General features: G+C 35.7%; 3 protein-coding genes and 1 long non-coding RNA gene across 23 annotated transcripts; 2 read left to right on the forward strand and 2 right to left on the reverse strand.

Moving 5' to 3' along the window:
- The first annotated feature begins 4187 nt into the window (after positions 1-4187).
- On the forward strand, positions 4188-8114 carry LOC126609778 (hexokinase-1-like). The gene is made up of 9 exons (XM_050277706.1): positions 4188-4555; positions 5051-5201; positions 5286-5468; positions 6080-6154; positions 6301-6456; positions 6643-6741; positions 6861-6991; positions 7133-7214; positions 7405-8114. Exons 1-9 carry the CDS (start codon positions 4287-4289, stop codon positions 7750-7752), a joined length of 1494 nt encoding a protein of 497 aa, XP_050133663.1. The 5' UTR covers positions 4188-4286; the 3' UTR covers positions 7753-8114.
- A 3406-nt stretch (positions 8115-11520) lies between these two features.
- Positions 11521-14658, reverse strand: LOC126609782 (uncharacterized). Of its 18 annotated transcripts, XR_007618277.1 has the most exons (6): positions 14310-14656; positions 14109-14183; positions 13539-13626; positions 12659-12924; positions 11814-11904; positions 11521-11597 (listed from the first exon to the last, which is right to left on the reverse strand). XR_007618277.1 is itself a non-coding variant. In XM_050277712.1 (4 exons), the coding sequence occupies exons 1-4, from the start codon at positions 14344-14346 to the stop codon at positions 12783-12785; spliced, it is 342 nt and encodes a 113-aa protein (XP_050133669.1). In that variant the 5' UTR covers positions 14347-14656; the 3' UTR covers positions 12400-12782. The 18 variants fall into 18 exon arrangements, 1 of the variants encoding a protein (XP_050133669.1); XR_007618278.1 differs by having other exon boundaries at positions 11522-11898; XR_007618276.1 differs by having other exon boundaries at positions 11522-11904.
- Positions 14659-18862: 4204 nt separating this feature from the next.
- Positions 18863-20414, forward strand: LOC126609783 (uncharacterized). Its single transcript, XR_007618293.1, has 2 exons — positions 18863-19540; positions 20116-20414. It is a non-coding gene; the product is annotated as an uncharacterized LOC126609783 (long non-coding RNA).
- Positions 20415-22700: 2286 nt separating this feature from the next.
- On the reverse strand, positions 22701-26139 carry LOC126609779 (auxin-responsive protein IAA26-like). Of its 3 annotated transcripts, none has more exons than XM_050277709.1 (6): positions 25468-26139; positions 24811-25290; positions 24035-24309; positions 23616-23763; positions 23191-23255; positions 22701-23074 (listed from the first exon to the last, which is right to left on the reverse strand). In XM_050277709.1, the coding sequence occupies exons 2-6, from the start codon at positions 25260-25262 to the stop codon at positions 23040-23042; spliced, it is 975 nt and encodes a 324-aa protein (XP_050133666.1). In that variant the 5' UTR covers positions 25263-25290; positions 25468-26139; the 3' UTR covers positions 22701-23039. The 3 variants fall into 3 exon arrangements, with proteins under 3 accessions (XP_050133666.1, XP_050133665.1, XP_050133664.1); XM_050277708.1 differs by having other exon boundaries at positions 24811-25358; positions 25468-26138; XM_050277707.1 differs by having other exon boundaries at positions 24811-25363; positions 25468-26137.
- Between the last annotated feature and the right edge of the window lie 45950 nt (positions 26140-72089).

Consider the following 72089-nt stretch of genomic DNA (forward strand, 5'->3'; position numbering starts at 1 on the left):
TAATCCTCAAATATTATGTATTACAACGTGTCAAATTTTGGTGACGATCCAACGGTCGGATCGTCAATTCATATTTTGGCCTAACCACGCATCGTAACGAATTTAGGTTCGAATGATCATCATACGTCATTCATTCACCAAAACTGAAATTAGAGCATGAATTATGGCCTAAAAATAGCTTTGGCGGCTCACTGGCCACGCGCCGCCCCGGCTTGCCGGAAAATCCAACGATTTCCAAAAATTACCAAAATTTACAAAAATGAAGATCTCAATAAGTAGAGTAAACTTTATACCTATGGCCAAGGCCAATTTGGCCTGGAAATGCTCCAATTTCATCAAACCTGTGAAGAACCCTAGAAATGGGTGTTTTCAATTCGACCTCCAAAACCACTCCGATGCTCCAACTAATGCTTGGGCTTTGTTCCAGATCCTAAGGAAATGCTAATGGTGTTAGTAACTGAAAGAAAACATTTCAAGATTTGAAGAATTTGTACACTAAGCCACTGCACACACCGTACGGTTTCATCCAATTTCAAGGCCAAATTCTTTGATTTTTGGGGTGTAATAGGAAGAGGGAAGATCATAGAGGGTTTTCCAAGTGATGGTTTGATGTAACTCACCGGAAAAATGAAGAAATTTTGACGGAAACGGTTGGAAAACCCACCGGGTCGCGCAAGTCGCAGGTTGAAAACCCATTTCTGTTCTTCTTCCTCCGTTTCTCGCCGTCTCTCCTTTCCTCCTTTCCCCTTCTCTGATTGGCCTGAAACTTCTCTTTCTTCTCCCCATTCGCCCAGCTTCTCTTCCGAAACTCTCCCGGAGCTGTCTTCTTCTTCCTTCTGGTTGGGCAGTTTTGCCCAATCCTCTTTCTTCTTTTCTCCACCAGTCACGCACACACACACACACACATATAAAACCTTCCTTCATCTTTTTCTTTTTATTTTTATTTTCCTTCCCTTGCATCCGAGCCATCCATTTCAGTTTTCCTTTAATCTGGGCCATCCAAATGGCACACCAAATTTTTATAATAAAATTCATAAAATGCCCAAACTTCAAACTTTAAAATCTTTTTCGTTATAACTCCAAATCATGAACTGTCTGTGCCCACACTTCCGTAGCGACGAGTACTATGAGGATATGTCAAGAAAACAAATCTTAAATGGCACGACACAACGATTAACCTTGAATAATGTGTGTGCCTCAAAAGGCATTTTTGTAAAATCCTTTATTAAAACTTTAAAAACTCTTAAAATCAAGGACGGGCTGTCACACAAGGTGAGCGTATGGTGCGATGTGCACATACACGTGAAAGACTGGCCTTGGACTGGGCGAGTACTAACACCAATGCAGCAAACGATAAGCAGATAACATAAATATAGTCGTGCCATAGTAATTCGATAATTCACATCGACATAATAATGATAAATAAAATATTAATCATGGCCGTAATTAAAACCCCATAAAAGTACGCATACATGTGCATCCTGTAGGATTTATGATAATTTCGTAAAATTTCCATTATTTTGCTAATTCTTATAAGCATTAGTCTAATCTAAGCATGCATAAGAAATTTTTTTGCAAATGTATAAATGGAAATATTTAAAAGCAAAGACCCACTCACAGATCATGTCGTCGGGTTGAACTCGCCTAGTGGGCATCGAAGATCCTTGCGATGCGTTTCACCTAGAAATGAAACCATTAACGTAAATATATAATGTACTAACATATAAACGCGTTTTTCGTACAAAGTACGGCAAATAAATGATCTATTTTAAAATGGTCGAATTTTGGAAGACGGACGGCGGATTCGGATTCGGCACGTCGAAAAACCTAATAAGGAATCTCGGGTTCCTCTACGCGCCGCCATAAGTGGTTGCACTGGCAGCCACGCGCCGACGACCAACGTGAGCCCACGAGAGCCCATGTGCCTACGAGTACCCTTGTACTCGCCTTCCTCGCAAAGGCCTGCATTTTGCAGTTTTTTGTCCGACTTCCAAAGCTCCTATCAAGCTTGATTCTCCACCAAAATCAATAATTCAAAAGCCATTTTGAAGTTTAAAATGTAGGGAACAAAAACATACCAAAGTGAGGTTGAGCAAAGGTCGGTGTTGGCCGAAAAAATGGCCTGAAAGTGGTCGGATGACCACGGTTCCTAGTTTTCCAGAAATCTGGAAAACTTCCTCCCTCGCCATTTCTATCATGAAACCAGTCCAAACTTCACTCATTAAGCCTAAAAATCAGTTTAAACCACGAAGGGAGATCACACAGAGTATAATCGACACTCACCTTCACAAAAAGTGGTGAGATCCATGACGAACAATCTCCACGGTGCTAGAGCTCCATGATCCGAGAGCCATTCCCGTTGAGATGTCTGGAACTAAACCTAGGGCTAGGTTTTCAGATGACATGATATCGTGGGGAACATTGGTTCAATGGTCATCTGCCATGGAAGACAGTGATGGTGATGACCTCAGCCTCACAACTGTCCCTTGTTTGTGGAGATGAGAGAGACGACAGGGAGGTTGAGGGAGAGATATGTAGAACAAGAATGAGACAGAGAGTGTTATGGCATGGTGGTTTGGTGTGGTTGAGCATTTCCTGTAAAACTCATTGGAGTGTGATTGTGATGTTAGATCAGTGTTGCTACACCTTTTGTGTAGTGTGTACAGAGCTAAGGGAGAAAGCGAGGTAAGGCTCGCTGGGTTTTCAGAAGAGAGAGTTAAAGAGTAGAGAGAGTGTGTGTGAAGAAAAGTAATAGAGTTAGAAAGAGTTCTAAGAGAGTTGAAGAGGGAAACACGGGAGTGAGGGAAAGGAGTGGGGCGTGGACCCCATGTGGTACATAGCCCAAGGCTAAAAATAGATAAACACAAAAATATCTTCTACAAATGTGAAATTACTAAAACACCCTTACGAACGTAGTTCCGTAAGATTTTAACCGTAACTCCAAAATCGCTTCCGCTTGCGCCTACGCGTTTGTACCGTCGAGTGCTTTTAGAATACGCTAAATGAATATTTTGTATGTTTCATTACACACTGGTCAATGAAAGTCAACACCCTCGCCTTTAGGGGCATTTTTGTCAAATCACACTTTTAAAAATTTATAAAATCGTAAAATTAGGGACCGGTTGTCACAATAATTTTGTACTCTAGGTCTGGGACTTGGGTTTTTGCACTTGCAAGCTCAGCAGCAAACAAAGTAAAAAAGAGAAGTTTAAGCGAGTTTGAGAGTGGGACTTGAAGACTTTTCTGAGTTCCAAATCAACCAACACAAATTCAAATCTCTATAAGTATCATACTCAAACAACTTTTATTATATGTTAATTACCAATTATTGTATAACTTGCACTCTATTTGGAACCATGAATAGATTACAACAATGTTCTATAAGTTTTCAGAGGGTTTTATTCACTAATTTTGTTGTTAGGTTTTATTGGATTTGGATGTTATTTTTATTTTGACTTTGCATTGGATGTCTAGGAGATATTATTTTGGATTGGATTTTGATTTTATTTTGGATTTGGGCTTTGGGTTTGGATAATAATATTAATATGCGCTGCTAGGCACAATATGTGCTTCAATACTCCTCTAATATGCGCTGCTATAGTGCTGTTGTGCATTCTCAAATTTTAAAGGCAGCTCCAGGAGTGTAAGCTGTTGTGCACTGCAGTGCATCGGCTTTAGCCTCATTTTTTTAAGAGCAAAAAAATAGAGTTATACCCGTGGACCCGCCAGAACTGCCCTATTTCAAATGGATCGGGTAAGGTTTGGTTTCAAAACTAAAAATGTCTGTACCCGCCAAGCCTCGCCCCGTTACAGTTTAAAACGGGTAGGGTTAGGTTCCTTCAAAATTGGGCTCGGCCCAGCCCGTGCCCATGCCTAGATCCTAATCCTCAAATTTATTTTGTAGTAGGACAATATTGTAATTTTCTTTTTTTTAACAAACGATATTATCTATACTAAGGGAAGGGAATGAGCTATCTACACTAAGGGGGAGGGGATGAACTAAGCCTCACAATGGGTTAGTAATAATGTGGTTTAAATTCGCTTTTGACGAGAATCGAACCTAAGACCTCTCACTTACAAGTGAATAGAAATATTACTAAACCGTAGTACTGACCGGCGATAATATTGTAATTATCAGTGAAATTCCATTTATCTGTCCTACTCACATATAAAAGTCGCCCCAAACCGTTAAAATTTGCATCACTCACTCCCCCAAACCACCAAAGAAACAGAGCATTTCATTTGCTTCTCCACATACAACTCCGAACCCGAAATCAACCGAAACAATGGGGAAGAAGGCGGTGATAATCGTTACTGCGACGGCAGTGTGCGCCGCGGCAGCGGTTCTGGTGGTGCGCCACCGCATGCGGAGCTCGGGACGGTGGGCCCGTGCATCGGCGATCATCAAGGAGCTCGAGGAGAAGTGTGGGACCCCCACTGGGAAGCTGAGGCAGGTGGCTGACGCCATGGCTGTCGAGATGCATGCCGGCCTCGCCTCCGAAGGTGGCAGCAAGCTCAAGATGATCATTAGCTACGTCGACAATCTCCCTACTGGGTACGTAGCTATTGAATAAATCAATCAATTGACTCTTTTGATTTCCTGACGTGCATATATGTGTATTGTAGATTCTGGATCGACTGGTACCGCTTGATCTGTTTTGGGACTGATTGATGTGGGGTGTTTTTGTTTTTGTTTATATTGATTTGGGTCTCCATCGTTGGATTCAAAGTCCATTTCTTGATATCTTTGGATGTGTATATTTTTTGGGGTAACCTCTAAAGTTTTAATCTTTATAAATGGATTGAAAATTTCGGTTGAATACTCACAGTTGCGAAAAGGGTCGATCAAAATTTATCCAAATTGTAGGAATTTTGTATTGTATTTTGCAGGTTGATCTCTTCCTGATCAATCTTGGTGTATAATTTGATGAGTGAATTGTACATTGTGTTTGTTTCATATTACTTGAACAGTTGTGTTACGATGAAATTTTCTGCTCTCAGATGTTGAAGTCTCCTTTTAATATGTATATATATGTATTTTCTATTTCAGGAATGAGAAAGGGTTGTTTTATGCATTGGATCTCGGAGGAACAAACTTCCGTGTACTGAGGGTGCAATTGGGAGGAAAGGGTCGTGGAATTATTAGCCAAGAATTTACTGAGGTCTCAATTCCTGAAAATCTTATGGTCGGGACTTCAGATGTAAGTAGATTGTCGCTAACAATGCCAATGTAAGTTTTTTATGTGAAAACACCTCTCAAATCTTGAGAATGATTGTGATTTCAGGCACTCTTTGACTACATTGCGGCAGAACTTGCTAAGTTTGTTGCTAAAGAAGGTCAAGATTATCAACTCCCTCCTGGCAGGCAGAGAGAACTAGGTTTTACCTTCTCATTCCCTGTGCTGCAATCATCAATTAATTCGGGGACCCTTATTAAGTGGACGAAAGGCTTTTCTATAGATGATGCAGTTCAGTCCTCGTTACTTTGACTTCTTTAATATTCTGTATTATTTTTGTTCTCCTTAGTTTAATTTTTTCTGTATTCTCCAATAAAATCTCTTGCGAAAAAAGTGAATATTCAGCACTTATAAAGTGTGGACATATTAGTGCCGGGGATTTATAATACATTTGTCCATCTACTACAGCTACTACTTTATTCCACCTTCCCCTGTTAAAAGAAAGTTGTTTCACTTGAGTCCTAGAATTCATAAGATAAAGAATTCCTTGAATCAGTAACTTGTGATTGTGGTTCAGTTTCTGTGATATAGTTGCCCTCATAATCCTGAAACATCAGAATTGTTAAAGTTAGCTTTTGTTTCTTAACGTTGTAGTCAGTGCCACTTCTCATTATCTTCAAGTGAGCTTCATCCTTTAAACAACACACAGCAGAAATACTCTAGTCCATTTCCCTGGCCAGCCATTTCATTCAACAGTGCAAAAATACTCTAGTAGATTATGTTCATTTGAAGCAATAAGCATATCTAGTATTTAAATTATCACGTGACATATTCTAAACTTGTGAAACCTGTTTTGCACTCATATTTCAACCTTCATGACTTTAACTCTTCATGCCGAATAGGTTGGGCAAGATGTAGTGGCTGAATTGAGTAAAGCCATTGAAAGAACAGGCCTCGATATGCGTGTATCTGCTCTGGTAAGTAAACTTGATGAGTTATTTTAAAAGGCCTTCATGTCGAGTCTATGAGTATATTTATTGGCTTTGCATTGGTACGACGTAAAAATGCTTGTTCAAATCAATTATAATTTAAAGTTCAGTGTTAATGGTCACCTTCTCACCAGGTTAATGACACGGTTGGGACATTAGCTGGAGGCAGGTATGTCAATCAGGATGTTGTTGTTGCTGTGATTTTAGGTACTGGGACAAATGCAGCATATGTGGAACGTGCACATGCAATACCAAAATGGCATGGTCTGCTCCCTAAATCAGGAGAGATGGTTAGCAACTCCTTCACTGCTTCACAGCTTCACGGCCATTGACTTGTGTCAATTACCTATTCAATACTTTTTTTTTTAAATTATTCTTTTCAAACTTTTGTTAGCATTAGGATTGTAAAATTATGAAAAACAGTAGCAACTGAAAATTATAAAGTAAATCTTGAAGCTGCTGTCTGTGGACTGTAGGTTGTCAACATGGAGTGGGGTAACTTTAAGTCAGCTCACCTTCCATTGACAGAATATGATCACTCATTGGATACTGAAAGTTTGAACCGTGGTGATCAGGTGATTGTACTTATTTACTTCCTCAATTTGTTTTTTTTTTTTTTTTTTTTTTTTTTTTTTTTTTTTGGTGACAAACTCTAATACGCTTATTTTAATGCCATTGAAATTGATTCTTTTAGATTTTTGAGAAGATAATTTCTGGAATGTACTTGGGAGAAATTGTTCGCAGAGTTCTTTGTAGGATTGCTGAAGAAGCTTCCCTTTTTGGTGACACTGTTCCACCAAAGTTAAAAGTTCCTTTCATTTTGAGGTTATCCCTTAGGCCCACTATGTTTTTGTAGCTGTATATGTTGTTGTTTGGTGCATTTAGTATTACCTTCCTTGGATTTATTATAGCCTTTGGGATTCTGTTTTCGCTAAGTGGTTAAAATGTGAGCTTTGAATTATGCAGGACACCTGACATGTCTGCGATGCATCACGATGCATCCTCTGATCTTAGGGTGGTACGAGAAAAATTGAAGAATGTATTGGAGGTGTGTTTAATTTCACTTCAACTACTCGCATTATTAATATCAGAAGTGGCCTTCAAAAGACGTATAACGAGGTTGAATCTAGGGATGATGCTCTTATCTTCACGTGAATGACTTTTAAATGTTGTTGGCCATACTAATCGGATAAGTTTGTGTAGATATAAATTTTTGAAATGTTCTAATTCTGTTTCAGATATCAAATACTTCTCTTAAAGTAAGAAAAGTTATTGTCGAGCTCTGCAATATAGTTGCTACACGTGGGGCCCGCCTTGCCGCTGCTGGAGTCTTGGGTGTACTGAAAAAGCTGGGAAGAGACGCGGTCAAGGATGGGGAAAACCAGAAGACAGTGGTAGCTTTGGATGGTGGATTATACGAGCATTACACTGAATATAGCAAGTGCATGGAAAATACTCTACGAGAATTGCTCGGAGAGGAAGTTGCAGAAACTATCGTTATTGAACACTCTAATGATGGCTCTGGGATTGGAGCTGCCCTTCTCGCCGCCTCTCACTCACAATACCTAGGAATCGATGAATCCTGAATTTACCAGGATAGTAGTAGAGCTTTTTGCTGAAGAAAGTTTCACACTTTTGGTGTTTTAATCTTTCTCCGGGTTCGAACTAGAACAGCTCCCATTTTTTCTTCGTATAACCGTGCCTCTTCTCCTCTGCTCATTCACCTCTGGAATTCTTTTTTGGGGGAATATTAGTTTGTGGCTTTGCAGAATGTGTGAGAGAGGTGGATTGATTGTATAAATGCAGGACCCGTAAGCGGCCATGCAATACTGCTTCGGCCTGCAAATTTCCATTTCTTTTTTACCTTGTGGTAATTCTTAAATTGTGTTGGTAATTCTTATTTCTTATGTTCAAAGTAATAAAAATATTGAAATGCTACTTTTAATCATGACGTTATTGAATGCTATCTTAGCATCTTTTTAGCTCTTAACAAAAATTCACATTTCACATTTAAAAAAAATAAATATGAAGAAAAAGAAACATATAAAGCAACATGTTGGATGAAAAAAAAAACCTGAAAATCCAAGAATTAATTGTTATTACATTTGACATTAACAGTTGATAATAATGAATAGGTAATGAATCCTAAAGTATTTCTCTCTAACATTAAGAGTTGTTGGAGTTTTAAACTTCAACCTCGTTCGAAAAAAAGTCGGGAAAATGGCTCAACAAGAGTAGGAAACGCTATGAAAAAGTGACAAATTCACAAGATGAATGAATATGAATATACATTATACATTGGGTGTACATATCTAAATCTCACATATATGTTTTCTCTCATTCGTAATCACAACGTAGAAATCTACTAAAAGGAGGGATACACTTGTTGATGAACATTTCTGCACCACAAGTCACATAACATGTAAATAGAAAGTAAACCCTGCATTATTAAATCAGATATTTTACATTATTAATCAACAAACAAATTAACAGAAAAACTGCATTACTTAGTTAATATACAGACCTGCAGAGGTAGTTTTGGTGGTGGATATGGACTTTTTGCAGTAACGTGTACACTTACGATATATTAATGCTACTGCTCCACCAGCAGGTTCTCCCGGATAAGAAGGCTTGTGGGCATTTAGATATACAATATTCTCTGCAGGCCTGTTCATATGGTCGTTGCAAATGCCCTTGCAATCTATCACACATTTATCTGGATCTTGGCGAGGGTAAGGAGTACTAGGGCTAGTGCTTGGGACAGGAAAGTTTTGATCAGGTGGGGTCGCGGGGTCGTCCAAATAAGGTGGAGGGGGTGGGTTTTGGAGGGCGGGGTCACATGCCGGAGGAGGGGGTGATTGTCGAAAAGGATCAACATTAGCGAGACGGAGGGGTTGGCTTCTGACAAGAAGGGTTCCCCCAGGAGGCTCAACATGTTTGGTCCTATCATGTTGCACGGGATTGTTTGCTATCTCTCGTGCTGCTTGATTATCACTGTATAATCTTTAGGCTTAAACACTATCTCAGTAAGTAGAATTTGAAGCCACAAAAGCTCATAAATACCATGTGCCATTCCTTTGTACTCAACCTCTGCCGAAGACCTTGCCACCACACTATGCTTCTTACTCCTCTAGGTTACAAGGTTACCTGCTACAAAAGTAAAGTAGATCGCAAATCAGTAATATATCCAACCTAGTCTGCATCCATGTATCCTTTCACTTCCATATGTCCATGCTTTATGTACAGTAGTCCTTTCCTCGAAGTTCCCTTCAAGTTCAATATTCGCATTACCGCAGCCACCTCACTAGGTGTATGCATAAATTAACTCACCACACTTATTGCACAAGCAATATCTGGCCTTGTGAGTGACATGTAAATCAACCATCCTACTAACCTTTGGTATCTCTTCCTATTTGTTGGGATTTGATCTAGATAAATTGCAAGGTGATGATTTTGAACAATAGGTGTATCCACTTACTTACACCCTAGCATACCAGTTTCATACAGAAGATCCAATATATATTTCTGTTGTGACAAGTATATTCTTTCCTAAGACCTAGCAACTTCAATCCCTAGGATGTATTTAAGTCCTCCAAGGTCTTTCAACTCAAACTTGGAAGACAAGTATCTCTGCAATCGTTCAATTTCCATTGTATCATCACATGTGACAATCATATCATCCACATATATAATGAGTAAGGTTATCTTGCCATCTTTGCGTTTGATAAACAAAGTATGATCTGAGTTACCCTGTCGATACCTGTACTTTTTCATTACTTGGGTGAACTGCCCAAACCACACTTTAGGTGACTATTTGTGACCACAAAATCCTTTCTGAAGTCTACACACTTTCCCGCAAGAGTTTGCAGCACTGTATCCTGGTGGAAAATTCATGTACACCTCTTCCTCTAAATCTCCATGCAGAAATGCATTTTTTCCATCAAACTGTTGCAAAGGCCAGTCAAGATTAGCAACAAGTGACAATAAAACTCTGATGGTATTCATTTCACAATGGGAGCAAATGTTTCTTGGTAGTCTACCCCAAAAGTCTGAGTAAAGCCTTTGGCCACTAACCTTGCCTTGTACCCATCAATTGTTCCGTCTGCCTTATGTTTAATAGTAAAGCACCCCACTAACTTCCTTCCTTTAGGGAGCATAACCACACTCCATTTATTATTTTTCTGTAATGCTTCCATCTCAACTTCCTTCTGTCCATTTCAGATCTTTCAAGGCTTCTTTCACTCTGGTAGGTATTTTGAATGGATATGTAGTTTGTAATGGATGGAGTTAGTAATGGGGTACCGCACTTTTTCTTCTAGAGAGTACCTGTCTGGTGGTTTTCCTCGATTATGTCGAGGAGGTAACACATAAGATGTTTTAACAATATCTGAGTGAGAACTTACCCCAAAGATACCCGTTTGACATAGACGCGTACTTGAGGAGTATGAGAAGGGTTGACGTGTTCTGTTTCAATAGTGCTATTCATCTGTCCACTTAATTCAGGATGCCCATCACTTGGGCCTACATCTGGAAATATCAAGTCAAGCCCACTTGGGCCTGTATTAATTATCCCAGACGCCTGGGGACTTGATATGGCTGCTGCTAACTGATCACGCCCATTTGGGCTGTCAATATTTGGACAGTTGTATGGTGTCTCTGTCTGGGCCATTTTTGGCATTGTCACAGTCTGGGAAATCACATGGATTACATGGCCCATTTGGGATGTCACTGTCTAGTCCATTTTGGGCTATATCTCTCGGTGCAGTAATGGCAGCAAGGCTGCTGTCATCAGTTTGGTTAGGCCTGTGACCAGTTTGGGTAGGCAGCCCGCCACTTGGGCTGGTATGACAGTCTGCAATGGAAATCTCCATTACACCAAACCCGTCATAATCATCAATTAAGGTTGTCTCCCCATGGCTGGGAGGAAAAAATAATTCGTCTTCAGAGAATGTAATATCCATGGTGACTTACATAAGTCGAGTAAATGGATGATAACACCGATAATCCTTTTGCTGCAAATTAAAGCCAACGAAAACACATTGTTGAAGGCGAATTTAAGCTGGTTATTGAGGCTATTCGTGGTGCCTATCATGCTCCCTGGAAACTGAGGACCATTCTTGCTGATATTTGATGACTGGCGGGCTTCTTTGAGGATATTTGTTGGAAGCATGTCTTCAGAGAAGCTAATTTTCTAGCGGATGCTATCGCAATAGTAGGTTTCTCAGTTAATGGCTTCCATTTTTAGGATAAAACTATTCCGTTGACTACTCGTCCAGCCTAACTATTTGATTGTACTCAAACAGGTTGCCCTAGGGGATTTTCTCTTCAATATAGTTCTTTCCTTTTCTAGCAAAAAAAAATAATCCTCATATGATTTGTAATTCAATGCAATAAATTTATTTCCATCACCAATGCCTCGAACTTGCAGGATCTAAATTTAAAAAAAAAAAAAGAAGCTATTAATGGACATTGATCACCAAAAATGAAATCATAGACCCTAAAACTTCCATTATGGCAAAAAATATAAACATTGCGAAACTGGAAAAGAATACAATTCTAAAGAGAAACTGAGAAGAGGGATTACATTGAATGGAAACCACAAACACAAACCGAAACAATTCTTATAGGATAAGTCAGTCGAACTTACAACGGAATGAGGAGTGTGCAATCTCACTGCGAATTTGCTAAATCAAGATTACCAACACCAAATTAGAACATTTTAATCCTTCAAACTGTTCCTAAGAAAGAAAAAAAAAACTTAAATTGAGTGAGGGGATCTATACCTTAAGACAATGGGAAAACGAAAAGGAAGACTGTTGATCAGTTAGTTTCAACACTTACTTTTCCTACAATGGTTACCACAATCTAGACTCTAATGCCAGAGAATATGCAAATGCTAAAACATCTCATTCATGAATGAGATGGTTCTAGTTTTAATTAAACAGTAATTACGTTTACACAACGGGGATGACACACGATTGTGTAATCGTCGATGTTGATTTATAGAGTTTTTGGACACGTTTCTCTACAGAGAAGTGTCATCCGGTTTTCAAGCAAATATGGTACTCTAAGTCATGAATGAGATAGTTCATTCTGAACGGTTCTAGTTTTAATTAAGCTAGAGCAAGGTTCTAGTTTCAACACTTACTTTTCCTACAATGGTTACCACAAGAATTCTATGAGCTTGATGGTCAGGATAAAGACTGTTGATCAAAAGTTGACAACTGGAGGCATTATAAGTAGTCGATCTTCTTTTGTTTCTTCACATTTCACACTCATAATGTGACGGTATTCCACCTAAACTTTATACATCTAAGTTGCGAATAAGTAGATTAAAGCTAGAAAGTATCAAACTTTACAACTTTCCCCAATAGCATATGTCACTACAAAAGTACCAATTTTTCTAGTATTTCTTTGATCATTCGGCTATATAATTAAAAATAATAAATTTGAAGGAAAGTAAAAACACATATGTTGTATGCCTATTATTACTTTCGCTGGCCCCAACGTAGATTGAAGATTCCTAGTATTTCTTTGCTCCCTTCTGGCCTTCTCAATCAAAAACATCCAGAGCTTCTCTTTATCAGCGGGATCATGCACCTGTGGCACTTTTTGTTCAGTGACCAAAGTACCATACAAAACTTGATCTAAAACTTACAGCAGAAAGATGCATAGAACCATCCACTATGAGAGTTGGTCTGCCGTTAACATCAAGAAGGTCGTGTACGTAAGCTTTTCCATTTCGGCTATACCCTGCACTGAATCTTGTGACAATTCAGACACTCTGAATTCTTGAAGCCATTTGTATCACATGATTAGGCAAGTACCAAAAACGAAACTTTATTCATAATTACTTTCTTTTTTTGCTTTCAAAGGGTAAAAAATCTAAAATGAAAGAAATTTTCCAATGTAAAATGCAAGTGACAGAACATGTTCAAGCAACAACTAATGCAAATTATGCAATTCATCAAGCTAGTGAAGGATAAGTGTTAACACACATAAATTATCTAATTTGAAGCTCATATCATGCGCAACAAACCAAAACAAACAATTCAACTAGAATTTTGAAATTCAGACCGACCAAAACAAACCAAAGTCACTTACCATGGAAGATTATCACAAAATCGCAGGACCCAGACAATGTAAATCGAGTGGGCTGTATGGGGTAAAACTGACTCCGCCTGACCATTTTGTTATCATGGGTCATCTCTATAAGAAACATTGTATTCATCTTTTTATTTCACCATAATTTTAACACATAGTTTTCATTTTTTTTTTTTAACTTCACGTTAGAATTATAGGGGTTAATCTATGACATCTAGCAACTGATAATATATGCATGCTCTAACCCAAGAATAAAATAAGAACATACAGTGTTTTGAGCTGCATAGCCACCATACTGCTGCGCAAGAGCATCTCCCATGCTGTGGTAGATATCCATTTGAGGCGCAATAATAGTGCTATCAGGATTACACAACAATAATTATTCGAATATTAGATAGAAATTAAACAAACAAAAGAGGAGAAATATTTGACCACCTGAATAATCCTCAATTTCTTCAGCCATTAAAATAAACCTTCTTCGACTGTTTTAGTCCACAATCAAAGGAGCAAACCCTTCATAGAGTTTTAGGCAAAAATAATCAAGAGGAAACCAAATAAAAAAATTGGAGATTTTTAAGAACCAAAAACTCTGCAATCAAACAAAATATAATCTGTGGAAAGAGTTTAAAGAGAGAAAATGAGGAGAGTGAAGAGGTTTACCATCCTTCAAGGAAACCAGAACTTTCAGATAAAAGGACACCAAAAAAACCCACAAATTTAACGAAAAATTGAGCACAACCCAGAAATTTAAAGGAAAAAATCTATGAAACTTAACTAAAACTCAATTATAATAAATCCAAAATCTGAGTTGTGCATTCAATTGCTCACCTCCACTCACCTTCTTCGTACGGAGAGTAATCAATGTCCTTTTTTACACAATTCAACATCAACGCCGCTAAAGACGCAAATATGCCTGCAAAACATCCCAATTCGCATACACAAATAAAAAACCCATGGATCTGATTTCTTCCCTGTAGAGCACAATTAATTGCATAATTATTAAACGAAACATGCAAATAATGAGATTGAACGTGCGAACCTGAAGACGACATCGGAATTGATGGCGGCACGAGCATGGTCAAGATGGCTGAGATCACATGCGGCAATTCCACAAACGTACATGCTAATCTTGCCGGGTTCTATCGGCCTGAAGATCTGGAGAAAGATAGCGACGCTGAACGGTGAGTAAAATGGCGATGCGGTAGAGAAAAAAAACCTAGGTTACAAAATACCCAAAAGGTGAGAATGGCGAGAGAGAAGCGAAATCGAGAAATCGTCGAACCGAAAGGACCAGCGATGGTGGACGCGTGGTCTAGAAGGACAAAGTCATCCTTTAGCTATGTAAAAAGCGGAAAAAATGGTCGAGAACAAAGGAATACAAGGGCATTTCCGCCCGCACACTATAGATCAACAGTGCCAACCCAAAACTGAGTTTTAGTATATACTTAGCAACGGTGCCCACACAATACTGCGGGTTTAAAAACTGTATAAAATATGTGGAACGTTCTAAAGACATATGATATGCAATAATATTTACATATATGTTGAAATCTATTTACAAACCATATATATTAGTAGTTCTATTGTCATTGTTCTAACATTCACATCTTTTACAAATTTAAGTCCTAATTGTCCTTTAACTAAAAGAAAAGATAAAAGCTTCTTACCGAAATCTACCAATTTGAATCAAATCTACCAAAGAAGCATAGATTGTACCATACCTTGTAATTTTTGCTAGCTGGACACCTACAATATCAATAGAGACATAATTTCTTCTCAAGAGATCGGAAAAACCAAATTTGAACAGAACTTCCTCCCCCCTCCTCTAACCAAATAAAAAGTCATGTTTCTCTTTTGGAACCTCTAATCACATGACATAAAACCACACATAACATAAATTAAAAAGAAAAGAAACTGATCACATTAACTTTTGACAAAAACTTATTACCCAAGAATAGAAAATCACTGAAAATACAAATCACCAATGAAGAAATGAGGTAACAAATCAGCAACCTAACTTATATAGCATTAGCATGAACCATGCTAATTTGTTCATATAACTTATTTGTCTCCCTACATTTTCCCTTTTTTGATTTTGTGATTTTGAAACGGTTGCGGTTTCGAAACCGAACCGCGGCTAAGAAAACGGTTTGGTTTTGGTTTTGGATTTTCAAAACCGCACTGAAACCGAAACCGCACCATATATTGAATGTTATGTTCTAATTGGTTCTTTATTGTTGTACTTTTATGTGCAAACGGAAGCGAACTATAACAAAGTACCAAATATCAATGTCGTATGTGAAAGCTAAAACAAACAATCTCAAACTGACACAAGAGATTTACGTGGATCGGCGTAAAGCCTACTCCACGGGCGAAGCACGGCGAGGAATTTCACTAAACAAACGGAGATTACAAAAGAGTGTTTAAACTCTCACAACCCAAATCCCACAAATTACAAACCCTAAACCAAACGAGTAGAGAACCCAAAACTAACGGAGAAGATTCTCCCAAATTGCTCTCTAACTCACAAACTCACAAATTGACTCTTACCAAATTGCCACACGAATGAGCCACACAAAATACACTAACCCTAAGGTCCTATTTATAGTGCATAGGACTTAGGTTACAATAGAAATCCTAATAGGAAATAAATCCAAATCCAAATCAAATAGGTAATTAACAAAATCTCTCCACCAAGGAAACTAACTAAGAAGTCAAAACCAAACCCAAATAGGACACCAAAACCAAATAGGTAACACAAACCTAATTTATTGCATCATCCTAATTTTGAGCCAAAAACCCAACATTTATTAGAGTCCATACATTTATAGTATCAACTCAACTCTACTAGAATAGAATGTCATCCAATTTTGCACCAATATTCAAGTCCATACATCTCTCTCTCTTTCAAAACTCATGTTCATCTATCTGGCCACACACAAGAAGCTGTGCAGTTAATAGTACCATATTGTAGTAGAATTACTAATTCCAACCCTTGATCACAACACTTCACTCGATCTAAATAAGGCACATAGTTCATAGATGTGCTAGAAGCTTGAACCTAATTAATGCAGCACACCTATAATTAGCAACATTATTTTGCTTGAGAAATGTGCTTCATAACAGTGCTTATCTTGATATATAACTTAAACAAATTATGCAGTATGAAAGATGTATACATATATACTTTCTTTAATGCTTGTGTGTTGCAGATTACAGCTACTATTGCATATGGTTAGACAAATCTCTCTATCCCTAACTTCCTTTGCTGCAGTTTTTTTTTTTTTGTGAACTCTTTTGCTGTAGTTTTGCTTTTGCTGCTGTTTTTCGCTATAGTTTTGTTGCAAGTTCATTGATTAATGTACGAGGAAAATGAGATCGTCTTATGCGTAAATAGGTGTAAATTTAAAATTGTAATTTTTTTTTCTCAAAAAACCAAATCGAAACCGTTTAAAACCGCACCGAACCGAATAAAACAGTTTGATTTCATTTCGATTTGGCTTCAAAAAAGCACCGCGAAAAGTTTAGGTTTCGATTTGAAACCGCATCGCGCAACCTCTACACCAAACTATCATATTTCAAACCTTTTTTTTTAAATTATAATCCAATGGCTATGATCAAATGAGATCAAATCTAACGGCAAAAAAAAAAGATTTGATTTAAATCTAACATCTAAAATAATTTAAAGAAAATTTTCAAATCAAATTTCACTTTATAAATACCTTTGTATTTGTATGATTTTTAATTATTTGTCAGAATTTAAATATTTTTAGATTAACACGTTCACCATATTAAATTAGGATAATCTACATAAATTTTATTTTCAAACAAGTTACCAAAATAAAAATTAGGCTAAAATCATTATTTAATAATCTCGAGCTAAAATTTTAATGCATAACTATTGAAGGAGAAAAGCAGTTTCTGGGTTGTAGCCTAAAATTTTCTGACTTAAATTTTTTAACTTTATTCTTAAAGATTGGAGATGGTCTTTGAGAAACTAAATATATTAAGCAACTCATTGGTTGGAAATTACTTGGGTGTTCTGAGAAACTGTTTGGAGTGCACCGTATCTAGGGGTGGAAAAAAATACTGAAAATACCAAACTGAACCGAAAAAATCCTAAAACCGAACCAAAAATCCCGAAAATTTTGGTACCCAATACCGAACCGATCTTGAACTTTCGGTACGAGAATCGGTCTTACATTTCCATTTTTTCAATAATCCCGAACCGAACCGAAATAAAAAAAATTATTTAATTTTAAATATATATTTGGAATTGTAACATCCGTCGGATTTGGTTGAGATTTAATCTCAACCTTTGAATACAAATCAAAGTCAACCCTCAGAGAACTCAGTCACTCTCTCTCCATCTCTCGAGCCTCGACTCGACCTCACCTCACCTTAGAGCTCAGAAGACTTATCCGTCACCACCAGGGCCGGTCCTGAGTTTTTGGGTGCCCAATGCAAAAGCTCAAAATGTGCCCTTTTTTAACACTGAAACATATGTTTAAAAAAATATATTTAACGAGGGCTGGAACTCAGTCGAAGCTGGAGGGTTAGGCCCTCACGCCCAAATTATATTACTAGAGAAAATATACAACGGGGGACATAATACCTAAGGATAAGTGAGATTATTTTCTTGAATTGGTCCATGTTCTACAAGTAAGTCTCTCATTTCTACCTTAAGACCATCCCAAACTCTTGGATCATAAATGTTTAAATGAAAAACAGGTTCAGGAGATTCAATATTTTCCTCTACACCAATATGATCATCATCAACATTCAAATCCACATCACCACCATTTTCATGATCTTAAGACTCATCACCAACATTTTCTTCTAAATCACTACCATTTTCATGATCATGAGACTCCCCAACAACATTTTGTGACTCTTCACCAACATCATTTTCTCTCAAATTTTTAACTGACTCGTTCTTTGTAGAGAAAAATTTATTAAGAGATCATCTTAAACTTTCGGCAATTTCGTTATCCGTTGCCTTTTTTTTCCTTTTCATATTACTAGAGAGTTGTTTCCTAAAAGACATGGCTTCGATAATTTATTTGCAAAAATTACCTACACATGATATAACAAAAATTTCCTATCAAAATTATCATTCCAACACATATTATATATTATAAAAACATTAACACATAGTCTAACATATTATAAAAATTGAACCTAAAAATTGGTTTTCAAATGAAATCAAATAATTCAATTAGTCAAGAATTCAATTCATCAACAACAACAATTCTATACATCATGTCATATAATTCTATGTCACTTGCAAAATTTTATATTAAATTATGAATTGATAATTCAAATTTTAAAAATTAATTTACCTCAAAACTCAAAAGGGTTGGTGGTGAGTGAATGATATTGCACTTGCAGCAGCCAATGCCCAATGGTGAATGGGCTTGGTGTTGAGCTGAGGAGGAGGGACAGGGACCTCCTACGTTGTCTGGCTGCGTTCAGCAGCTTGCAGTTGAAAAGGGAGTTTGGAAACAATAAATCACTTTCAATGGAATTGAGAGAAGGAAAAGGGAGTCAGGGTCAAGGATGGCAGGGAGGGAAGTGGGGGAAGTGGCGAACAAAGGGGGGGGGGGGTGGGGAATCAGGAAAGGAGTGTAAGCATATGGGAGTTAGGGTTATTGGAGACCGAGTGGTCCTTGTAATGTCGTTTTGTATTTTTTTTTGTAACGCCCACAACCTTGGCCCTTTTTTCATCTTTCTTGGGCTCTTGGCCTTCAGCCCTTATTTGGGCTATGGACTTTTTTTTTTTGTGCCCCCCATCTGTTTTGGGCCTTGGACAGCTGCCTCTGTGACATTGGGCTTGGTCACCACCCTTCTCGCCGATTTCTCCCTCCGTCTTCGAATCCGGCCACACCCACACCACACAAATGACTCACCTCTCTGATCTCTCTCAAATCAGATAAATTTTGGAATTAATTTAGGGTTCGAATTCTAGATTAGGGTTTGTGAAATTTAGCACATGGAGGTGGAACTGATATGAAATTTAGTCCCTTTTGGCTAAATTTCAACACTTTCTCAAATTTCAAGAACTGGGGTTTGGGATTTCAGCTAAATTTTGATTTTCCAAAGCAGATTCTGTGCGCTTACTTCGTGGTGCTTCCGCTGCGCGATGAGGGTGCAATTTCCTTAGGTCTGTCGAGCCTGCCGAGCCTGTTTGTGGGGTCATGGACCTTCACCTCCATTGCCTCACCAGTTGCAACTCTCATTTTCTCTCTGCCCAACGTTTCGAAAGGCAAGGTATGTGTGGGTATTTTCACCATTTCTTCGATATGGGGAGCTTTGAAAGTCTTGTTTTTTGTGGTAAAGATTGATTATTTTCATGTGGGGTGTCTCTGTAACTTGTTATTTTTGGTTGAAAACAAAAGGGTATAGCTGGTTCTTGCCAGATTTCGATATGCTGTGTTTCTGCCATTTTTTCGATATGGGGAGTTCAAAATGATTGTTTTTGTGGTTAAAATTGATTCTTTTGATATGGGGTGTTTCTGTATGGCGAGACTGGTTTTTCTCTCTACCCATACCTAACAAGAAACAAGTAGTTGTCTTATCGTTACTTCCCTTGCAACGTTTCTCTGGGGGGTTCTTGTTAAGTTTCTGCAGTCGAGGTGGTAATTTTTAGCTGGATGGTGTCATAGTTATTAGGTTATATATTTAGGGGCATATGATATATAACCCCATTTGCTTTAATACATGGATATCCGTTATGCAGTTTTTGGTGGAAGTATTAGCATCAATATTGGTAAAGAATTATGCAGTATGTTAGGATTGTGCCTAGATCTCGGACACAGGATTAGTTGTAAGATGTAACATTTCAGGTACTGCCGTGTGATCTCTTTTCATGAAGGCCACTGCTTGAAACGTGTGGGAAACATTCCCTTGGATGAATACAATGTTTCAGTAATATGATGCATGTGTCGTCCTAATATAAGCTTTCCGAGCTCTTGGGATTTCTATGAGTCATGTCAGTGAGATGTTCATGCTTATGAGTAAGTTGTATCCTAGTATAAGCTGTATCCTTGGGATTTCTATGTATGAAGTTAAAGGCTAAAAGCCCAATATGTATGAAGTTATGCACAGATTGATATTGATTGCACATATTGGGTTGGGTTATAAATCTAAATTTTAATATAAAAGGCTAAATTTTAGCCCAAAAGTCCAAACTATTTCAGGATTCTCGAAAATTTGGTTTGGGATCGGTCTTAACATTAGAATTCCCGAAAACATCGGTTTGGGAATCAGGACAAGGGTTTCGGTTCGGTATCCCATACCGAACCAGCCCTAACCGTATCACTCCTTCGGTTTTGATTGGGTTTATGTTTGGGCTACTAATTTGTAATGTCCATGAACTACAAAGCCCAGACAGAATAAGCCTGGGCATTAAACAGCCTACAGATATTATGTCCACCATACTCAAATAAAAAATCGTCGTGGTAATTCACAATCTCTCAAATGTTATTGTTTTTCATACTCCTTTCTCTTTTTAGGTCGTGAATCATTTAACCATTATTATACTACAGTTGTAAGTGAGAGTTCCCAGATTCGACTCTTATAATGACGAATTAAATACCTAATTATGTTGTCAATTATATACGGCTTTGCCCAAATCTCTCAAAAAGGAGAAAAAGCCAAAGAATAATCGCTTAGCTGCACAATATGTAAATTATAGGAAATTCTAAAGACACATTTATTTTCACTAGGAGTTTGCTTGAACTAAAAGATTTCAGATCAACAAAATTTCTACGTATAGTCATTGAAAACTGCACATACGCATGCATGAACGACACGAATTTGATACATGAAATAAGCATGCAAAATTTTGGATTTGTGTAAAGTGACTTCCAATTTATGGTACATAAAGTGGACTATAGGGACATTATCCTCTCCCTAAACTCAAAAGCAAAGACCACAAAATGAATTCCTTTGGAATAAAGGGCAGTCTCCTTTTTCGCCCAAAGTTAGGCAGCTCTCAACTACAGACAAAGACCCTTCAATCCTCCCCAAACCTCCATATTCCTTTTCACCCTCTAGACAGTTTTTCTTATGCACCCACACGTTGATTAGGACACAACCCTCAAATGTCCAAACGAATCTAACCCTACAATTAAGCTCTGCATTAATGGCCATCACTATCTTACTCATCAAATATGGTTCTCGATATTTCAAGAAGAATGCGATACGCTTACTCCTCCACGCTTCTATAGTTGATTTGTGACCGCTGATGCACTAGATTTAAACATGTGTTCGCTTCGGATGACAGCACAACTCCATGTGTAGAAGATGTATACACATTTAGGGACCCAATGGATAGTGTTGAGGTGGAGGGGCATCACGTCAAAGGTCTGGTGAGGACTCTGGGGATTTTTGGGTCTCTACTCTTTTGAACTCAAAAGGTGTCTGTTTCTACTTTATCCCAACCCAAAGGACCCAAAGCCTAAGCCGAAAAAAACCCCTTTGAATACAATGAATAGTGTACAAATTGGCAACCTCTCCAAATGGAATCAAAAAGGAGAAAGTGGAGCAAGCTTTACAGCCCATCGTTCTTTTAGTTTTGTAGGAGATTGATTAGTTATCGAGTAATGCTAGGGAGACTAAATATGTAAACGAAATTTTGTAAATTAAATGATATAAAAAGTTAATGATCGGATTATTACTTAAGTGTTGATTAATGTGTTTATTTTTTATTAGTGACACATCATTTATTTTTCAAATTTAGTCTACCTAGCACCACTCTTACTTAGCAGATCAATATGGCATTTTTTTATTGCCATGTACCACTAAATACACCTAGGGGCTTAAGGTCTACGCCCAACCTACTAAAAAAAACTTGTCTAGGTTGAGTGATAAGTAAAATTAAGAATAATTATTGTAGCAAGTGTAATATTTTGATAACAATTATGATAATTATTATTATAATTTGATGTCACATGAACTTAAGATTTGCTTAACTTTGAACGTAACACAAATCTAACAAGTTATTAAACGACTGGTCAATGCAAGTTATATATACCTCTATGTGGCAAGAAGTCCCAGCTCAAAACTCATCCCAAATTACATGATCATCTTCAACTCCTACGATTACTCCCTACATGGAATCTTAGTCTCCTTTACTTTTTACTTCTTTGTCTTTCTGTTTTGGCCAGATTTCAAGCCCTACTTCCCTTAATATGTTTACTTAATTGACAACATTTGTTTAAAATTAGATGTTTATGACTTTCTAATCAACCTTTGCTTGCAGTCAAACTTCATTAGTGACTTTTTAAGGAAAAGAAAGAAACAAACAAAATCACCCTTCTCTAAGTCATCTCTTTGCCATGAGATGGGACAGTTTTGTTTGTAGGAATTAGGTACGTCCGCAGGTGGTTTGGCATAGTGTTCTTGACCAAGTAATACGCATCGTGAATTCGACTTACAATCGGTTGAACCAACATAACATTATTGCAAGAATCCATAACAGAGTAAATAATGTGGCATTCAGTTAAATCGGCGTAACATAATTACCAGAATGCATAATATGGCAAGGTGATGTGCCACCCAAAGCACATTCTTTGCTTCTCTTTTTTCTACAAGAGCCAAGATACAGACCCATACATCTCCACACGCCACTTGGCTTCCTTTTCTCCACAGAAATTACTGAAGCAAAATTTCAGATAAGTCACACAAAACAAGTCTAGTGCAAAATACAAACTTCAATGGTGGATTCTTGAGATTAAAATTCCCCTTTCTTCAGTTGAATGCAGAGTCAAAGTGGCATCTTATCTTGCTTGCTGCTACGAACTGAAAACAAATCACCACTAGTTTAATCATAATCACTGCAAGGATGCAAAACCAAATGCTAATTTAATTAATAAGGACAAAGTTGGGTTTATATAATGAATCAACATAGAACATACGACGAAGTGCAGAAAGTTCAGAGCTCTTGAGCACACGCAGCCTCTTCACAGTCGACACAAACATCCTGGCAAATCAAAGATCAAGGAGCAAATTACACAACATTGTTTAACGTCCGTGCTTACGGCAGGAGAAAATTTTACAAATTTTTCAGGTGCAAAATGACACGATATGATGCCGTTGTATGGAGTTGCGGGAATCATTACATTAAGAAACAACAAACGAAAACAGTACGCTGATATCTATGCATAAAAATGAGAAGCATATATTGTTTAAAGATGAAGGAATCTAATTCTGCATGATTTAATAAAATGGTGAGATTAAAACTGAAATCATATCAGCAAGTGTTGGAATATAATATACATGAGGAAGTGAAAGAAAATAATCTAAATTTGCATCAGATTCAGAGAGATGATAAGATGCTTACTGCCATGGGACATCCCCAACGAGCATCCTGTCTCCTTCATTATCTTCATAAACTAGGGTATATTCTCCACTTCCATCCAATAAGCCTGCGATTTCTTTCTCTTCCCCTTGCTTGTTCTTGGTTCCACCAGCACAGGAATCTCTTTGAGCTACACATCAGAGCGCACAAACGACAAACACGATTGTGTATAAATAGATAGGATGTATTTTCATGAAAAACAATCCGAAAACCCCATCAAAACAAATTGTGGTAAAAACCAAAACATTATAAAATTTGCGTTGGTAAAATGAATTTTGACCATATGAAGTATACACTTTTACGCAAATCATACTCTCTCTAACTAATTAAAAATGCTAGGAATAAGTTTTAAACAGTAAATTAACAATGTGGCTACAATAATAATTACTTATGAGATTTACCTGCGAGAAGGCCACGGAAGAGTTCATCGACAGCGGAGGAGAGCTTTTGGTAGCTGTCATAGGCACCGAGGTCCACTTTTCTTCCGATGGGAACCCCATCCATGTTAATTTTCACAAACAGACCCTGTCTGCTGGTTTCAACTGGTTTACCATTAGGAACTTTGTTTTGGACAACATTTTCGGATTCAACCGCAGGTTTCGATGAGTTGTTGCTTGCAAGATTTTTCCTAAATGATCGAACTGGAGGCCAACCCACAACCGGAGCAGGAGCAGTTCTGTAATTTTTTTTAGGATATCAAAAGAGAAATAATTAGCACAAAATAAGTTTTCATATATTAATTCACACAAAATTATTATACATAAATTCTACAAAAGACATTAAGAACTAAATAATAATGTACTAATGAAAGAGATAATATGTAGGCGTTATTGAAGTAGATTTGGCAAGAAACAACGACAGAAAAGCCAAAAACTTGCATGAAAAGGGCAGAACAGGCGGTATGCTTGGACAGACCCAAAAAGAAAAACAAGCTTGATTATGAATAAACAGAAAAAAGCAAACTGTCTCACAGGAAAAACTACAGAAAAAGGAAAATAATTTGAAACTTCAACAAAAATGAAAAAAATAATTAAAAAAAAATAGAAATATTATGCATGGACCACAACTTTGCCTAGTCTAGCTCCAAGCAGTGAGAACCTGTGAGTGAATATCCTCTGTCTGAAAAAAAATAAAATAATAACAATATTACACAAGAAAGTAGAAAAAGCTGGATTACCTTTTCTGAGAGGTGTTGGGGAGCACAGCTGTGTTTGCAGGGGCTGGTGAAAACCCTTTCCTTTCTGCATTCTGCAAGTCTACCACTTTACTGCAACAGGGCTGTGACGCTTTGTTGGGGTTGACAGGCAGGTGAATAAAAGATCCAACTTTTGCCTGCTGCTGGTAAGAAGAAATAAGTTTCTGGGTTTGGTTGGAGAACATGGGGGAAGAAAAGTACCCAAGAGAGAGAAGGGACTGAGACTTCTCATCTCTTTCTCTTTCCATTGACCAGTTTTGGCATGGAGGGCCAAGCCTGAGCTCAAGCTTCTTCTCCTCTGAGGAGGAGCTTCCATGGCTGCTGCCCTCAATATCTCTGCTCACAAGCCAGTCTCTCTGTCTAGGAATTAAATCTAGCAGCTGTGGACATGCCTCCTCCTCCTTCCTTGTACATCCCTCCATCTCAGCGACCATATCTAAATACTCAGTTTTTGTGATGACCCTAGTGAAAAATTCAAATCTTTTTACTTTCCCTTGTACTTTTCACACCAGAAATACAAATTGAAGGAACTGCACTGAGAAATGGAACAAGAGGAACTTAATAAGCTTGGGATAAAAAAGAAACCACTTTGACAAGAACAAGAAAAAATGGAAGAGAAAGGGAGAAAGGGGTTTTTACCTTATAAAAGTCTTTGGACAAAGCTCTAAACTTCAAAGGCCAACATCCTCATGTGCTCAAATTGCTCACTTGGTCTCACACACCTTTGATATCAAAAGATCTTGAAGAAACAAGCACAAAGGAAAAACCAAAACCTCACAAGGGAAGAGAAAATAAGGAGAAGAACAAACAACCAAACTTAAAGCACAAAAGGGACAGGGAGGCTAAAATAGGGCGGGGATTGATGTCTACGGGGTTTTTTTCTCTTTAAAACTTGATGTAGGCTTTAGTGGGTTCTTTCTCTTCTTTTCTTTTCGTTTTTTCCTTCTCTCTCCTCTCTCTCTCTCTCTACTTTTGGGACTCGTGGGTTGTATGAGTAGTTGCTGTGAGAGATTTTTACAAATAGAGATGGAAACAAAAGTGAAAAATGATGAGATGGGCAGAGAGATTCCCTTCCCCCCAAAGAACCCCAAAACAGAAAACAGAAATTAGAGCAAATGCACGCAACCACAGCCCCTCTCTCTAAAAACACAACGTAATAACAGGAGGAGGAGGTTGTTCAACTCAGGAAGCAAAGCGTGCTGTGCTGTGCTGACCTCGCCTCTCACCAACACCAAATGTTGTCCAGCCTCGTTAGCACACAACCCCAAACATCCCCTCTATATTTGAATAGAAAATGACATTCTTGCTCCCAAAGTCACTGCCCTATTTGCCTACAGCCTAGTGCTTTACATTGCATTGGTGTTAATAAAGTTAGTCTAGTACACAAACTTTGTTTATAGCACAACACCCAAACAATTTTGTCTTTTTAGTGCCAATGACACAAATTTATTAATAATGTTAAAAAGACTAAATTTGTAAATCAAATAATGTAGTTATAAATAAGTTGATTATTAGTTCAAGATTGGGTTTGAATATGCAACGACACATTCTACTTTATTTGTTTAAATAAAGATAATATTCTTGGATCAATTCCCTCACACATATATCCGTCTTTTACAATCATTCATGATAGGAATATTAACAAACATAGATGGGCATGGAGTCATGACTCCAAATTTTTTTGTCACAAGAGAAAAACTTGTTTACAATGACATTCTTGCTTTCAAAGTCACTAGCCAAACAAATAGTAATGCTAGAGAGATTATTTTTTTAAACTAAATGATATCGTTGTAGATAATTGAATGATTAATAAAGTATCAGTTAACATATTTATTTTTTATTAATAACATATTATTTAATTTGTAATTTAATTTAAAAAATTCAATCTCTAACATTACTCATAAAAAAAGTCAGTGCTCTATATCGAATTGATGTTTATAGGAGTTGATTTTTCTTGTTTAGCACAAAGTCCAACACATTTTGCCTTTTCTTAGTGTCAAAGTCACTTAATTAAGTTGGTGTTAATTTAGGAGGAGGTTTAGGATAAGCGAAGACACGTGTTATATCGTTAGGCGTGATAAATTAATGGGGTTGCTTTTGAAAACTTTAATTAAAGATTTCCAATACTGTTTATTTTAACAAAAAATCACATTTTTATATAAAAAATCAATCTTGATACCGTTTATTTTATCTTTATTATTAAAATGTAAATTTTTCAAATCTTTTTCATTGCATTTAGCATGCCAAGAAATTGATGGATGGGACGTTGTCTATTGGTCTATTGGCCAGTTACATTCATTGTTCATTTATTTATAATACATTAGTTATACTAAAGTAGTGAAGAAGTGGACTAAGTGTTCTAATGGACGAATCATAATCATATGATTCAAATTCATTTTTTACAAGAATCAGACTTAAAATTTTGAGTTTACAAAATGAATATAAATATTACTAAACGGTAATAATAAGTGACATTTAATTTTTAATATTATGCGCTCGCTCCCAAGAGAAGAAAAGAGAGGAAAAAGTTGAGGAAGGATTTGCATGATCCATTTTTGCAGGGCTTGTGCAATAAAAACATGCAGATCCCATGATCTTGTCTGCTCATCCACACATAGACAGAGTGGTAATGTCGTGCGGGAGAGTCCAACGTAAGAACTGCGCAAACCATGCAGCATAGCCGTTGGATTGGTGATTTGTCTTGGCGATGTGATGCAACGCGTAACAGGAAACAGAGCTGCTTTTTTGGTCAATGTAAAAGAAGAGCTGCTCTTGAATAGTGTATGCGATGAGAAGTTTTATACTCTACGTTAAAGAGTAAATAACTCGGAAAATAATCGGCTTTCTGTCAGGTTTGTTTTCTCACCATAATTGGTGGTTCACCAACCCACAATACTGCACTTGATGACCTTTGCCTTTGCTTCTTGAATTAGAACACTGGTTTAATTTTAAGTTGAGAAATATTGAAGGAGATTCTCTCAAATTAGAATTTCTATCGATTCTTTGTGATCTTATGATTTTAGTACAATTTTTATAATGTTGTTACGGGAATTATGCCAAAAAATATAAAGTGACGGAGAGTCCATAGAGAGAATTCTACTTTTGACAGAGTCTCCTTACCATCAAGTAATTTATTTGAGTAACATTGTATTTTTTTTACCACATTATAACTCATTATTTTTCAAATGGTATTAAATCGGATCAATTGATGATGTTAAAATATATATTTATGTGAGCATTATATGTGATCTCTTTTTTTTTTTTTTTGTCAAACGATAGATTTTATTATATTAGATGTTAAACTAGTCACCGACGAAGTTCAAACCCACGTCATCATGTAAGGGCTCAACACATTTCTATCACTGTGATAAAGCGTGATTGTTATCTCTTTAACGTTATTCTTTTCATCACTCTCTTTTTTCACCTTCATCTTCTTTACTAAAACTTCCGCTTTGTTAGAAAAAAAAAAAAAACATCTTGAATAAAAGAAATCTCAACAAATAAAGGGCTTTGTGAAAACATCGACTTCCATATCATTCTTATGTTATTCTTACATAATGCACGGAATTGTTATTTTATATTATTCTTACAATGTTTAACGATAGCTGAATATGATAAGCAAAGATCTTTACAAACATATTATAAAAACGTGCAGGTTAATAAAAATGTTTTAAGTGAAGACCTACGTTATTATACACAAGGAATTACATATCATGTTTGTCAATTATAGTTTACAAATCAATGTTTTGTTTTTTGGTGGGAACATATGCATGTTTGGCATGCACATATTTCTTCTTCCACGTAGCCACGGATCATTTTGGTCAACTAGACAACTTCACGCAAGAAATACATCATTTCAAGTTATTTTGAAGTATGTACACATCAATACCTTGGAAAAAAAAAAAAAACTCTCATTCAAAACCGACTTTTTTTTTCTTTGAAAAACAAACTTAATTAGATAGGAAAATCACAATTATATTCAGTACTAATACAATCAGAGAAAAAATCATTTCTTTGTAGTAGATAAAATATGAGCCTATACATGAACATGTTGAATTGTAAGTCTACGCTAATAAGAACATTGACGGAAAAATTGGTTTGTCAATATATAATTTGAAACGAAGTTGCCAACCATGATATCTTCTTCAACCATAGCCTTTAATCTCAAACCTACTTTTTTTTTTTTTTTTTGTCAAACAATAAATTTTTTAGATTATATGTTATATTAAAGCCGACAAGATTTGAACTCACTTGGTGTAAAGGCAACATTTATCTCACTATTATGGTAAAGAACCACTTGCCAAACCTACTATTTTAAGATGTGCGGATTTTTATTTCCGTTTTCTTTTGTGCATCATTAGACTTTAATAATACAATTTTGAAATATTTAATACAACTCAATCCATATAGTGGGTTGGCTTCTCGATGTATAATATGAAAAGAAGTCGCCAACCATGATATATTCTACCATAGCCTTCATTCTCAAACCTTTTTTTTTAGATTTTTAGATGTTAAGAATTTTTATTTCTGTTTTTTTTTTTGTGCAGAGTTGTTTGGATGTGCTTTTATAATAACTGAAAACGTTTTTAAAGAAAGTATTTTCAGGTTCCAAAATCACTTGAAATGCTTTTTACAAAAAAAAAAAACATAATTTGTGTTTCTTCTAGAAAACACTTTAAGTGTTTTTTTCAAAATTAATTAGCATTTTTATTAAAAATTGGTTCTAAAGATTTTAACTAAAAATATTTTTAATATTTTAAAAGTACATCTAAACAATCTTTGCATAAGTAGATCTTGGATAATACAATTTTGAAATATTTAATACAATTCAATCCATGTAGTGGGTTGGGGAAAACATTTGCGAAAACAAAAATAAATTGAAATTCGAACAACTCGGCGATTTTGATTACGGTGCCGACCCAAAGTGTATGAGCGCCCTGGTCGGCTGGTCTGGTTGGATACTGGGAAACGCATACTTTGCATAGGCAAAACTACGAAGCCTATTTGTAGGTTTGGTGAGTCCAGGAATGAACGCCGTGTGTCGGAAGCTTAAAGCCCTTGTTTTTCTCTGTGGACCCTACGGCGTCGCTTTCTCGCGTGGGGGTGCACGTGACCTCTTGGCCTCCAACCAACCCAACATGTTCGACGTTTAACTCCCACGCTTGACTGTGAGTCCTCTGAGCACATAATTCTTACGTATTAGGTCTGTCATACCAAATGAATTAATCGACCGTTTCTTACAGTAGCATGTAATTTTGGTTACAAATTAGGGTTGGGTTATTGTAAAAGGAGGTAGAGCTAGAAGGTTGTCTTCATAAATTTTAGAAGTATTTGTTGATTTGTCTCCTGAAATTGTATGGAGCTCTTAATTTTCTCCTGAACTTTAATTTTAACTGATTACCCTCTTGTATTTTTCTATTAGCCAATTTTCTCCTTAAACTTTAATTTTAGCCTATTATCCCCTGAACTTTTATAAATAGTCAATTCCCCCCTTCACATTAGATTTTAAAAAATTTCATTCAATTCTTCATCCATCCAATTTTTCATCATTTTTGCCCTCATACAGTTGTCATATGTTGTTTCTGTGATTAAGATGGATGGAGAATTGGATGAAAATTTTAAAAATCTAACGCCAGGGGAAAAATTTGCTATTTATAAAAGTTCAGAGGAGTAATCGGCTAAAATTAAAGTTTAAGAGGGAAATTGACTAATTATAAAAGTTTAAGAGAATAATCGAGTAAAATTAAAATTCATGGAGAAATTGACAACTCCATACAAGTTCAAGTGACAAATTGACAAATATGTCTAAATTTTAAGTTTGAGTTTGATTGCATTGTAGAATACACACTTTATATCTAAATTTTAAGCTGGGTGTAGTGATTAAACAAATGAGTTTTAATAAAATTTTCCTAAAAAAATTAACGCAACCAATTTATTGTATTTAGATTAAAATAGGATAAATTAAGTTGTTATCTCTCATTTTACCTTCTTATTAATTAAAACTTTTATTTTTTATTTTTTATCAAGTTCCTTTGACTTTTCTCCACATCGTTATTTGAATAGTAAATGATTTACATGTCAACATATTTTAATTTTAAAATTAAAATCTTATTCAATTATTTCTAAATATATTCACTTAGTATTTTTCATATATTTCTATTTTTAATTTGTATCCATTTTTTAATTTTGTCTTTTTAGTTTAATTAGTACCCATATATTTTAGGTTCTTTTTGTGTCCTTACTTTAGAAAACAATGTTGATTTGTACGTTATAATTTTAATTTTTAATATGTACCCTATATTTTTATTTTCATTTGTACGCAGATTTACTTTTTACTTTTTGTGATGAAACTACTAATGCTAATTACATGTAATTATTTTATGTTTTAAAATATATCAATAGTTTTTTTTTTTTTTGAAATATTTAATAACTGTGTGGGTACATTATTTTTTCAAGAACTATTTCAAGTATAATATTACTCTATTGTTGAATTTCTAAGTAATTATTATATTTAAAAATACAATAATTCTCACTTTATTACTCTGAAGTATCATGAATACATCAAGCTTTTTTCTTCCTAATCTCATACTTAATGTTACGTTTTTCTCCGAGATTCATACTTCCATTAGGTTGACCATTAGACCATTTCCAAGGGAGATGTCAAAAATACCACATAGACATATTGTCACATCCTGGCCTGGGTCCTCACCACATCCCTGGCTCGACTCCGCCGTAACACAATATTGTCCGCTTTGGGCCCCGACCACGCCCTCATAGTTTTGTTTATGGGAACTCACACGAGAACTTCTCAGTGAATCACCCATCATAGGATTGCTCTCGTGTGAACTTGCTTAACTTCGAAGTTCTGACAGAATCCGAAGCCAGTGAACTCCCAAAAGGCCTCGTGTTAGGTAGAGATGCGAATATACATATAAGGCTTACATGATTCCCATCTCTGGACGATGTGGGATGTTACACATATAACGGTAACAAATGACGTACCATTTACACCAACTGAGATATCAAAGATGACATGGAAAATAAGGCTAAGCTGACACGAATAAAGAGATGTCAAATTTGAAGTTGCCTTCAAATTTGATTTTTGCTATTTCAAAAGGCATTCTACTTGCCTTACCTTAAATGTTAGCATATTTAAGTATTATTTTATAATTTTTAAACCAACAACAACCCAACTTTTATTTTTTTATTTTTTGTTTATTAAAAACATAAATGAAGCAATAAATTTTGGTATATATAGTGAAAGGAAAATATTGACAATATATCAAATTACCAAGTCAACCATCAAATTTAAATTTTATCTTACTAGTATTACCAAAAAGACAACACACAATTAAATAAAGGAATTAGAGTACAACCAAATCCAATACAATCACAAATAAAACCATGTCCAGCTTTCAACGGAATCGAACGATCCCAAATATGAGTATCCAGTATGTTATGACCTACACTAGCAACGGCGTCTGAGAAAAAATTATAAACCAGTTATTTTATTGTGGTTGTATATTTCCGTGATAATATAACAAAAATCCTGAGCCGTTGATTATGCAATGGATGGATGGTGAAGATGAGAAGATTCGGAAGAACAGCTCTTGATGTGGATGTCAAATCAAAGACTGTGTGCATGTTTATGTTTATATTAGAGAGAGAGATTTTATATTAGAGAGAGAGATAAGAGAGAGAGAACAGATCGTACATGTAATGATGCCTTTGTCCTCAAAACATAACAAGAATTTATTGGATCGGAATCAGATGAGGCGCACTAAAAACTACCAGTCAAATCATGGGAGTCTTTTTTTTTTTTTTTTTTTAAATGGTCTTTGGTCAAACTAATTTACTTTCATTGAAAAATGCAAGTATAAGAAAAAAGAGAGTTAAAAGCATGGTCCGAAATGCCGATAATATCGGCGATATATCGCCGATATTATCGGTTTTCAAGGGTACCGATTTTTTTTGCACTATCCAAATGGTTTTCGGGATAATATCGCGATATTATCCAAATTAACGTTAATATTGAAACAGGCTTCCCGAAGAAGAACGCCGGAGCTGTAGAAGCTCCGGCCGACTGTAAAACAGGACCCTAGACTCCGATCTAGGTATGAAAATGAAATAGAAGACGAGATGAACGTTTTTATAACTTCCGTTTGCCGTGAAACGGTCGGAGGTGTTCGGAAAGTGGCTCGACACTCACGGCCTCACCGGATCTGGGTGTCCTTGGGGTCATCGGCGTTCCTCTGATCGTTGCCGTGCTTCCCAGAGACGGAGGAGAGGGAGGGAAAGTTCAGGAGGGTGGTGGAGATGCTGCGCTGGCATCGGGGTGGACAAATTTGGGTGTGCCTGGGTGTGGGTGCGATCGGGGAAATGGAGTGAGAGAACGGGAGTGAGAGAACGAGATAGAGTTGAGAACTAAACTGAGAGAGAGTGAGGGGTCTAAGAGAGAGAGAGAGAGCCTTTCTCCTTTTTCTAAAAGGCTGTTTTGGTTTCTACAAAACAATAAAAAAAATGGAAAGGACATCAAGGGCTGTTTTGGGCTCGGGGTTGATGCAAAGAGCCGTTGGCTCGGCTCTGGTCTCGAGGCAGAGGGATGCAGAGCATCCCATGTGAATTCATATCTAATTTTTTTTTTCTTTTGTTTTTTTGTTAGTTCAGTTCTTTTTAGTTTTTTTTTGTGTTCTTTTCCTGTTTTTATTTAGTTTAGTATATTTATTTGAGTTTAGGTTCTTTTTATTTACAGTTTATTTTTTTTTCTTTATTTATTTTTCACACCTTGAGGACAATGTGTGATTTAAGTTTGAGGGTGGGAAATAAGAAATTTTAGGTTTTTAATTTTTGTGTCAAGTTAAAAATTTTCGTTTTTAAGTTAATATCCATAGTTTATTTTAAGCGTTAGAACAAATGGACAAGGTGAAGGTTAATTCCATATTAGAGTCTTTTCTATTTATCGTCAATTAGACATTAATTCACGAATTATACTTTGAAAATTTGCATTATATATAAATGATTATAGTGTGTTTAAACTTCTTTCATTAATTACTACATGTTTTCTACACTCACAATGTTTGCCAGCTCGCTATATAATCAACTTAAATCAGTTAAATCCATCATGCAATGCATTTTCTTCCAATTTTTTGTGATAAACTAATAGATAATTGACTAAATAAACATCCTACAAAGTTTCAATAAAAATTTCCAAGTTTTTCTTACAATTTCCGTGGTTTCCATGTAATTTTTATCGATATCGATATTTTACCGATATTTCCATCAATATTTCCGTGTTTTCGGAATACCGATATTTCCGATATTACCGATATTTAATACCTTGGTTAAAAGGCAACCCGATATTTAAATACAAGCCCAACAGCAATAAAAAAAAAAAACAGTAAACAGGTCCAAAAGTGACCAGCTGAACAACAACAAAAAAACCTAAGATTGGAATGGAACCAGCAGTCACCAAATGTGTCTCTATCACAAGACCACCACAACCACCACCACCAAGAGAACAAACCAACGAAACAAATGGATTAACGGAAAATATGGGTGAGCAAGCCACTCGTGCATGAAGTGCTCCCATAATATTGCCAAATAGTGATAAAAGCACTTTGACAGCCACCTAACACATGAGAAGAAGTATACAGGCCTAGTAGCAGAGGCCAGTGGTTGAGGATGCGCAACAAAAAGCTACACCAAAGCAGGAGAGGGCCATGATGGTCTAAATCTGAGACTAGCTCATGGGAATTGAGACAAAGTTCATAGAACAAAACTCAAGGGAAGCCAAAATAAAGACGAAAAAAAAGTTCAGAAAATAAAAAACTTTTGAGTGGAAGAAAGAAATGAAAGCAAGTCCACCGGAGCCAACATTGCCCAGCACCCAATCTGAATATCAAGCTGAGGGTCGGTCCATTTACTCTAGCCTACAAAGTTGCCTGGCACCCAGCCCAAGTCAAGCAACAAACCAGCCCATTTTTTATAGACCCAAGAGCCGGCCTATTTGGCCGGCGCGTGCACGGCACTCGCGCATGGCCGCGAGTAGGGGACAAGGGGGCAGGTGTTGTTAGCCCACTTGTGTTTCAGATGCAGTCAGCGACGTGGCATGCTCAGAGTTGTTGGATTTCCAACAGCTAGTTTTTCTAGACCATTGGATTTTCAACGGTAAAAAAAATTTAAATTTTACTTTTAAATTGGACCGTCTGATCACAGATCAACGATCCACGTTTTTTCCCTAAAAATAAAAAAGGGGCCCAACGATCAGATTTATGACCGTTGGCCACGTGGCAGATCCTTGGTTCTTGGATTTGAATATTTTTCAAATCCAACGGTCTAGATTAATTAACTACATTAAAATGAATTAAAAATTATCAAAAATACAGAATTTTTTTTTAAAATACAGTAAAATTTTAAAAAAGTTATTTTTTTTCTATAAATACCTAACCCTCATCTTCCACCTTACACCACATTTCAATATTTTCTACACTTTATATACTATCTACATTTCAATATTTTCTACACTTTAAGAGAAAAAAATGTCTTTGTGGAAGCTCATTGAAGATGTTACATTATGTGAATGTTAGGTTCACACTACTCATAACCCGATTACGGGTAATGAGATGGATAAGCGAGAAATGTGGAGTAAAATTACGAAAGTGTTTTGCGATGTACATGGACAAGACTCCAGAACTAGTCAAGGTCTTCAAGGTCGTTGGAAAAAACTCAACACATCCTTTACTTGTTGGAAAAACGCCATCTCTCATGCTTCTGGTAACCTGTGTAGTGGGACAAGTTTAGCGGATCAGGTGACAATATTTTTATTTATTTATATGCATTCCACCCACATCAATATTTTAATTTATTTAATTTCGTATGTTATTTTTATATGCATTCCACCTGCATCAAAATTTTAATTTATTTAATTTCTTATGTCATTTTTATGTAATTTATATGCATTGCACCCGCATTAATATTTTAATTTATTTATTTGTGTTACACCCACATTTTTTAACACTATCTTATCCCACATTTTTATAGACACTACAAGCTCAAGCATTCTACAATTCAAAGAACCAGAACAAATCATTCAACAAATGGGAATGTTGGGAAATTGTCAAAGTTAGGAGCATATTTATGCAACTTAGTTAGCTTGTTTTCTTGCACTTTTATAGTTAGTTTGTGGTTATTATAGTGTTTTAAGCTATTTTCGTGTGTTTGTAGGTCCAAATGACAAAGTTGGCGAGAAGGTGCAATTTGGAGCCTTTTGGAGCAGTTTTTAGCATAAAATGGATATCACATGCTTGGAGTCAAATGGATGGATGAAATTGAAGATCAAAGGAGGCAAGAAATGAAGAAATGAACATGAAGAACAAAGAGTTCAGAATTGGAAACCAAAGTTTCTAAAGTTGGAAGTTGTTATTCTTGGAGGTTTCCATTCTTGAAAGTTTCTATTCTTGAATTGGAAGTTTCCTAATCCTTTTTCAGCTTTGTTCTAAGCCCATGCCGCACCCTAGGGCCCTAATCCTTTATTTTCTGCTAAGTTTAAACCCTAATCCATCCACCCTAGGGTTGTGCCGCACCTAGTGTTCTAGAAGCCTAAAAATCTGCATAAAACCCTAATTCTTTTCTCCCTTGGATGGGCCAAGCCTTTTATCTCCAAAACCCTAACCTTTTCCCATCAGGTTTTGTGAAAACCCTAGCTTTGCCATGCCTATAAATAGATGTTTTAAAGCCTAAATTCGTCACCACCCTTCACACCATTCAGAAACACCTTGCCGCAACCCTAATCACCATTCTACATCACGAAACACCATCCTCCATCCATATACATCTCTGCCGCACCTTTTGGAGAAGAAGGAGAGCCTTGTTGTGCATTCCATTGATGAAGGAGGGCCTTGTGCGCAAGCCATCTGCATCCTTGGGAGTTTTAAGAGTTCTTTCTTCCCTCGTTTCAGTTTCGATGTTTATTTTAATTTGTTTTTCAATTGCTATGAACATGTGGAACTAAACTCTTATTAGTTAGTGGTGAATTTGAAGCCATGGACATATGTTAATATGAATTGATTCCTTTCAGTTATTGTTTCGTAAAACATGAATGCGATTTACTTATCTATTTGATTGATAACTTATTCTTGTGTGTTGATTAAGGAGACCTACTTAGTTTGCATGCTTGAATCTGATGCTAAATTATAAGGGACTTTCACCTAATTGTTAGAAACTTATAATTACAAGTAGTGGAGATTGTTAGTCACAATCGTGTTAAGTAGATTCTTGGCAAAAGTATCATGCAGTTCATAGTTATAATTGCCTTGTCAATGCTTATGATTTCCATGGAATTTAATGATCTTTGAATGTATCTCTATCATGCTGTTCATATAGGGAACTTGAGAAGAATAATTTGGGTTGTTGCATGCATTCATCCAATTCAATGAATTTAGGGAAATCTGAGAGTTAATTTGTGCATTCACGATTAATTTGGGGCATTGTCGTTCATGGTTTAAAGAAACAATACTGGAAATCGATTTATGTTCCATATGTTCATGTGTGGAGAAGGATCCTCTAACTAGCTTTTCACCCTTGAATTCATCTTAATTTTGTTTTAGTTTACTTTGATTTGCAATTTGTTTAGTTTTAATTCAATTTCGTCAGAAATCAAACCCCCTTTTATGTTTTATGTTTTTAGGTTAGAATCTGTCCTAATTAGGTTCTTTAGAGTGTTTTGAGTCAATATAGGTTAGAATCTGTCCATAAACATTGTTTGGGTCTTAGTTTAGTCTTAAATTTGTCCAATTTCATCTCTAGAATCTGTTTTGAGTCTAATTGTTAGTATTGTGCTGTTTTGACTCTTTTAAGTGTTTTCTGAGTTAGTTAAGTTACAATCTGTTTTCTTTTAATCTTTTGAGTCAAAGTAAGTTTTAATTTCGTCCAAATCACTTGTTAGGTTTAGAATTGAGTCAATTTCACTTAGTTTTGCATATTTGAGTGTCTTAGGTCAGTTTAGAGTCTATAGAGTCTATTCTTGTGTTTTTAAGTCTAGTTCAGTGTTTTAGAGTTTAATTTGAGTAGATTAGCAGCCCTAGTTAATCCCCGGTTTAGAACGATCCCTACTTACATCTTTGCTACAATTGTCATCAATAGGGTTTAATTTGTGTGTCAAGTAATTTTCACATCAAAATTGTCAAAGATTGCCCTAAATACAAAATTGTGGCAACCGGTCCAAAAGTTGTTATGCACGGCATGAGTCTACATAATTTGCCAAAACTAGACACGGCCAAACAAGAAGCCGACACATTTCAAGACACTGAAGGGACGCCTGAACAAGTGCCCGAGACCTAACCGACTCGTCAGTCCCTCAAGCCTCAAGGTAAAAAGGCATTAAGGAAAAAAAGTAGTTCTTCCAAAAATGACTACACTAAATATATGGAGGAACTTGCTCGTCAAGGTAAACTGACCATAGCGCAAGAAAAGGCTAGAGATAAGGAAAAAACTGCTACAATAGGAGCACTAATAGCAGCTACTGAGGCCCGTGATGCAACGGCTGAGAGCCAAAGAGAAATACTTAATCAAGAGAATGAGCTGGTTAGACAAGCACTTCATCGAGAAAATGAAATGCTTAGAGAAGAAAGGATGGCTCAAGCAGATCGTGACACTATGAGCAAGTCTCTAGTAGGGCTGTCTTCGAATTCAAAATATTTTTGGACATCGGAAAAAAGAGATGTTGTGCGAAGGAGACGTGTAAGAGATGCGAAAACAAGTCAAGGGGGTTCTAGCTACACAAATCATAGCAACCAAGATCCTAGCACCACATATCCTAGCTCCAAAGACTTTGAATAATTTTTATGTAATTTCTTGTTTTTTTTAGAATTTTATTTAATGTCTTATGTAATTTTTATGTTTTTTTTTTCTTTTGAACTTTATTTAATTTCTTATGTAATTTCTTATGTTATTTCTTATTTATTTATAGAAGTTTATTTATTTTTATTTAATTTATTATGCAATTTTAATGTAATTATTTATTTATTTTTGTACTTTATTTAAACACATGAAATAAGATAACATAAACTCACCAAATAAACTTAAAAACAAAACACACTACATAGAATTACATAAATTTAAAAAAAAATACACTTTATTCTTCAACCACACGCTAAATTATTGTAAAACGGAAGTGACACGCGGCGTATCGGGATTGGTTGAAAATCTTGGTGGAAATCTATTTACAAAATAGTACGTTCGGATAATGACACGTGGCGTGACGAGATTGGTTAAAAATCCTATCCGAAATTAAAACTATTTTATTTTTTTTATTCTTTTAGAAAAAATTTAAAAATATTTTAAATGGGCTGGGTGCCAGCGCATTTTGTAAGGGTGGAGATCGTTTGTGCTAGTGCATTTTTTTTAGGGGTGGAGATGCATTGGCCTATTACTGTTCATTAGAGTCTATTACTGTTCACTGGAGTGGATAAATAGGATGGGTGCTGGCACAAAGTCCTTAGGGGTGAACTTGCTTTGAAGGAAGAGGGAAGGAAGAAGGAAAGCATGAGAAAAAAGAAGATGCAGATAGTGGAGGTGGAAGGGAAAGAGGGAAAAAGAGCTAGAAAAGGCTGGGAATGATGGGGAAAGAAGGGGAAGAGGAAGATGCAGTATGCCCTAATGCCGACTGTCTGAGTTAATACTAGTATGTTACTAAATTAAAATGTTAAAGAGTTCATCTTTTGTCACTTGTACTATGGTTTAGAATTATTTTATAAGTGAAATGTCTTAGGTTTGATTCTCGCTAAAAATGAATTTGAACCACTTTATTGCTAGTCCAAACCACCTCTCCCTCCCTTAATATTAGATAATATCATTTATTAAAAAAACATCTTTATAAATAAATAAGTCTCTTTAGCATTATCCATGACTAATTCTCAACATTTTTTTTTGATAATACGAATTTGGGACATCAAGCAAATAAATCTTGCTCAACCAACAACTTGGCTATAAAAAATAATAAGGATGTTATGAATTGGAATTAGATATTATTTCGGTGTAATAATACAATGCAACTTACATGGAACATAATTACTGTTATTGTGATATTTCTGTATAATAATACAATGTTATATGTAAATTTCTCTTTAAATAGGAATGCATGATTGAATCGAAACATTGCGTTACAATGAATTTGTTTCATGTAAGTTGCATTGTGAAACTTGATATAAGTCTAATTTTTTGAGCCAATAGTAGGAATAGTCCAGTTTATTAAAATAAGTCCAATTTGTTATATTTAATTATTTAATTATCAATAGTTAATGTTCAATGATAATATTTATTATAAAAATCAAATTTCTTCCCAATTATCTCTTTGCTTATTTCTTTTTATTTATCTTTTTGTTATTTCTCGTTCTTCCTCTTGCTTTAAACCCCATTTATAGATGTTATTTTTAATTTTTATAATCAACCTATATCACAAGTTAATTATATTTATCTACCTATATGACAGATTCTTTTTTTATAATCAACATGTCACATATTAGTGTGTCTTGCTTGTAAGTATGTTATGTTTTTTCTACCTTTTAATTAGGTTTCATATCTCACGTATATAGGTATTATATACATTCATATATTTGTTACTTGAGTTAGGGTAGAATGTTTTGCAAATAAATTTATGTTAGTATATTAGTTTTTTTGTTATAAGAAATTAAATATATTTTTTGGAGTTGGAAAATGCATAATATTATAAGATTTTAATTGATTTTTAATATTTTTAGAAAATATAAAATGAGTATAAAAGAAATAGAAACATATAATTAGATAACTGGACTCACTCCTAAAAACACTCTATGTTTTTTGACCTGGATCTAAAAGCCCCATAAATAAACTTGTTTGAAAGAACATATACAGTCAGAAAACAGTGCCAAATTCTTTCAACAGTTTGTATGAGATTAAATAAGTTGACTTGATTTTTGTAATCTGTAACAAGCTTGGCTGAGTGATCGGTTAGTCCTGTTTTTCATTAAACTCATTTACAAGTCATGAAAGACTACCAGACTATTCAAAATTTCCACACATTGTCAATCATTACTACAAAATTGACTTAATGTGTCGGAGAATGGTGGCGCTTTTATATTATTACTATCGGATAAAATATTTCCGACAACATGTTTAAATTGACACACCCCGACCCGGAATGTCCACTTGGACTCCGAATCGAGTTGTGATGGCCGACACCTGGAAGGTGACGAAGCCATAAAGTGTAGTGTGGTGGAATATGTGAATAAATTTAAACCTACAAGTGCCTAAATATAAGAGTGTGCTGTGAGCGGGAATGAACCCATTTCACATGTGATGTCAGAGCATAAGTACAGTACAGTAAGATATGGTGAGAATTATACCATCGAAGGTAATCGTCTACACCAAGATTTGCCAAGAATCCTCGTCGATAAGAAAACTCAGCTACTAAAACCTGAAGGGGCGAAAAACAAGGGTGAGTGGGTCTGAAAATAAAGTTTTAATAAAAACCTTTGAAAACATTATAACCCTTTGCCGTAAAACATGTATAGTTCCCAAGATATACATACTACATATAGTATGAAAATACTCACTGTAGCCTACAAAATATCAAGATATCAATACGGCATACTAGTTCATATATAAGTGCATGACGTCAGTAATCGTATATTTTCGCATAAGCAAACATATCAAACCAAGTACCCATCGACACATGCTGACACACGAGTTCATGCAGAGTTATTTTGACATGAACGTGATTGAGTGTAATAATGATATACGCTCTAGTGTTACAATCACGTGAAGACTGGTGCTATTCGGGGTCACATATGAGTTAAAGTTGCATATTGCAACTTGTACGACAAGACTGGCACCTACTTAGGATCCAAGGCGAGCGTGCGGTGCAAATATGAACATACACGTGAAAGGCTGGCATCGGCCCTGGGCGAGCACTAACACCGGTGCAGCAAACGATGAGCATAAAACATAAATATTGTCATACCATAGTGGTTCAATAGTTCTAATCAACATAATATCATTCATAGCCGCAGTTATAATCATGGCAATAATAAACATACGCATACCTATGCATCCCGTGGGATTTATGATCACTTCGTAATTTTCCATTATTTCGCTAATTCTTATCAGCATTAGTCTAAGCTAGGCATACGTAGTAAATTCTCTTTCAATGTATAAATGGAAACTAACAAATATGTATATATTATATAAAAGAAAATACTCACTCACCTGAAGTCTGCACTATAACTCCCTAGCACGAATATCGAGGCATCACAAACGATCGTCGCCTAGAAAAAATATTAAATCACGTCTCAAAATTCTTATTGATAAAAAACATAAATTACATAAAACACATTCCCAAGGATATTCTAGAATGATTTGTAACCCATTGACCAAAAGTCAACCGTGAGTCAAAGGTCAACGGTAGGGTCCACAACCCTACGTAACTTGATTCGAAAGATCCGCACCTCAGATTTCCAATTTTTATATTCCCAAGAGTTTCAAAAATCTTCTAGAACAACATCGTAAAGTTTCGGAACGATCCAACAGTCGGATCTTCGCCAATCACTAAAATTAAGTGGCGGCCGACGTTTAGATTTACAAACTTAGAAAACCCATCTAGGAAGATTTGTATATCAGATTCCTGATCCATCAATTCCTAATATCCTGAAATATTATGTACTATTACGTATTAAAGTTGGTGACAATCCAATGGTCGGATCGTCGAATCATATAATAACCATGTGGCGACCCTTAACGGAAATATAACCAAACAACGGAATTTCGTCAATTGGATGTCTAATATGGAATCAGGGCACCCATTTTAGCCTAGGGAGGTCAAGTGGTGTCTTTGCCCATCCGCCGCCCCAACTCACCGGAAAATTCAACTATTTCCAAAAATTCTCAAATTTTACAGGAATGAAGATCTCAATTAGGGGAACGACTTTCATATATGGGCCGAAATCTAATTAGTCCGGGAAGTGGGCTGAAATTACCACGAACCACTGGAAACCCTATAAATGGTGTGTTTCAATTCGTCACCTCCGGTGCTCCGCAATACCAACCAAGGCTTTGGACTTGTTCCTGGGTTCAAGAGGAGTCGACCCATGGCGGTAGTTGATGAAGTTTTCTTTAGGAATGGCAAATTTCCGCCATGAGACCCTCGACGCCACCTACTTTGTTCCTTACGAAACTAGGGCTATACGCTGCCGAGTTTGGGTGGGAATTGAAGAGGGAAGATCGATGAGTCTAGTGGTGGTGTTGGATGGCTTCAACACGTCGGAAATCTGATGGAAAAAGCGATGGAAAAGTTGCCAGAAACTGGGTCAAAATTGGGTCAGGTGAGGCTTCGGGTTAGGTGGAATAAGCATAATTTTGATAATCTTTCGTTTTTTTTAATTTGTTTTTACTATAGTTATATTTTTTTTCAAGGGCATGTTTAAATGGTCGAAGGTAATTGTTTATTCCCGAGGGCAACAAATGGTCGCCGATAGTAATTTCTCTATTTTTTAGGGTGGTTCGCTATTGTCAAATGTGATTTGTATTTGTGAGCAGCTAGAATCCGTAAAATAAAACTACTTAATTTTAATTGATTAAGTAGCCACCAGTGCAAATATTTTTATTTGAAGATTGACTTTGTTCATTGTATTCTTATAGGGTCGAGGAGTGTAGCCGTAAAAAATCACCAACATCGAAGCTAAATTTACCATTAAATCATGATTTTGTTTGTTTGTTTATAACCGTTGAAATTTTGGGTCTCATTACCTAATATCTGAATTTTTTCTTTTTTGCGATTTTTTACACATGTTATATCAGAGTATATACAAACATGTTTGACGGTTGGATCGTTGAAACTAGTTTTGTAGAATGCATATCCCATCAAATTGATAGATTTAACAAACACTTAAGAGTTTATTTTATACTTCCAATAAGTACAACATAAGATTTTGTGGTATCCACTAGTGCAATACTTTAAATTGAAGATCGAATTCATTCATTATATTAATAGGGTTGATGACACACCCCGATTCAGAATGTCCACCTGGACTGCTAATTGGGTTGTGTTGGCCAACATCAGAAGGGTGACAAAGCCATAAAGTGTAGTGAAGTAGAAAATGTGAATAAATTTAAACCTAAAAGTGCCTAAATATAAGAGTGCGTTTGTGAGCGGGTATGAACCCATTTCACAAGTGATGTCAGAGCATAAGTAAAATATAGTAAGGTAGGATAAGAATTATACCATCAAAGGTAGCCACCTATACCGAGATTTGCCAAGAATCCTCGTCGACACGAAAACTTAGCACTAAAACCTGGAGGGGCGAAAAACAAGGGTGAGTGGGCCTAAAAATAAAGTTTTGTAAAAACCTTTTCGAAAACATAATAAACCCTCGCTGTAAAACAAGTATAGTTTCCAAAATATACATACTACGTATAGTAATATAGTAAGAAAATACTTACCGTAACCTGCAAAATCTTAAGAATTCAATACCGCGAAATATTTTGTAAGTAAGCACATGACGTTCATAATCACATAATTTCGCATAAGCAAACATATCATATCGAATGCTCATCGACACATGTTGCCACACGAGTTCATGCATATATATTCTGACATGAACATGATAACAATAATATATGTTCTAGTACTACAATCATGTGAAGACTGGTGCTATATGCAACACATACGAGTCCTATTTGCCTATTGCAATTAGGCCTGGCAAACGGGTCGTGTCAGTCGTGTTCGTGTCGTTTTCGTGTAACACCTGTTATCTTAACGGGTCGTGTCGTGTCACACCCGTTATCTTAACGGGTCCTTAACAGGTCGTGTCACTTTACCCAACGGGTAAAGTGACCCGACCCGTTATGACCCGTTATGACCCGTTAAGAAAAATATATTTTTTTTCTTAAATTTGCACATACCACACATTGCCACATAAATATTACTTCAAAACATTAAAACACATTTGTCGTTTAAGTACTACATCTACACTCGAAAATAAGAGCCTAATAAAAAAATAATACATACACTACTAATCTATTACAAATTTTAAATGTGCAAGGATTTGCAAAATGAAACAGTTTTTGTTTTCAAGGTTGTGAAATCTTTCTCAAAAGTTTAAACCTCAATTTACAAAATCCTCGATTTACATCGATCATCATGAAATTGCATTGGAACTTTGGCTTGATCTATTGCCTTCAAGAGTTATGTTGATGATGTTTTCAGTAAGGTTTTCCACGTCATAACTATCTTCTGCATAAACTAAGCATAGAAAAACCAAACATTAAAAATCATTCAAATTATGAGAAGTTTACCAAAATAATTATGAAAAAAAATAAAACAATAGTACTATACCATACTTTTATTAAGTATAAACATAAGATTTTGTGGTATCCACTAGTGTAAATATTTTAAATTGAAGATCGAATTCAATCATTGTATTCATATAAGGTCAAGGAGTGTAGTTGTAAAAAATCATCAAAATCGGAGTTAAATTAACCGTTAAATCGTGATTTTTCGTTTATAACCGTCGAAAAGTTTTGTCCCGTTACGTGCTCTCTGAATGTTTGTTTTTTTCAATTTTTGGCGTATGCGATCTCGAAATATATACAAACATGTTTGACGGTTGGATCATTGAAACTAGTTTCGTAGAATAAGTATCCCATCAAACAATAGATTCACTAATACTTAAGAGTTTATTCATACTTTTATTAAGTATAACATAATATTTTGTGGTTTCCACTAGTGTAAATATTTTAAATTGAAGATCGAATTCAATCATTGTATTCATCTAGGGTCAAGGAGTCTAGTTGTAAAAAATCATCAAAATCGGAGTTAAAATGACCGTTAAATCGTGATTTTTCGTTTATAACCGTCGAAACGTTTTGTCCCGTTACTTGATCTCTGAATATTTTTTTTTTTTCAATTTTTGGCGTATGCAATCTCGAAGTATATATAAACATGTTTGACGGTTGGATCATTGAAACTAGTTTCGTAGAATGAGTATCTCATCAAAACAATAGATTCACTAATACTTAATAGTTTATTCATACTTTTATTAAGTATAATATAAGATTTTGTGGTATCACTAGTGTAAATATTTTAAATTGAAGATCGAATTCAATCATTGTATTCATATAGGGTCAAGGAGTGTGGTTGTAAAAAAACATCAAAATCGGAGTTACAATGACCGTTAAATTGTGATTTTTCGTTTATAACCGTCGAAAAGTTTTGTCCCGTTACTTGATCTCTGAATGTTTGTTTTTTGTAATTTTTGACGTATGCGATCTTGAAGTATATACAAACATGTTTGACGGTTCGATCTTTGAAACTAGTTTCGTAGAATGAGTATCTCATCAAAACAATAGATTCACTAATACGTAATAGTTTATTCATACTTTTATTAAGTATAATATAAGATTTTGTGGTTTCCACTAGTGTAAATATTTTAAATTGAAGATCGAATTCAATCATTGTATTCATATAAGGTCAAGGAGTGTAGCTGCAAAAAATCATCAAAATCAGAGTTAAAATGACTGTTAAATCGTGATTTTTCTTTTTATAACCGTCGAAAAGTTTTGTCCCTTTAATTGATCTCTGAATGTTTGTTTTTTGTAATTTTTGACGTATGCGATCTCGAAGTATATACAAACATGTTTGACGGTTGGATCTTTGAAACTAGTTTCGTAGAATGAGTATCCCATCAAAACAATAGATTCACTAATACTTAATAGTTTATTCATACTTTTATTAAGTATAACATAAGATTGTGTGGTATCCACTAGTGTAAATATTTTAAATTGAAGATCGAATTCAATCATTGTATTCATATAGGGTCAAGGAGTGTAGTTGTAAAAAATCATCAAAATCGGAGTTAAAATGACCGTTAAATCGTGCTTTTTCGTTTATAACCGTCGAAATGTTTTGTCCCGTTACTTGATCTCTGAATGTTTGTTTTTTGCAATTTTTGGCGTATACGATCTCGAAGTATATATAAACATGTTTGACGGTTGGATCATTGAAACTAGTTTCGTAGAATGAGTATCCCATCAAAACAATAGATTCACTTATACTTAATAGTTTATTCATACTTTTATTAAGTATAATATAAGATTTTGTGGTATCCACTAGTGTAAATATTTTAAATTGAAGATCGAATTCAATCATTGTATTCATATAAGGTCAAGGAGTGTAGCTGCAAAAAATCCTCAAAATCAGAGTTAAAATGACCGTTAAATCGTGATTTTTCTTTTTATAACCGTCGAAAAGTTTTGTCCCGTTAATTGATCTCTGAATGTTTGTTTTTTGTAATTTTTGACGTATGCGATCTCGAAGTATATACAAACATGTTTGACGGTTGGATCTTTGAAACTAGTTTCGTAGAATGAGTATCCCATCAAAACAATAGATTCACTAATACTTAATAGTTTATTCATACTTTTATTAAGTATAACATAAGATTTTGTGGTATCCACTAGTGTAAGTATTTTAAATTGAAGATCGAATTCATTACTTGTATTCATATAGGGTCAAGGAGTGTAGTTGTAAAAAATCATCAAAGTCGGAGTTAAAATAACCGTTAAATCGAGATTTTTCGTTTATAACCGTCGAAAACTTTTGTCCCATTACTTGATCTCTGAATGTTTGTTTTTTGCAATTTTTGGCGTATGCGATCTCGAAGTATATGCAAACATGTTTGACGGTTGGATCATTGAAACTAGTTTTGTAGAATGAGTATCCCATCAAAACAATAGATTCACTAATACTTAAGAGTTTATTCATACTTTTATTAAGTATAACATAAGATTTTGTGGTATCCACTAGTGTAAATATTTTAAATTGAAGATCGAATTCAATCATTGTATTCATATAGGGTCAAGGAGCGTGGTTGTAAAAAATCATCAAAATCGGAGTTAAAATGACCGTTAAATCATGATTTTTCGTTTATAACCGTCAAAAAGTTTTGTCCCGTCACTTGCTCTCTGAATGTTTGTTTTTTGCAATTTTTGGCGTATGCGATCTCGAAATATATACAAACATGTTTGACAGTTGGATCGTTGAAATTAGTTTCGTACAATTCGTATCTCATGAAGTTCAATGGTGTGTGTGTATATATATATTTATTTATTAAGTAGATTTAAATCTATTTATTTTGTATGTATAATTATTATAGTTTTTAGGGGTATAAAATTTAATATATATATATATATATATAATTATTATAGTTAATATTTTGGGTATAATTATTATAGTATATATAATTATTATAATTATTATAGTTTTTAGGGGTATAAAATTGTTAAATTAATATATATATATAATTATTATAGTATTTTTTTAGGGTTATAAATTATTAAATTAATATTCTGCTTATCGTGTATCGTGTTACCCACGTGTATACCCGAACAAACCCGTTATCCTAACAGGTGCTTATCGGGTTACCCGATAACGACCCGTTTCGTTATCGTGTCGACCCGAACACCTGTTAATTTCGTGTCGTGTCGTGTCGGGTTATCGGGTCGTGTCAGGAATTGCCAGGCCTAATTGCAATCTAGGACAGGACTGACACCTACAATGGATCCAAAGTGAGCATACGGTGCGATGTGCATATACATGTGAAAGCCTGACCCTAGTTTAGGTGAGTACTAACATCAGTGCAGCAACGATGAGCAGATAACGTAAATATAGTCATGCCACAGTGATTCGATAATTCTAGTCAACATAATATCATTCATAGCTGTAAATATAATTATGGCATTAGTAATAATATGATGTGAACTATTCTAATACTCAAATTAAAACCCTATGATTGTAGTATATGAAAGTATGGATCATTTTAGGCCGGGGATTAGAAGGGCTGCTAATCTACACAAATTAAACTCTAAAACACTAAACTAGACTAAAAAAACACAAAACTAGACTTAGAAACACTCAACTAAACACTAAAAACTCAAAACACACTAAACAGTAAAAACTCAAAACACACTAAACAGACTCTAAACAGCACAATATTAGCAAACAGACTCAAAACAGACTCTAGGGAGTTATTTGGACGAAATTAGGACTAGTAAGACTCAAAACACTAAATTGGACATATTTGAACATGTTTCTAACTAATCTAACACACTTAATTAAAGGGGGGATTGATTTGGACGAAATTAATTAAACTAAACAGATTGCATAAACTAAACTGGTTAGACACGAAATTGGGTGTTTTTAAGGGTGAAAGGCTAGCTAAAGGGTCATTCTCCACACATGAACCATATGCAACACAAATCAATTTCCAGTTATTATTTCTTTAAACCATGAATGACAACACCCCAAGTTAACCGTGATCGCACAAATTAACCATAAGATTTTCCTTAACTTATTGAATTGGATGGAATACGGCCAAATTATCCTTATCATGTTCCCTAACTATGAAAAGCATGATAGAAAGACATATCAAAGGTCATTAAGTTCTTTGAAAACCATAAGCATTGACGAAGCATTCGTAACTATGAAAAGCATGATACTCCTGCCAAGGATTTACTTAACACAATCATGACTAGTGACTTCCACTACTTGTGAATATAAGTTCAAAACGATTAGGTGAAACTCCTTTATACTCTAGCATCAAATTCATGCATGCAAATTAAGTGTCGACCCTCAGTCTACATACATAAATAAGTTTTGATAACTTAGATAAGCAAATCACATTCAAGACTCAAGAAACAATAACTAGACGTAATCAGTTCATATTAAACATATAATCATGGTTTCGAATTCACCTCCAACTATAAATAAATTAGTTCCTCATGTCTTTGAAAACATAAAACTAAATTAAACAAACATTGAACTAAAACTAAGGATAGAATACACCTAGGAACGTCCAACAATCCAAGCTTGAATGGCAGGGCACGACTCCAAGGGTCTCATCTCATTCCTTCCTTGCAAAACTGCGGCACAATTGTATTTTTTTGATGTTTTGGCTCTCTTGTATGTGGTGTATGGTGGTGTAGAAATATATGGGAGTGGTGTGTAAATTTTGTCGCAGAAAATATGTATATATAGGCCTAGGAAACTCGACACAAACCCCTGAGATGATAAGGATAAATTTTGACACAATTCTTGAGGGAAAAGGACTAAGGTTTGGTGCAAAGTAGTGGAGGATAAGGATTACACAATCCTAGAGAAAAAGGACTAGGAAATTCGGCCAAAGCTTCTAGAAGGGAATATCTGGCAGATTTCTAGAAGAAAAGCAATAAAAGGTGCAGCACCAATCTAGGGTAGGTGATAAGGCTTCTAGAAATGGGTATTTAGGTGATTTAATGTGTAATTGATCCCCCATTGTAGCTGGATTTAAGGCATGATAAGATTAGGATAGGATAATATAAGATAAGATTAGTTTGGATAGGATAAGGTTTTTGATAAGATAAGGCAGTTTGGATAATGTCTCATTCTTTTGAGCTGATTCCTTATCTTCAATGTCTTGAATTAATTTCTTCAACTCTTTAGCACATTCCTAGCCTCTCTTGAACTTCAAATTCGTCCATTCTTTGTGCTTCATATATAAGTTATCCATTCCAGCCCAAAACTACTCTAAAATACTCCAAAATGCACGTTCTTGCCAACTTTGTCATTTGAACCTGAAAACACACGAAAATAACTTAAAACACTATAATAAGTAGAAACTAGCTATGAAAATGCAAGAAAACAAGCTAACTAAATCGCATAAATATGCTCCTATCATAATACACATACCCTTGCATCCTGTAGGATGTAGCATGACGTCATAATTTCTATCAATGTGCTAAATCTTATAAATGTCATGCTAATCTATGCGTATTGTAGAAAACTCTATGAAATGTATATATGGAAACTAACAATTATATATATATATATATATATATATATATATATATACACACACACACACTTATATACACACATAGTATATAAAAGAAAAGACCCACTCACAGATCATGTCGTTGGGTCGAACCCGCCTCGTAGCATCGAGAGTCTTTGCAATATGTTTCGCCTAGAAATGAAACCATTTATGTAAATACGTAACATACTCATGTATAAACGTGTTTTCATACAAAGTATGACTCATAAAGGAACTATTTTAAAACGGTCAAATTTCGAAAAACAGAGGGCGAATTCGGGTGTGGCAGCTCAGGTTCCTCCACGCACTGCCACAAGGTGGCTGCACTGGTAGCCATACGCTGCATGCACCAGCATCACACACGCCGCCATCATGCGCACCTCACGCATCGCGAGTACAACAGTACTCGCATTCCTAGCGAGTTCTTGCAATTTTGCAGGTTGCGGAACCATCTTTTCGAGCTCCATTTGAGCTTATTTCTTAGTTATTTTTCAGAGTTCTATATATGGATTTGAAACTAGGAATGATAGGGAAAGAAATATACCAGTTTGAGGTCTAAATGGGACTTGAGATGGCTAGAAAAATGGCATGAAAGTGGCCCAATGACCATGGTTCGATTTCCAGAAATCTGGGGCAAAACTCCCTTTAGGTATTTCTACATCAATCTTTCTTCAAATCATTTACAAGATTATAAAAGACATCAGATCGTGACTAAAAAGAGAACCTAAGGAGTCCTAAGGCTTACCTTGATTGAAGTATTGAGAAATCTTGCCAGAGTTGGCTTAGTTAGGTGGCTATGCACTGTTGCTTTCCCCATACCAGTGAAGGTAGAAGGGACGAGAAAGAGATTGAGAGTTTAGGAGAAAGGTTTAAGAGGAATAAGGATGTGGTGGTGGTTGGGTGAAACATAATCATTGAGGCTCAGTTTTGGGCAGACATTCTCGACCTCTCTATATGTGTAGAGAAATAGGGAGTCTAAGAGGGATGAAGAGGAGAGCTAAGAGGGTTTGTTGGCAAAAGATAAGTTGGCAGCCAATGAGTGGAAGAAGTGAGGTAAGGGATCTTTTTTATAAAAAAGAAGTGAGATTGTCCTAAGAGATAAGGGGACATGGGAGTGAGGAGGAAGAATATGGCGTGGGCCCCACGTGGTACACAACCTAAGGCCAAAAGACAAACAAATTTTCTCCCATAAATATGAAATTACTAAAATGCCCTTTACGATCGTAGTTCAGTAAAATTTTAACCGTAGCTCCATTTCTGATTTTGCTTGTGCCTATATGTTCATAGTGACGAGCACTACGAGGATACACTAAAAGAATGTTTCATACATCTCACAATACACTGGTCAACGAAAGTCAACATCCTCGCCTTGAAAGGCATTTTCGTCAATTCATTCTTTATTAATAAAATTGTAAAAGTAAGGATGGGTTATCACAATTTACCCACCTTAAAAAAAATTCATCCCCGAAATTTGAAATAAGTTACTATACAAACATAGTGAAAAGATAGTAGAAAATATATATGTAAAGAAGATATCAAGTTAGAGCAGTTGCATAAAAGAGAATGTCATTCCGTCGTGATCGGATTGCAATGATTCTTCTTTCATGCCTCCAAACTCATACTTTCCTTTTCTTTCAGTACAATACTATAATATAACACTTTTTATAAAAACATAAAGTCGAAAATATTTATATATGTATAATAACATCACGTCAAAATACATATATATAATAACGTAAAGTTAAAATAATTGCACTGAAATTAAAAATGAACATGGAAAAATTTCACCTACGTACATGTAGCGTCATGTACTCTGAGAATAAGTGTAGCATCCTTGGGTCAAGCCTAAACAATAAATAAATAAGTAAAATTGCTAACGTAACATGACCTACTTGTTTACTTGCTTAACGAACTGAACAAATAAGTTATTGATACTATCGTTTGCAGCCCGCAATACCGACAACTCACTAATGTTTCGATAAGCAAGTAATAATTCCTCGAGGGTGCAATATTACAATCATGTCCCTCATTGGGAAATACACATACATCGTCTTATCATAGCCTCGATCGTGCTCATGCACTACCCTCTTGGGTAACATCGTCAATAGTATATAATTTCCTACATCGTAATCTCGATCATTCAAATACATGTTCGCAATACTCTTCTGTCAATCTTGTACTGTGCGTAAAATCTCTATACGGCTCAAACAGTACCATAGCCAAACTAGAATAATAACTATCGTTGTATGCAATATAAGCAGAGATAAATGTCTAACATAACCGACTAAAACTGTAAAACATACAAAAGCAATATGATCTTTAAGGTCCAGATAAGTCATTCAGATTGGCAGTTAGTCTGAGGGTGAAATGTGGTATGTGACAAAACTTAATACACATGGCCTTTAAGAAGGCTGCCAAAGACTTGGAAGTAAAGCGCACATCACAGTGAGATACATTAGTAGCACACACACCATATAGTTGAACAATGTAGTTCACAACGCCTTAGCGAGCCGATTTCAAGTGAATTTCCATTGGACTTTGAGTAAAACTATGTCGAGAAGGCTAAAATAACACTCAAGAATTTGAGGGTCAAAACAAGTATACCAAATCTAGAGTACAAGATAACTGGATTGTATGCATAACATCTCACTACAACCGTAGTTTTCGAAATATTCAATCACCCACGGTAAAGATTCGTTTAGCAGAGTAACTGTTGGGTGATTGAAGAATTAATGGTCACAACTAAAAATTAGATGTTCAAGTAATTTTCCTAAACGATTTGTCTGCTTCAAAAGCCATAGGAAGTCCAGTAAGGTAGCCATGTACCCAAGGTTTGATTGGAATGCATTCCGACAAAAAGAGATGACTATGGGATCGTGGTCAAAGTAGATGTTGATCAAAACGCCAAAAAATCTGATAAATTTAAGAATAAGTAATTTTACCAAGTGGTTTAAAATGTAGTCCATCTGGTCTAACGGAAGGTTAACTGACTTGTCGAGTCGGTTGATAATCACTGAAACATCATCATGATCTCCGCATGTATAAGATACCTTGATATCAATACGCATGAATTCTAGCTGAATTAGGATAGAACATGCTGAAAGTGTTCAAAGGTAGAAATATCTTTTACTACGATGAGTAGTAGTTACGTTTGCACAACTGGGGTAATACATGATAGTGCAACCGTAGACGTTGATTTAGTTCTTCCATTACTGTTGTCAGAAATTTAGCTCATTAGAAATGAAGATGTATTTGAGAAATCTAAGGTTGGTAAAGATTCTAGACACGTTTCTCCACAGAAAAGTATCATCCGGTTTTCCAAGTAAAGATGGTAATTGTTGACTCTAGGTCAAGTGTAACATCCTACATCACCCAGGGGAGTGATCCTTAAATGTATATTCCCATCCCTACCTAGCACGAGGCCTTTTGGGAGCTCACTGGCTTCGGGTTCCGTATGAACTTCAAAGTTAAGCGAGAAGGAGGCTAGAGCACTCCTATGATGGGTGATCCACTGGGAAGTTGCTCTTAAGTTCCCAAAAACAAAATCGTGAGGGCATGGTCGGGGCCCAAAGCGGACAATATCGTGCTACGGTGGTGAAGCGGGCCCGGGAAGTGGTCCGTCCCAAGCCGGGATGTGACAATTGGTATCAGAGTCTAACCTTGGCCGTGGTGTGCCGACGAGGACGTCGGGCCCCTAAGGGTGGTGGATTGTAACATCCCACACCGCCCATAGGAGTGATCCTTAAATGTATATTCCCATCCTTACCTAGCACGAGGCCTTTTGGGAGCTCACTGACTTCGGGTTCCGTAGGAACTTCGAAGTTAAGCGAGAAGGAGGCTAGAGCACTCCCAGGATGGGTGATCCACTGGGAAGTTGCTCGTGAGTTCCCAGAAACAAAACCGTGAGGGCGTGGTCGGGGCCAAAGCGAACAATATCGTGCTACGGTGGTGGAGCGGGCCCATGAAGTGGTCCACCCCGGGCCAGGATGTAACATCAAGAGGAAGTTGGTTCACTTTATAAGGTTTCAACCATTGGGAAACATAAGCGATACCCCGTCATGCTGCATCTACCCAGCCAAAACATCAAGATAAAATGTCATCGTGGATTTTGCAATTATCGACGTCGTTGAAAAATGTAAGAATAATGCTCGGGAAGAGACAACACCTAAGTTGTCAGAAATTTTATTCATATCCAACATCCTAAACTAAACTAACTTTCCTTGGTCGATAAGTAGGGAAAAACACCATAGCCGAAGAATCGTTCATAAATTGTCGATAAAATCGACAAGACCAAAGATATCTCGAATTTCAAAAATACTTTGTGAGAATTTTGACTTTCTTCCGCTACAACCTTCGGGGAAAAATAAAAGAATATCATCTACTGAGATCATGTCTCCCAAGAAAAGTACCAATTTAGAAAAGCTAACATTTGATGAATTTGGTATAAAGTTGACTGCCAGTGTTAAAAGAATTTGCATTCGTTGCAAGGGTAAGTGAGAAAGTCATTGGTAAGACCACTATGAATTCGACTAGTTAAGGAAGAAAACTCGAGTTACAAAGGTTGGTCGGGTAGACCATCAATTCAAAGTATAGGTTAACAGTTTTAATCGTCACTCGATTAAGTTGCTAAAATCCAGGTACGATCCTAAAGTTTAGTGTTTCACCATTGTGAATAGGTTTGAGGTTCCCTAGATAAAGTGTTTGGTTCCTGGTTGGGAAAATTCCTAATCGATAAACTTTTGTAACTAAGTTTTCTCAATGACATTGGAGTTGTTCAGAAAGATGCAAGGAAGATTGATGTAATATTAGAAAGTGGATCGATGGTGTATTCTACTTCCTGTTTTAGTGGTAACCAAGGTAAAATTTTGAGACATGATGCCATCAAATATACATCCTCGAAACGTACCATACTACTTCCTTTCATTTTTCCATGTACTAATAGGTTTTCATAGCTTTCTCAATACTCAATTCGCTCTTATAGCAAGAAATGAACTCGTACTTCGATTCTACTGTCTACCTATGGAAGTGCTCGAAAAGGTGGCTAGTCGAAGAGGTTTTGTTTACCTAGATGGGTGATAAGGTTAAAAAAAAACTATGAGTTTACTATACTAATACAAAACTTGCTCCTAAGTTTTCACGAGTTTAGTTTCTTCGGCTCAAATAACATTGTTAACCAATATATTAGTTGCGCCGCTAATTAACGCATTTATATGATTTAATGTTGTTCGTTACCTTGAAACTGTGAACCGACATGCTGGCATAAAGGTATCACGTCCAGATACTAGCTTGTGTCTGTATCAGAAATCATACCGCCTGAATACTGATTGACAGTTCGTAGATATCAGACAATATCGTCAATTAGTAGCGCCACCATAGGCTGATTACAAGTTAGAGCCCACTCAAGTGGATGGTTTTGGATGATTGGTAAGGAACTAGTCCCGTGAGGCGGTTTAGTTAATTCTAGGGAAATACTTGCTACATAAGGATTTCCACTAACTGTAGGTATAACAACTCGTACTCTCATGCCTATACTCATTGTAATGACGAGTACAACATCAAATGAATTATGGGAACTAGTATTGGTTAAGACACTCAAAGGCCGATAAAGAAATTGCTAATAACTTACTTCAGAACATGTCTAAAAGTTTCAATCTTCCTCCTGAAAATCTGGAATGATTACTAGCGCAATTGAAAATATTAGTGTTATTAGGGACCAAAAGTAGTTGTCCCTTAGATGTTCTTCAGTTGAGTGTTACCAGTTTAGTACCAGGTTGTCACTCAAAACATTTCTGGAATATTGACGAAAGTAAACTTCATAGGAATTCTACTAGATGGTATACTAAGGAATACCGCCAAGGAATCAAAATTATTTCTTGTTTCCTATCTCGAAAGGGTTGGTAAAGATGATTGGCTAGAAGTGGAATTGATGAGAAATTTTCCGACGGTGCATAATTGTTGATATATTAGCCCAGCTTCAAAGCTTTCAACTTATACCAATCTGGATTTTCCTTGGCGGCGGGGTTTTTCGTTCAAGTCTAGAGGTGGTCGCCAATACGTTCTTCTAGAAAGTCGATAAGTCGTCTAAGTCACTCAAAACTTAGAAAAAGTTAACACATTTTTCATGCTTGACGAGGTAGCAAGATTTGAAAATTAGGCTCAAGAACCGAGAATGCTTACATCATGCGTGTGATAAACGTAATACTGCCCAAACATCATGCGTGTGATAAACGTAATACTGCCCAAACTTATGCTCTAATACCAAGCTGACACACACCAATCCGAAATGTCCACCTGAACTCCGAATCGGGCTGTGCTGGCCGACACCAGGAGGTTGACGAAGCCATAAAGTGTAGTGATGTGGAAAATGTGAATAAATTTAAACCTAAAAGTGCCTAAATATAAGAATGTGCTTGTGAGCGGATATGAACCCATTTCACACGTGATGTTAAAGCATAAGTAAAATACAATGAGGTAGGATAAGAATTATACCATCAAAGGTAGCCAGCTATACCAAGATTTGCCAATAATCCTCGTCAACATGAAAACTCAGCACTAAAACCTGGAGGTGCGAAAAACAAGGGTGAGTGGGTCTAAAAACAAAGCTTTGTAAAAACCTTCTAAAAAACATAGTAAACCCTCGCCGTAAAACAAGTATAGTTTCCAAAATATACATACTATGTATAGTAAGAAAATACTTACCATAACCTGCAAAATCTCAAGAATTTAATATGGCATAATATTTTGTAAGTAAGCACATGACGTTCGTAATCACATAATCTCGCATAAGAAAACATATCATATCGAATGCTCATCAACACATGTTGCCACACGAGTTCATGCAGAGATATTCTGACATGAATAGGATAACAATAATATACGCTCTAGTACTACAATCACGTGAAGACTGGCGCTATGCGTAACACATATGAGTCCCAATTGCCTATAAAAATCTAGGACATGACTGGCACCTACAATGGATCCAAAGTGAGCTTACGGTGTGATGGGCACACACATGTGAAAGCTTGGCCCTGACCTGGGCGAGTACAAACACTGGTGCAACAACGATGAGCAGATAACGTAAAGATAGTCATGCCACAGTGATTCGATAATTCTAGTCAACATAATATCATTCATAGCCGTAAATATAATTATGGCATCAGTAATAATACGCATACCTTTGCAACCCGTAGGACGTAGCATAACGTCATAATTTCTATCAATGTGCTAAATCTTATAAACGTCACGCTAATCTAGGCGTATTGTAGAAAACTCTTTATGAAATGTATATATAGAAACTAACAATTATACATATATATACACTATATAAAAGAAAAGACCCACTTACAGATCATGTCGTCGGGTCGAACCCGCCTCATAGCATCGAGAGTCCCTGCAATGCATTTCGCCTAGAAACGAAACCATTTATGTAAATACATAACGTACTCATGTATAAACGTGTTTTCATACAAAGTACGGCTAATAAATGAATTATTTTAAAATGATAGAATTTCAGAAAAAGAAGGTGGATTCGGGTCCTGCACGTCGAGAAACCTAAGGGGGACCTCAAGTTGCTCCACGTGCTTCACGTGCCGCGAGTACAACAGTACTCGTCTACCTCGCGAGTTCCTGTAATTTTGCAGGTTGTAGAGCCATCTTTTTAGCTCTATTCGAGCTCATTTCTTAGTCATTTTTAGAGTTCTATATATGGATTTGAAGCTAGGAATGAGAGGGAAAGAAATATACCAGTTTGAGGTCCAAATGAGACCTGAGATGATTGGAAAAGTGGCCTGATGGCCACGGTTCGATTTCCAGAAATCTGGAGAAAAACTCCCTCGAGGTATTTCTGCATCAATATTTCTCCAAATCAATTACAAGATTATAAAAGTCATTAGATCGTGACTAAAAAGAAAACCTAATGAATCCTAAGGTTTACCTTGATCGAAGTATTGAGAAATATCGCTGGAGTTAGCTTTGTTAGGTGGCTATGCACTGTTGCTTTCCCCATACCAGTGGAGGTAGAAGGGACGGGAAAGAGACTGAGAGTTTAGGAGAAAGGTTTAAGAGGAATAAGGATGTGGTCGTGGTCGGGTGAAACATCATCATCGTGGCTCGGTTTTGGGTACACCTTCTCGACCTCTCTGCGTGTGCAGAGAAATAGGGAGTCTGAGAAGGATGAAGAGGAGAGTTAATAAGGTTTAAGGGAAAAATATGAGTTGGCAGCCAATGAATGGAAGAAGTGAGGTGACGGATCTTTTTTATAAAAAAGAAATGAGATTGTCCTCAGAGATAGGGGGACACGGGAGTGAGGTGGAGGAATGTGGCGTGGGCCCCACGTGGTACATAGCCCAAGGCCAAAAGACAAACAAATTATCTCCTATAAATGTGAAATTATTAAGACACCCTTTACGATCGTTGTTTTGTAAAATTTTAACCGTAGCTCCGATTCCAATTTCGCTTGCGTCTACGTGTTCGTAGTGACGAGCACTACTAGATACGCTAAAAGAATGTTTCATAATCTCACAATACGCTGGTCAACGAAAGTCAACATCCTTGCCTCTAAGGGCTTTTTCGTCAATTCATTCTTTTAAAATTAATAAAATTGTAAAAGTAGGGACATGTTGTCACAATCGAGGAGTGTAACTGTAAAAAATCATCAAAATCAAAGCTAAAATAACCGTTAAATTGTAATTTCTCGTTAATAACCGTCGAAATTTTTTGTTTCATTACCTAATCTCTAAATGTTTGTTTTTTGCAATTTTTTATATATGCGATCTTGAAGTGTGTACAAATAAGTATGACAGTTGGATCCTTGAAAAAGGTTTCATAGAATGTGTAGCATGTCAAACAAACACTTAGAGTTAATGTTATACTCCATTAAGTATAAAATAAGATTTTGTGGTATCCACTAGTGTAAATATTTTAATTTGAAGATTAAATTCGTTCATTGCATTCTTATAGGGTTGAGAAGTGTAGTTGTAAAAAATCATCAAAATTAGAGGTAGAATAACCGTTAAATCGTGATTTTTTTTTTATAACTGTCAACATTTTTTGTTCAGCTACCTAATCTCTGAATGTCTTTTTTTTTTTGCGCTTTTTTACATAAGTGATCTTGTAGTATTACGAACATGTTTGATGGTTGGATCATTGAAACTAGTTTCGTAAAATGCATATCCCATCAAATTGATAGATATTTAACGAATACTTTAGGGTTTATTTTATACTTCCAATAAGTACAACATAAGATTTTGTAGTATCCACTATTGCAATATTTTAAATTGAAGATCGAATTCATTCATTGTATTGTTACAGGGTCAAGGAGTGTAGTTGTAAAAAATCATCATAATTGGAGCTAAAATAACCGTTAAATCGTGATTTTTTGTTTATAACCGTCAAAATTTTTTGTTTCGCTACCTGATCTATGAATGTTTGTTTTTTTTTTGCGATTTTTGACATATGCGATCTTGTAATATATACAAAAAAGTTTGATGGTTAGATCGTTGGAAATAGTTTCGTAGAATGCATATCTCGTTAAATTTGTGTCTAAATTTTTGAAGTGGGAAAAGTGATTTGTGCTAAATTTATATTTATATTTTTGAAGTATTGATTAGACAATATTTAGTTTGTGTGATGACATTTTCGTCAACGGAGAACTCGGAGTTGATCCCAAAATGGAAAGGAAAACAAAACTGTTCATTTGATTCCACCGGAAAATGCATAAGTTCGAATAGTGGCCCTTTTGAGGTCAACGATCCTTAAAATATTCCTTTGACGAAGGATTGGCACTTGTTTAAGAAAGATGAAAAGAAAGTCGAATGTAGGTATATTTTTCATTTTGGCTTAAATGTCAAAATGGTCCCTGTGTTATAGCCATATGGCTAATTTAGTCCTTGTGTTTTCAATTTGGCTAATTTAGTCATTGTATTTGTTTGTGTTAGCCAATTAACATTTCATTCAATCTCTTTTAAAAAATTTATAAGAAAAATTATATGAGATATAATTACCCTTTTCTCTTTACATAAAAATGCAAATCAATGAGAAATAACACATATAAGAGATAAAGCTTCTAATCTGAAAAACGATTAAGGTTGTGACATAGAAAAGAGAGGGGGTAATGTTTGGGAGGAGGTCGGGGAGTTGGGAGGAGAATAATTTTCCTTTTAATTTTTAATTTCATTTCATTTTTAAATATTTTAAATCAAATAAATAAGTTTATAATAATTTATAAGTTACTTTACAGAAATTAGATGGAAATGTTCTTAATTGGCTAACGAAAATAAACACAATGACCAAATTGGCCAAATTAAAAACACATGGACTAAATTGACCCAATGACTAAAACACAGAGACCGTTTTAACATTTAAGCCTTTCCTTTTTCTTACAAATTGTATAATTAGTAAAAGATTATAAACATAATTAACAAACTTTTATATATATGAATATATATTATGGCGGATAATTATTAGTTTTGTTTAGTATTATTTATTCAATTATTAGTTTTGTTTAGTATTATTTATTCAATTATTAGTTTTGTTTATGCTTATTTAAATTGTTGTTTTTATATTTTTTTATTATTAATATCTTTCATTTCGGTTATGGACAACAGAATTGTCCTTGTATCTGACAGAATTTCTCAGAAGTTAGAGTCAGTTGCAACCAACGAGAGGTTAACGTCGCTTGTAACCAACGTCATTGTCTCCTATCCGACACCATTTTTCTTTTTTGTTGTTTAATGGACTTTCTTTTTTCTTGGTGGATTAAGAGTCCTATCCGACAACAAAAGTCTTTTCGTGATGCAAGCAATGTTATCGGTTCTTTTATTCGACATTACATGAATTTCTGTTGGATTTTTTTGCTAATATCCCACAGAAATGGGTTTTTCTTGTCGTTTTTTAAAATGACACTACTGGGTGCTTTTGTAGTAGTGAATAAAGGTAAACAACTTAGGGCTCATTTGTATGTGCTTTTAAAATGACTGAAAGCGTTTTTAGAGAAAATGTTTTTGGGTTCCAAAAGCACTTTAAGTGCTTTTTACAAGAAGCACTAGTTTTGTGCTTTTTCCAGGAAGCACTTTAAGTGCTTTTTTAAAGGATTTACTAACATTTTTACCAAGGATTATTTCTAAAAATATTTTCACTAAAAGCGTTTTCATTAATTTTAAAAACACATCTAAACGAGTTCTTATATGGAACATATTTACTGAAATCGTAGCATTTTAATTTAATAATACAATGTAATATTATAAAAAAAAAACATGCATAGAACATTATATTATTAAATTTGAATGCATGGTGGTGATAAATCCGTTCTATTCTATCTAAGTCCTTTTTTTCTAATAGAACAACGTGGAGTAAGTAATTTTTAGGTTATATAATTACGAGTTACATAACTTCAAACTATTTGATAAAATAATAGACTTTTAGCTAAAATGATCATTGAAATTAACATAATTCCTTACTTTACTCTATAAGATTTGAAATCAGTAGAAGTGGTCTCTAAATTTGTCCACCATCAATCATTTTGGTCATTTGGTGAAAAATCTCTATTAAATAAGGATCAAAATGACAAAAATACCCTCAATAAACAGTGGGCCAAACTGATTTTTTATTTATTTTTTATAAAAACAGGGGGGACAACTGGTGGCAAGCCACAATTATCCACCCCTTCTGGGCCCGAAGATGCTACGAGGAATTTTACCCTGCCCATGACCACAGTAAAGCAGGCTCACTAACTCGGAGTATTGAACCCAAGGCTTCCCATATTTTTTGTTTATTGGGCAGCCGCAGTCCGCATCCTTAACATTGGGCCACTTGTTGTGGTTGTGGGCCCAAATGATTTGACATAGGTTTTTTTTTTCATTTTCGTCTTATTTAATGGAGATTTTTCACGGAATGACTAAAATGATTGACAGTTGACAAACTCAGGGATCACTTATATCGATTTTAAATCTCAAGGACCAAAGTGAGGAATTATACTAACCTCATAAACCCACTTCGGATAAAAAGCCAAAAGAATACTATTTCGCCACAGCAATCCACCATTTAGGGAGCCGAGAAGACTCATAGAGGCATTTTAGTCTTCCCTTGGCCATCATCGTATGATTCACCAATGCCAGGAATCGAACACAAAACGTATCGTATAGAATATGAACTTGAAATTTGTTTCTAACCGCAAAACCACCACCCCGTGATTGTTAATCTCTTTGTTTGTGGCATGCCAACCCTTACTTTATCGTGATGAAATTCAACTTTGTCACACAAACCCACATTTCACAACTACAATTCCTTGGCCTATTTTTTTATTTTTTATTTTTTATTTTTAACTTTTGTTGCTACATTCCATCGAACGATCACTGTTATTTGGGATACTTTTGTTGAGGTCTTTTTGTTTTCCTTCCCTTCAAAATTTCCCTTCTCGATCCTACTGTGACAAGTGTGTTCATCTGAGGTGCCTACTAGCTAGCTTAGGACCACTCTTGGCATGGGGATGTATTTTCTAGGGTTTGTGGGGGTATTGATTTGCGATGATAGAATGGTACCCGATTCTCACGTCTATAATTGCCGTGTATGTCAGTTACATTTGAGTAGGTTGCTAGTTGCCACAACTTCGCAACCTTAGCCTTTCTTTTGTAACAGTACTTCTTTACTCTTTATACGCAACGAGTTATTTATCTGTGAATAATAAATTTAACACATAAAAGTTTCTTAATAAAAAGATAAGGAAAAAGTTGTGGAATATAGTCGTGTTACACTGTGCCGTAACGACGCATCAAGTACCATTTGCATTTTTTGTAAGATCTTTAATATTCTATGCCGTAACCACGCATCAAGTACCTTTTGCATAGAAAATGAAGCATGAAATCAGAAAAGCCCCAAGTTTGGTATTTGGAAGGAGGGAATGATTGTGATGATCTGAAGACTAAAGGAAATGACTATAAGAGCCACTATGAAGCCTCTTTTGTTAAATAATTATACTGGGCAAAAGAAATCGATTTTATAGAGTTGAAAATGGGGCATTTATAGACATCGAAATTTCAGTAAAATAAATGTTCACCAATGGATTAAAGTTTTGACGTGTCAGGGTATACGTGGCATAACCATGTGTCTCATAAATTGTACACATGACGTGTGACTCAACAAAACGAGCGAGTCATTAAGAATGACACATGTCAACACTTGACGAAAATGAATTATTTGATTTGAATTTAATTAAATCAAATATTAATTGATTGAGTAAAATCACTATCCGGCCCATAAATCGAGTCTTGGTTCTTTCGTCAATTAATCAAGCCCATAATGAAGGACAAACCATCCGTAGGCAAGGCTTGGAGGGTCTATAAGTACAAGGCTCCAAGATAAAGAAATGGTCCAGAAAATCATTCACGCATAGACGATGAAACTTTGAAACTTTGAAGCTCTCAAGCACTCAACCCCCCAAACACTCAAACACTCAAGAAGACTAGAAAAACCTTCCGCGTTCTTCGTCAAACCTGTGAAGAACCATTGAGCACCCATACACAAGGCGATTCCTCCATTGTCAAGAGCCAAAACCTTGCAACATCCATTCATCCAAGATCAAGTCACTGCAACCCTGGAATCAATAACACTACACAACTTACATTTCAGGGATTGAATCAGAGGATCAAATTGTAAAGAGATTATAACCCTAAATTTACATTATACAAACATTCTTTGTACACGTGTTCTTGTTTCATTTGCTACTAGATTTTTGTGTTTGCAGAGTTAAACAACTTATAAAAAACATATTTACTGACATCGTAGCATTTTAATTCAATAATACAATGAAATGTGAAACAAAATTGCATGGAACACTATATTATTAAACTTGATCGTCAGGGCGGTGATAAACCCATTCTATTCTATGTAAGTCCTTTTTTTCTAGTAGAACAACTGGGAGTGAGCATTTTTTAGGTTATATAATTATAAGTTGGCTTCAAACTATTTGGTAAAAGAATAGGTTTTTTAGTCAAAATTGTCCATGAGATTGGCATAACTCTTCACTTTAGTTCCTAAGATTTGAAATCGATAGAAGTGGTCCCTAAGTTTCCATTGTCAATCATTTTGATCATTCCATGAAAAAACTTTGTTAAATAAGGATCGAAATGATAAAAATACACTCAATTTAATAAATAATGGGTCAAAATGATTTGACCAAATTTGAGGGTATTTTTGTCATTTTGATCCTTATTTAATAGAGATTTTTGCAAAAGGATAAAAAAGATTGACTGTGGACAAACTCAAGAATCACTTCTATCGATTTTAAATCATAAGGACCAAAGTAAAGAGTTATGCCAATGTTAGAGACCATTTTAGATAAAAAAAAAACCAAAAGAATACTATTTCTCTATGTATGAGTAAGCATGTACGTATATATATGTACACACACATACACATTCACATACACATACACATACACATACACATATACCAATTTAAAAAAGAGGTATTCATCAATTTACCCCCTGAACTTGTGATCATTGACCAATTTCACCCCTCAACTTTAATTTTGGCCAATTTCCCTCCTTAACTCTCATAATTAGTCAATTTGCACCCTACTGTTAATTTTTTAAATTTTCCATCTATTCTTCCGTTAAGTAGGTATTCGCATGACTACCTTTGAAGGGTAAAAAGGTCAATTTGCACCCTACTGTCATTTTCTGTTAAGTAGGTTTCCCTACACCTTAACAGAGGTAGGCGAGGCCGAGGGAGGAGGCGACGGGGTGTGGCCAGCTGCAAACTGCAAAAGCAGCATATCAAATGGACTGGGTTGCGAACAACTGAGGAGGGAGGCGTTGGCAGTAGTCACGGGTTCGGCTTGGAGAAAAGGAAGAACAAGAGAAAGTTCGAAGAAATGGAAGAAGATAGAAGGTGTAGGGAAAATGACTTTTTTGCCCTTTAAAGGCAGTCAGGTGGATACCTACCAAACAGAATAATAGATGGAAAATTAAAAAAAATTAACAATAGTGTGCAAATTGACTAATTATGAGAGTTGAGGAGAGAAATTGGCCAAAATTAAAGTTGAGGGGAGAAATTGACTAATTATAAGAGTTGAGAGAGAAAATTGGTCAATCCTTACAAGTTCAGGGGGTAAATTGATGAATACCTCTTTAAACAATCATTGGTGTGAAATTCCTTATAGCTTGAGCCCTAACACTTTTCTCCACGTTTCTTAGCATCACATTAAGCCAAGCCATCCACTTTACACCACCACAAACAATATAACCATAGGTATTTCGAGTACTAGAAAGACTCATATAAACATTTTAGTATTCCCCTAACCACCATCATGCAATTCACTAACGTCAGAAATTGAACCTAAAATACACCGTGTGAAATACGAATATGAAATTTGTCATCAATCATTAAGTCACCACCTATGGTGGTTAATCAAAATTGATATATGTCCCAATCTTTGTTTTTGGCATGCAGACCCCATGCGTACTTTATCGTGATGAAATTCAACTTTGTCGCACAAACCCACATTTCTCAACTACTATTGCTTGGCCTATTTACTTTTTATTTTTAACTCTTGCTGCTACATTCCGTCGAACGATCACTGTTATTTACTAAACTTTTGTTGTGTTCTTTTTGTTTTCCTTCCCTTGGAAACTGCCCTTCTCGATCCTACTGTGACAAGTGTGGTCATCTGAGGTACCTACTAGCCTTGGACCACTCTTGGCCGGTGGATGTATTTTCTAGGGTTTGTGGGGGAATTGATTTGCGATGATAGAATGGTACCCGATTCTCACTTTTATAATTGCCTTGCATGTCAGTAGATCTACCTTTGAGTAGGTTGCTAATTGCCACAACTTCGCCACCTTAGCCTTTTATTTTTTTATTTATTTTTATTTTGTGTATCTGCTTTATTCTTTACACATAAGAGGTTGTTATTTGTAAAATATAATACTCGTGTTACACTATGTCGTAACGACACATCAAGTATTTTTTGCATATTTTTCAAGACCTTCAATATTCTATACCGTGACGACGCATCAATTACCTTTTGCATAGAATGAAGCATGAAATTAGAAATGCCCCAAGTTTGATATTTGGAAGGAGCGAATGATTGTGATGATTTGAAGCTCTAGCTTTAGGTTGATGACTAAAAGTAATGTTCTTAACAGCCACTATGAAGCCTCTTTTGTTAAATATTATACTGGGCAAAAGAAGTCGATTTTGTAGAGTTGTACCATGATGAAATGCTTATAGTTTATAGGCGCGTAATACGGGTAAAATATTCAGATTTTATATGGATAATAAACTACTTCGTTTTTGTTATAATTCAGCGAAAATCCTCTCATACAGCAAATTCCAGATTATATGATGATTACAATAATTTAATCAAAACCCCAAAAGAAATTCTTGTTTAACTTTCTGATATATATTTGAGAATGATATTATATAAAAGATTTGCAAGTTATATATATATAGGCCATTTATCTAAAAGGATTTCCATATTTTTTTTTTAAATAGGATTAGTTACGGGACTCATTCCACATCGAGTTTCAATGATCTAAGCCGTCTATTTTATAAGTCTCGATTCATAGATCATCCTTGCAAAATTTCAATTGAATTTGAAACCGTTTACTTATTTAATTATCACGATGAAATTTCAATATTTCTTAGAGAACAAAGTGTTCGTCAATTTCTTTAAACTCAATTAGATGTCTCAAATATTTCTAATTTAGCTAATATTTTACAATAATGATCTATGAGGTGCAACTTAAAAAATAAACGGTTCAGATCGTTAAAGTTCGATGTAATATGGGCTCCCACAACTAATCTTCATTTTTATTAAAAAAAATAAAGATTTCTTTCCTTAAAGCCTTCCAGTATATATATGTTAACAAATCCCACATGCCCGAAATGACTAGTGAAGTGAGAACTGATTATGCGCCGTAAGTATTATTCGATTTCAGAGAAGCGCACTCCACAACAGTCCATCCACACACAAAGTGCATGCCAAAGCAGATAGCAAGCAAGATATTATTCTAACAGGCATCATCATTCATCAACAACAAATTTAATTATTATCACAATATTTACTGGTGATGGACATAATGACTTCTCTAATCAACATATGATTCAATTGTCTGTTTTCTTTGTATTGGTTATGTTATCACAAACTTTATTGATAATGTAGCAAAGTTTCACAAACAGTCCAACGACTCGCTACTAAATAACTTCATCAGGTTTTTGTTTTGGTTGTGTAATCACAAACTTTATTGATAGCGTAGCAAAGTTTCACAGACGGTCCAACAACTCATTACTAAATAACTTCAATAGGTTTCTAGTGTAGGATATGCTTCAATACACCCCTCACTTGGGATCACTTTTTAAGTGGGCCACTCGGGAAGGCAACTCCACAGCTGTAAGGTTTTGCGGATTTGATTCATCCAAATTCGGAACTTTGAGTCTTTTCAATTCATAGTCCCAATTCGATTTTAATCCAGCACAAAATATTACTCTACTCTAATATCATATTAAAAATTTAAAGATGGTCCAACATTGATAGTGTTCTTAACTTAACTATATGTGTAGTCGAATAAATGTGAAATTTTATACAAAATGCATCAATGCAATTAGTAGTAAAACCATTTTATTTAACTTTATCATGTTTCTGAATGCTTCAAGCCTTCAACAAATGCATGAAAGCTAAACTTGATCGATGGTCATTAATCCAAAAGCTCAAGGAGATTAAAGAAAACATGATGGAGCACTGAAGGGTTAAGGGCCCACGATTCCTTAGAAAACGTGGGTAATTTAATCTGGCCATCAAGGAATCTTGGCTTTGACACTATTTAAGGGTGTCCATGATGAAAGGGCCCAAGAAAATGATTGTTATAAAGAAAACTTCAATCGCAAAGGAAGAGAGTGCGCTTTAATTTCATTGTCTTTTGCAGAACGAACCTCCAATCCTTATCCAAAGAGGCAGATTAGGGTCTAAGTTGGGGACTGTTTAGCTGAGTTTGTATTGGTCTGATTTTCTTTAAATAAATAATATTATGATTATTATCTATATTAGAGGGGTAGGGATTGGACTAAACCTTACAAGAGGCTAGCAATAATGTGGTTCAAATTCGTCTTTGGCGAGAATCGAAGCTAAAACCTCTCATTTACAAGTGAAAAAGAATACTACTAGATCGTAGTATTGAATTGTTCCTTTTGAATATCTTAGGTAAAGATGTAAACATTTCGATTATAATCTAATAAGGCCTATATATTGTATATGGTAAAGATCCTAGTATAAATACAATTAATATAATTTGAAATACAATAAAAACTAAATCAAGACTACAAAATCTGTGGATTGTATACAATTTATAGGCCTTAAAACACTTTTTTTTTTTGAAACAAACAATATTATTTAGGGTGGGGTGGACTTAGCCGCACAAAGACTTTAAAACACTTATTAGCAAAGATATTTATGAATATCCAACAACTTGTAAAATATGTAAATTTTCTAATTATGTTTTAAAAATTTCGAGATTATTTTGATATTGAAAATTATCATCCGATCCTATCAATTCCTAAAATGAAAATCAAAAACCTTCTTTTCGATCCGATCCATCAGAAAATCATCTGAGTAACCGTCCACGCACCCTTGACCAATGAGAGAGTTTATGATGTTGGTTGGCTTGGGAAAACTTTGATTTCTAATTTTCTAGGTCTACCTAAGCTTAGGTCAAGATTCAGTTTTACCATTTAGTTTGGTGTTTTTTGACCAGAGTCTTGAAAGTAATCAAGAGTGACATAACTTTCAACGTTATTTAACTAGGTGATGATTTACTGTTGTCACTCGCCATTACTTGATTAGACACACAACTTTTTACATAATCAGCACTTGCCGGGGATTTGCCAAAGATATGCCGGGGATTTGCCAAAGATATGTTTGTTGGATAAGATAGACTTTATTAAATTCTAATTGAAATATTAACATCTTTAGCAAAGATGTTAAAAAGAAACTCGAGACTAATACAATTCCAACTAAAAGAATCTCTAGTTTTTTATTTAACACTGCAACAGAATGTGCAGCTTAACAAACTCCAGGATCATAGATGTATTATAGTATATCGTGTTAATTCTAGATGAAATATACGTTAAGTCTCTCGAGAGTAATTAGAATTCTTACTTAACTTAGTCAAGATGTAATCTCATATATGTGCATTTACACTATCACAATAAATGAGAATTACAATTTTTACATGGTATTAATACACAAGTCTCTATGCCTACATTTTAACATGTAAAACGCTTTGTCACTGTCACATTTGCAATATTGTAATTTCTTGAATAACTGAGACTTACTTTAGGGCACTTCCACCCATATCAAATCCCCTAGGGGATAGTCTATTCAATCCCATTCCCTCCTCCCTCCTCCCCCCTCCCCCTTCCAACAAAAACCACTCTTTCAATCCACTCAGAGCCCAGTTGCTCACCCAGTCAATAATCAACTGCCTAGCACCTAGGCCATGTGACGTAATGCTGACATCACCAATAGCAATTTTTATTTCCCGATGAATTCCCCTTCCCTTTTTCTCCAATGACATTAGAGCAATTCCAGGGTGGGAACCTTCCCCACATGCCATTCACTATTTAATCCACCCAGTGAACAATAACTGCCCTTAATGAACAGTAATTACCTTTTGCATCTCCAACCTACACTTGAATAGCCCTGGCAATAAGTAAATAAACTATTAGTATTTTTTGCAACTTGCTCACGTCACTCACATCACTCCCTCTCCTTCCACTCATCTTTCTCACCCCTCTCCATTTTTTCTGAAGCTCCTCTCTCTCTCTCTCTCTCTCTCTCTCTCTCTCTAAGCTATCGACACTCTCACTCTCTTTAGAGTTCTGAGAGCTCTCACCCACTTTCCTCTTCAAAAATTAAACAAATCAAACTCCAAAACCATGAAACCTTAATCTCTGGGACTAAAGGATCCTAGCTATACCGTTGCATGCGTCATCGAACCATCACGGTGTAAACCTCCATTGAAGCCAAAAGCTTCAAGATCTGAAACTCGAACATAGGTGGGGTTCTCTATGAAAATCTTGTTTCATTATGTCTTAATGTTGTTTGGGACAAGATTTATGGTGTTTTTCCAGTTCGAAACCAGAGGTTTAACCCTCTGCAATTTCTTTGAAACCTTGCCTAGTTTTTGGTCATCTCCTCGGAGCAAACTCCGGCAAGTTTGTGGGTTCTGGAGCTCTTGCTCAATTCGGCAAGGCGGTGGTGGTCACGAGGCGGAGGCATTGAGGAGAGTCGTCGTCATTGCCACCCATCCACCGTGAGACAACGACGTCGTTCAAGAACCATGAAGGTTGAGAGAAAGAAAGGGAAGTCCCGTCCACCACGTGGTTGATATCGTCGTCACCCTGATGTCAGCCCACGTTAGACTGCCTTCGAGCGCTCGGGCCGGCACAAATCGACAGGCTTGGGGCTCGGGCCTGCTAAGGTTGTTTCTCCAGCCAACGCTGGGCTTCTTCCCTCGGGCAATCAAGCCCTGTTCTGTAGCCTGTCCCTCAAGCACGAGCTCCAATGGAGCTGCTCTTAGGAAACCTGGAGAAGGTTTGGCAAACCCAGCCTTCGAGGGAGAAGAGGTCAAGCCTTCGTTGTCGAAAATTCACAAACCTAGCATCCACATCACTGCTGCCCGCCTCCACATCCTTAAATCCCAGCCTCCGAGGGCAAGTCGTGGAAATTTCTAAGAAGAAATAAAATAAAAGGGATTAGAGGATTACTAATGGGGAGGGAACGGGAGGAGGTGGGAGACTAAGGAGAGGTTTCCAGGAAGAACGAAGAAAGAAGAAAGAGGAAAAGAAAAAAAAAAAGAGAAAATAAAATCAATTATGAAATATTATTAATTTTTTAGTACCAATTGCTGGGGTAATTATTTTATGGGATGGAGATGTACTTGGGTAATTAGTGTTCATTAAAAACAATTACTGTACACTTGGATGGAGAGGGGAAATTGAATTGCCTATTATCCAGAGCTTTTTAGGGGTGGAAGTGCTCTTAGAAACGAGAGACTTGAAAAGCTAATGTAAGTTTATGTGGAAACGTTTACCCTCGGTACCATATATAGATTACATATTTTTCATTATTTCTCCATCAAAACCTAGTTGAAACCTACCCACAGATTTTTTAAGGCTTATTTTTAGCTTTGGCAGTCGTACTTTTCTCCAAATTTCACTTTACCCCCTATACCTTATATTGTCTTATTTTACTACTTACATTCTTATTTTGTGTCCTACTTTACCCCTTATACTCTATATTGTCTCATTTTAACATTTGCACTCTTCCGCAATGTCTCACTTTCTATTAAAGAAGTTAAGGGACTCATTAATTGTGTTGATATGGCATGG

Source organism: Malus sylvestris, chromosome 17, assembly GCF_916048215.2.
Source record: "Malus sylvestris chromosome 17, drMalSylv7.2, whole genome shotgun sequence".
Classification (NCBI taxonomy): Eukaryota; Viridiplantae; Streptophyta; class Magnoliopsida; order Rosales; family Rosaceae; genus Malus; species Malus sylvestris.

Bases quoted from the DNA above. Each gene is read 5' to 3' on its own strand.
- LOC126609778 (XM_050277706.1), top strand. From the start codon at position 4,287: ATGGGGAAGAAGGCGGTGATAATCGTTACTGCGACGGCAGTGTGCGCC. The intron at 6,742-6,860 runs GTGATTGTACTT...TGATTCTTTTAG, and splicing joins GTTTGAACCGTGGTGATCAG to ATTTTTGAGAAGATAATTTC. The intron at 6,992-7,132 runs GTTATCCCTTAG...TGAATTATGCAG, and splicing joins AAAGTTCCTTTCATTTTGAG to GACACCTGACATGTCTGCGA.
- LOC126609782 (XM_050277712.1), bottom strand. From the start codon at position 14,346: ATGCTCGTGCCGCCATCAATTCCGATGTCGTCTTCAG. The intron at 13,627-14,108 runs GTGAGTGGAGGT...TAATCCTGATAG, and splicing joins TTACTCTCCGTACGAAGAAG to CACTATTATTGCGCCTCAAA. The intron at 12,925-13,538 runs GTATGTTCTTAT...CACAAGATTCAG, and splicing joins GCTATGCAGCTCAAAACACT to TGCAGGGTATAGCCGAAATG.
- LOC126609779 (XM_050277709.1), bottom strand. From the start codon at position 25,262: ATGGTCGCTGAGATGGAGGGATGTACAAGGAAGGAGGAGGAGGCATGT. The intron at 24,310-24,810 runs GTAATCCAGCTT...AAAAAATTACAG, and splicing joins CCCAACACCTCTCAGAAAAG to AACTGCTCCTGCTCCGGTTG. The intron at 23,764-24,034 runs GTAAATCTCATA...TCTGATGTGTAG, and splicing joins CTTCCGTGGCCTTCTCGCAG to CTCAAAGAGATTCCTGTGCT.